Genomic DNA, 72089 nt, shown 5'->3' on the forward strand with positions numbered 1-72089 from the left:
GAGCAAAAATATTCCAGGTTAGAAAATACATTTTCAGGGGTAAATTAAAAGGAAAGACTCATACCAGAATATTTTGTCTCTGATGTCATGAGAGTAAACACCTTTATTACAGGTAGGGTGGAAAAGAAACATATGACGCGTATTGAATCAAGTTTGACAACATACAGAGGCAAAGGCAGAGGAGTGCCCATCAAATACCTGCTACATAATGTCAGTTGTGTATGCACATGCCTTCTCTGTGAGTCACCTGTGTTTGTGTTTTTTTTGCCAAGCTTGATTTGTCATGTGTCACAATAAGATCTGACCCAGAGTCAACATTTGACCCTAAATCGTGTTTTCAAGAGTGTGAGGACTGCTTTGTAGTATATGTATAAAAGCTTCCGGAGTGGTATTAGCATTCAAAAAAGGAACTCTATCTATCTTCATCTATAGAAAAAGTCCCTTAAAAAATGTAAAGGAAAAAAAAAAAATAGAAGAAGCCTTACCCAAAAGATGTGGAAACAGGAAAGATTATTTAAGCAAACAAGTAGGAACACCAAAGTACAGCTTTACTATATCTAGGAGAGGCATACAAGGACAAACTCAAACATCTGGATTCAGAGGAGAACGAGGGGACATGGGATGGCAGATGAACCTTTTAGACAAACTGCTTTTTGTTTGCAGATCTGGATGATCAAAGCTGAGTGAGATTTAAACAAACACAACAGATGATGTGAGATCTATGAACATCATAACCATGACTCTATGTATAGTCACTGTGTATAAAGTACACACCCTCACATTCTGATGCCATTCCTGTTCAGTTCCATCTTTGGCAACCCTGATTATCTGGTGTGACACCCCAAGGGACCAGCCCGCTCCCTCAGGCCTTTTGATGACTCAAGCCTGGATGCAGTTGCCTCCAGCTGGCTAGCTGATTTTGTTATCTCAGCCTCTCCTTGGAGAACCTTGCTTAAGGTCACAGTCGTCACCACCACTGCTTTGCAACCTCCCACAAGTCCTTGGGCTGCCTTTAAGGAGTGGAAGATGAAGGGTGGGGTGTTATTTTGAGCTCCTTCTTACGTATAGAGGCATAAAAGCAGTATTAAGTCGGTGGTGTGAGTTGGACAAAGAGGGAGGAAAAGGTTTTAATCGAACACACATACGCATTCTCCTTTTCATTGAAGGGTGAATCATGTGCCACTAAACATACTCTCTGCTTTACCTGTGGTTCAAACTGCTCTGCAGTCATGTATATGCTTATGTGTCATATAGAGTACAAGAGGGAGAAACTGTGCCTGTGTTCAAACGCATGTGGGTGTGAGTCCTGCCACGCTGTAAATACATGAACTGAGCAACACACACTCACAACACACACAGAAGGTTTCTGGTTTTGTGGTCTTGGGATATTGTCTTAGCTTTTTGTGGATGGTTTGGTTCTGTTGTTTCGTTGAGTCTTGCACTGGAGTGGTTTGCAGCAGAGTGTGAAGCAGCTGGAATGAGAATTAGACACATTTTTCAGCATAAAGAGGGAAGAGTGCTGCTCCAGGTTGGCAATAAATTGGTTCCTCAGGTGGAGGACTTAAAATATTCAAGATTTTGTTCATGATTAGGGAAGAAAAGAGACAGTGCAACATCTGCAGTGATGTGCAGTTCTTGTCTGTAGTGGGGACAAGTTGGCTGAGCGTCAATTTACTGGTCCAACTTTGTTCCTTCCCTCACCTGTGGCCACAAGTTTGTGGGTAACTACACAAAAAAGGGAAAAAAAAATTACAAAAGATAAAAAAGGCAGAAATGAGCTTCCTCGAAACAGAGTATAGGCTCACCCCTAAGCCTTGATTATACTCTGCTGAAGACACAAACATGGACAGCTGGAGATACAAAAGCCAAGTAGCCATTCCTGTTATACTTCTTTGAAGTCCACTTGAAATCCACCACCTGGGGTGCATACGTAGTAGGTAATGTAAATTCTCAGCAGATGAGTCCACATGGTCAAAAAAAATTTGCAAGCATGTGGACATCCACGTGGACTCCCATGCTCCCTCAGACCCAACCGGACCCTAGTAGACTCACACATGTGGACAGTATAATCAAGGCTTTAGAGATAGAGTGAGAAGTTTGGCCATTCAGAAGGGGCTCAGAGTAGAGCCGCTGCTCCTCTGAATTGGAAAGAACCAGTTAAGTAGATGCCTCCTGGATAGCTAGGTATAAGGTGCTTCAAGAATGTCTACTCGGGCAGACTCCGGACATGCTGGAGATAGCACATGTCTTGCTTGTCTTAGTATCCCTCCCTGGAGGTGGTGGCTTGGGGGGAGGGGTGGTATATTTCAAAATATACATCACACACAATAACAATAACACATAACATTTGACTACATACCATTGTAAATAGCTCATAGTAGCTCCACCAGAATTTGCTGTAAACAAACATGTGGAAGGCTGAAAACGCATTAGAAAAACATTACATATCTGAGGCATGTAATGTGCTGAAAACAGCACATTACATGCCTCAGATACCTCTAAGCCAGTGATATGTACAAGATAATAAAAGGAATTCAAAAGCAGTTTCTTTCTTTCTTTCTTTCTTTCTTTCTTTCTTTCTTTCTTTCTTTCTTTCTTTCTTTCTAAAAAGGGAATGAGTGACAGACCCATTTATGTCATTGTCAGTTGGCCTTCACCTTTTTTGATTAAAAAATAATAGTGCAACAATATGGTGTCTGATTAATTCCAAAGAATTAGTTCCCCACTGGGAAAATTTATACAAACACCCCCTCAAGTCAGAATGTAAGTGAAAGTCTGATTGAATTCCAAAAACATTTTGATAAATGAAGTCAGTTTAATGTATCAGTTACATATCAATTTTTTGGCTGCCCACCCAGAATGACCAACATTAGTTAGAAAATGTATTTCTTAGAACTAATCCTGAAACAAGTCAGCTATATTTATTTATTAGAACAACTATCGATGTCTAATACAACACATTCTCTTAGTGGCTTCCATGTTTTCTCCATATTATGACTTAAAACCACAACAAACTGAAGAAATGGGATCATAACAGGATAATGTGAAGATTACTCTGTGCCTATATGTTTTCTGTAAGCTGTTTATGTTCCTGCCACTGATAGGATGACCAGATGTCCCACTTTATTTGGGACTGCACAGCATTTAGAACCCTTATCACACTTGCCTCATTGTCCCACATTTTGATTGGCTCTATAAAAGTAAACATGTCCCACAAGTGCCTCAAAAAGAGATGTGCTGTAGCTGCACCCCGACTGAAACCCAAGGCTGATTACCAGACAGAACCACTGGTGATAAAACAGTCAGCAGTTTATACAGTAATTGTCACAGAAAAAAGCAATACATGAATGTACAAAGACTTTTGACCGTAAAAAATAACCTTCAGTTTCCATTATGCTCAAAAGAAGGTGAGAAAATTGAAAATTAAATACAAAAACAGTACATATGTCCTTTGTATTCTTTTTATCCTGCATCATTTTTCCATGTTTGTTTCTGTGCCTGTCATTTTCATATTTTATCAGTGAAGTAAATACATATTTTCTTGAGAGTGAGAGTAAATTTTCTTTAGAGACTGTCACATGATGAATAGTCAAACAGCCCTGCAGCCATTCAACACCAAGCAGCATCAGAGAGCCGCACTGCTGCCTTTGTCTGCTTCCCTTTGCTTGATGTAAAGTCATCAATGACAGCATTGTAGTGCACCTGCCCGCAGGCGTTAGTAGCGTAGTAGGTTATACTAGCAAGTATAATGACAAGTCCAGTAAAGCATCAAAGCCCGGCCTCTTATTTTAATTCCAGAGGCCTTTTGTCTGCGACTGATTGCCTCAAATCAAGCCACAGCTGAAGAATGACGTCATTTGAGAAATCAATTTTAATGAGATATTGACTTTCCACCACACACGCATACACACAAAACAACTTACATTTAAAAACAGACTGTTTCTGAATAGAATCAAAGATAAACATTGACACTGGTGGACAATTATGCCTGCCAGAAGATTTTATTTTATTTTTTTAAAGGAGCCCACGCTGGCTTCAGAATACCATGTTTATCTTTAGTCACCGTTCCAAAGAGGATTGAATGTTTGCCTGTCCAAATATATCAAAACAGAACCATTTCCATGGAATGTACTTATTGCCCCATCTCATATTTAATTCACACATCATGACACACTGAAACATACTCAGTCCTGCAGGGGCACACACATATTGGGAAAGAGACAGAAGCCTGCAGGCATAAACACACACATACAATGAAAAACGAAAGAAGGAGAGACAGATGGAGGAAGAAAAAGAGAAGTGGTGAATGTGACAAGCCTGTAGGCACTGACACACATTCAGAGAGAGACAAAAAGACACTAAGCCAATTAGATAGATAAAAAAGAGAATGAAAGAAAGAGAGAAACAGTGAAAGAAATAGAATAAAAGAGAGAAGCAGAACACACAAAGAAGAAGCTTTAGTATATAATTAAGCTGTGACTCATACTCTTTTATCAAAACACTCACATGCATGTCCACACACTCACACATAGGCTGCATTTGTATGTAACTCCTTTTCAAACGGCAGATGAAGGAGGCAGGCTGCTGGGGACTGAGATGGCAGAGTGGCCGACCAACCCCAAATTGACTTGATGCAACAGGATGTGACCCACTCAGCTGATCCTCCAAAATCACTACCTGGCTCTGAGTGTGCACCCACTGGACTAAAAACCCCACTTCAATTTTGGGCTTCCTCTCTCGGCATCACATCTTGTTTCATCTTCCCCTGTTCCTGTTTACAAAAATATCCTCCTAAAACCAGCCTTGATCCTACTTTTTGAGCTCAACCTTGTCAGATATGGGGGTCATCTGAGTGGCTATGCCAGCATTTTTCTTGCTATCAAAGCAAAAAGTGTTTGCTTGATCAAAATATCTGACAAAAGTGACGTACAGTTTAGGTTTTATTCAGGTTACCTTGTGAATCTAATAAAGTGCCGTGTCAAAACAAGAATTTAATTGATCATTATTAGTTGTTGAAAAAAATGTGTAACAAACTGAATTTATATAAAAATTATATAATTTGTGTTTAAAAATTGCTCCAAGGGGAAAAAACAAACAAACTGTGCTTTGAAGTGTGAAGTCACTTTTGTGGTTAATTACACTCAGAGACTATATAACATTTTGTGTAAATGCCTAGACCTTTTTATGGATATGCTCTTTAATTAGATGTTTTTTGGACAGAAAATTGATAGACCTGCATCTTTAATTCATTCATTTTTTTAATGCCGCACATGTGCATACAAGCTCAAAAGACAAATGCAAGTAGAAGCATGGTGTTGATGCAGGACGGCATCTGCGTAAATGAAAAGTGTGAGAGCTCTGTGGAAAATTCATGCCTGTGCGAGCTTTATGTGTCTGCTTTACAATCACACAGCGATGAGAAGAAAAAGGAGAGACAGGGAGGAAACATCTGTTCATTATTAGCTTACAGTCAACATGTACAGCTGGTGCGTTGGGTTGTAGACATACTGTTTTGACTAATTTTTTTTTTAATTTAAATGTCACATTCATATATATGGCTTAAGGTAGAAATTTAGTTCACTTTCTATTTGAACACACAGTTAAAGCTCATTACTAATGGGACACAACAATCTAAGAAATGACACATTGTACATGTCAAATATTGGACATTTCCTACCACCTATCCAAATCTGGTATGCAGGGGCAGCAGTCAAAGCAAAGCTGCCCAGGATACATAATCTCTCCAACATGTTCTCGACCTGTTCTGAGGTCTTGATGCTTGTTGGACACACCTAAAAGTCACAGAGATGTCCAAACCACCTCAAATGGCTTCTGTTTTGAGTCCCTCTGGAATGACTGAGAGCCTCATCCATGTCTAAGAGTGAGGCAAGGCATCCTTGGGAGGAAGCTCATTTCTGCTGCCAACCACAGTTCATAACTAAATGTCATGTGAGGGCTGGAGTGTACAGTGACCAATTAATAGAATATTGTGAGCATTACTGTAATTGTGATAGCAGGTGCTTTGTCAGACACAATCACAATAGTCTTACTTAGAGAAAAAGAGAAGTTAGAAGAAGTCACTCCTCTACTCGTTTAGTCAGTATGAAGTGGAGGAGACTTCTTAGAAACCAGACTGAGTCTTGTCACAAAGCCTTCAGTAAGACGTGTGGTGATGACACTGCCGTATACCCAGTGTGATTCACCCCTCCTCATTTCCTGTTGACCAGAGTCAGGGAGACACAGAGCGCCACATGCATCAAGGCAGACGGGGAGCAGACCGCTGCAGATCAGAGGCAGATGAAAACGTGACTCCTTCACAGTTATGAATTCATCCCCATCCCTCGAGGTTCTCTCATCAGTTGTGATGTCATAAAGTGTGAATGACGCCAAGTGCCAGGCATACCAGATCTTACACTGCCACAGTCTCACATTTAATTGGACTAGTGACAGGATGTTGTTGTTGTTTATGTTGTTGTCAAAGGAAGCACAGCCACTTGGAGAAGCCTGGAGATAAAGGAAGATGAAACAACAAAGGAATGTCTGTGATGCTCTTTCGCACAAATACAAATGAACAAAGGATCAGCTGTATGCAATTGTTCCCAAATACACAAGCAGACATGAAAATACACACAGGCTTTGTAAAACACCTACACAGTAGCTGTTGTACAGTGTCCACACTCACACACACACAAATACTGTACAAAGTACAAACACAACACACACCCACAAACTCGCAGCTCTGTAGTGAATAGAGATGCCTCACTGAATTTGTATTGCACTCACAGTTTCCCTCCTCTACTGTAAGCGGTGGTGGTGTGGGGGTGTTGCTGCTAGTGGCGTTGACGTAGCAATTATCGTTCTTGTGCTCCAGTATTACAGCCAATCCGTGAGGATTAAGTGCACAGAAGAGGAAGAGTTAGTCATTATCCTCACATGAGCGTCATCTTTATCATCATACCAGTCATCTGCTGTGAGGATATGTTAATAGAGGGGTTCGAGCTGTGATAAAGCTGATAAATGCAGACACCTTCACTTACAGGGACCGTGGGAGATGACAAAAGATGAAATATTTAAAAGTGCCTCCACAGCAGGTGAATTCCTGCGGCGGCCTCCTTCCTCTGCGCGAAGCAAAATGCAGCTGAGGTTAGATGAAGAGAAAGACACCACCAACAGTTAAGAGCTGTCTTAGAAAGCAAAATAAAAAAGTAAAAAAATAAATCCACAGGGTCCTATCTTATCAGTTATCAATGAAGAATCCAGTGATTTTGGAAGTTACCTCACACAAGGGACAAGTAAGGTTGTTAAGTATCCCAACATTGTGGAAGCACAACCATAAATTACTCTTTAAAACTTACAAGGTTCTCTTTATTTTCCAATGATTTATTTGCATTTCAACTTATCACGTTTGAGATGATTTAAGCTTCGTTACACCTCATCCTGCTGGAAGCGATGGGTACATTGTGGCCATGACGGGATGGACATGGTCAGAAACAATACTCAGGTAGGCTGTGGTGTTTAAATGATGCTCACTTGGCATTAAGGGACCCAAAGTGCATTGAGAAAAAAATCTCCCACACCATTATACCACCAGCCTGAGCTGTTCATATCAGGCAGGATGGATCCATTCTTTCATGTTTATGCCCAATTGCTAACCTACCATCTGAATGTCACAGCAGAAATCGACTCATTAGACCAAGCAACATTTTTCCAACCTTCTGTTGGCCAATTTTGGGAAGCTTGTGCGAATTGGAGCCCTAGCTTCCAGCTGTTGGCTGACAGCTTAGAATGTCTTCAGCTCCATTCTCCTCTGAACTCAACAAAACATTTCACTCAGAGAACCACAGACCACTGAATATTTTCTCTTCTTCAGCCCATTCTCTGTAAACACTAGAGATGGTTGTCCAGAAAAATCCCAGTAGATTCAAAGATTCAAAGTCACTTAAATCACCTTTCCTCTCCATTCTGACACTTGATTTTAACTTCAGCAGATCCTCCTGACCATGTCTGCATGCCTAAATGCACTGAGCTGCTGCCATGTCATTGACTCATTAGATATTTGCATTAACGTGCAGCTGAACAGGTGTATCTAGTGAGGTGGCCGGTGAGTGTATTTAAAGACCCAACACACCGTGGTGAGAGCACAGGACCAAAATTATGGCTCAGAATAATTACAAGGCTTGTAACTGACAAATAATCAAGCCAATTTAAATAAATAACAACTGAAAGAAAAACACAGTTCAAACACAGTGCACTTTATTTTAATCAGACTCATTATTTGGGAAAAACTACACTCTCATATTACATGATATTTTTAATGTGTCGCCTACTCAACAGTACTCAGAGTCCACTCCTGCTTTTTTGAACCCCCACTGCTTTCATTGCTCTGCAGATCGTTACCCATTTATGTAGCTTTTAATTTCTACCAGTATACTTGGGCTATAAACATTAAGCAATTGTGTAAGTGCCTTGATTATTATATTCTTAAAGTTAAAGTATCATTAGGCTCCCATAACTGTTCTTGTTATTTTTTGTGTTATTTTATATATATATATATATATATATATATATATATATATATATATATATATATATATATATATATATATATATATATATACACACACATATGGGAAGTATCAGTTACATGAGCCAGATTATGCTTTTTATCATTACACCGTGTGAAAGTAAACCTAGTCCATGATGAAAGACAACTCGATAATCAGACCTTTGGTGGCAGTGCTTCAGCAGCCTGGCAATGTGTGTTTTGTCCTTGTATAACATTACTCTTGCACTGAATCAGCCTGGGGTTTGCTGCCTTGCAATGTAGTGGTCCTGGGAGGCAGCTGCAAGAGAGATAGATATACAGAGAGAAAGTGAGATAGCCAGATGGAGACATGACTGGGTGGCTGGTGTGTTTTGTCATACATACCAACAATATTGGTGACTCATCAGCATCCTCTTCCCATCTCCTTTCTTCAGACACTGTCACATGCTTTTTGTTGGCCCTGGCTATCTTTCAGACACACAAACAGAAACATTTATAATACTCGCCAAACCTCTACCATTATCTTAACCTAAACCTAACCTTGTCTCTATGTTAAAATATCATGACTTATGTCACTCTGTTTTGTGAAGAGTCCTCACAATGTGACTTTGTCTACAGATTTATGTTCCAACCGCATGAGTAATCCAAGTGCACACACACACACACACACACACACACACACACACACACATAAATTCAGAAGCCTTCGGATGATGTGTTTCTGACGCTTTCCATGATGTGTTCCTGTCTCAGCGCTGACATATTTGCTGGTGTAATCAGACCTCCCAGCACTCACTCACTGCACCGCAAACACAGAGCTGCATTCATAAAAATGCTTTCATTAAAAACAAACCAGGTGCCCTACCAGTGAATCAACCTCTGCATTACCAGGTGTAAGGCGGCAGCAGCGTGGTCACTACTGTGGGAAAAAAAATTGCATCTTTAGCAAGTAAGCCTTTCTGGAATTTTAATGGAAATCAATAAGGATCATTAAAAAAACAAAAACAACATAGAGTCTTGACTTTCAGAAAGTTTATTAATAGAAAATCTAAAAACCGGGGCCTCCTAATAGTGTTTATGTCCAAAATGTAAATCCTGTTAATTTATTTTCGTGATGTTGTTCACATGTAATTGTACAAATGTGACTTCATCCAAATGATACAAAACATATAAAATGTGCATAATCTCAGTTCTTTCAGAGCAAAGTAGAATTGTGTGATATGATGCACTGGTCGCTCTCCAACCTGGCTTGTGGTTGCATCCTTTTCCTGCCAAGCCCTGAAAGTCTGAGTCAACAACATTAGTGTGGATGATTATCATCTGAGACATCTCCAGGGCACCTGCTCCAACTGGCTCAGTCCTCTCGGCCTGCCTTGCCCTTTAAGACTATAAGACTTTTGTCCATTTGAGCTGTCCCACTCCTACCCGCTGAAACCATCACTCACTCATACATACTGATTAGTTTGATCCTTTCACTATCAGGCACGCAAAAAGGAGACATGGAGACATGTCAAATAAAAATAACTATAGTAGTATCTAGTATAGGTGTACAGATATAGTATCTAGTAAAAGAAATAAACAAGTATGAACTTAATACTGATCAGTTTTATAAATACTGGCACCAGCAGCGGTGTAGTCATCAGCAAGGAAGCTCCACATGAATTCAGGTGTTTTCAGTCCCATTGCCACAGGTGTACAAAATCAAGCACCTGTGGCCATGCAGCCTCCTTTTACAAACATTTGTGAAAGAATGGATTGTTCCACAGAGCTTACTGAATTTGACCAAGAGCATGTCGGTTCATGGAATTTCTTCCCTTCTAGATATTCAGTGATCAACTGTCATATTGTTGCTAAGTGGAAGCATTTAGCGAGGAAGTGGCAGATCGCATGAAGTTACAGAGCGTGGTCACCGAGTGCTGAGCACATAAAAGTCGCCAACGCTCAGCTGACTCAATAACTGCAGAGCTACAAACCTCCTCTGGTGTAACTGTGCATCGAGAGCTTTGCTGCATGGGCCGAGCAGTTGCTGTAGGTGTAATGTGTAGCTGGCCTAGTACTTTTGTCTATTGTGCATCTACATCCAAACAGGGAGGGACTTTAACATTTACTTGAAGTTGTATTTGTGCAAGCTAAAAATTAATTTTTCTTTCAGTTCTGATTTTGGTCTTCATTAAGCAGCAGTCTCCAGGGGCTGAAAAAATGGAACAGACTGTTTGGAAGAGCCAAAAACTGCAGATCTTCGAATGTCTGCTTGAGATTGGTTCCAAAAGTGAGTCGGTCCCCAGAGTCGCTCATGTAAATATGCCCAATTTCCCAGCAGAAATAAACCTGTTTACAGCCTGGTAGAAATAAAACAAAATAACCGGAACACCACCTCCTTGGTGAGGTTTCCAGGCATGCCGTGGGGCACTTCTGCCCCCTGAACCAGGATAAACAACAGAAAGTACAAGACATCAGTGTTCCAGGTTTGGTGAATCAGTGTCATTTTTTTTTTTTTTATTTTAACACTAACTAAAATATAAATACAGTATGTGTTTCTGTGTGATGCCCCCGCACCTTACTAGTGTTAGCTGCCAACTTAGCACTCCAGTCTCTCATTCAAATATGGTCACTTCAGACACCAGAAAAACAAGATGGCGATGGCCATAATGCTACAGGAGTTCACAAGCCTGTGACTGACATGGAAGTAAACAAGTCCATTTTTCATATACAACCTACGGTGAAATACTGTTTGGTTTACCGGCTTGTTGCCAACATTGTGTGACTGCTGTGCATGGCTGAACGCATAGAGGTCTGGATTTAGAGGACAACATGATGAGGGACTTAACAGTTAAGAGGAACTGCCAACACCTGCCAGAGTTCTCTGTAAAAAAAATTTTTATGTTTTTGAAAACAATGAAAAATATCCCTTTTGGCAGATGTGTAAACTGCATTATATTATTTTGACTTGTCATGGTGGGAAAAAAAAAAACCCTGATTTTCTTTCCAGTGTCAGACACCCAAGGCATCTTGACTGTTAGCCAGCATGCACAACAGCAAAACCCTGAATCTGTAGCAGCCAAATGGAGCTTGTGTATAATTAAAGCTAATAGGTTGCCAGCCATGCTAACTCATAAAAACTAAAATAATTGGAATATTCTGGCACTTGCTAAGCTAACTTTAAACCTAACCCTAAATCCCCTTCATTTGTTGAAATATACATGATAAACAGAAGCCCAACTTTCCCATTTAAATATTCAGCGCACGCCCCTGCTTACTGCTGGGCTTCACTGTCACCAAATAATTTAGGGTGGATTAGGAGTGATGTAGCAATGAGAGGAGAGAAGACACATACAAGGATAAGTCAGGCAGGGAGGATGGATCCCTGCAGTCCTCCTCCAAAAGCCGTCACCTCACCAGAGGCTCCAAACAGTGACATGTCACACTGCATGACACAGAGACGGAGACAAAGACAAGTGAAAGAGCAAGAGGAACAAATCATGAGGGACATATCGGAATGGAGGAAATAGAATGAGGATGAAAGGAGGCGATTACAAAAGAAATAAATAGTGAAGTGCAAAAAGAAGTGACAGTCAGCTATTACACAATTGTAACGACAGCTTGACAAAAATACTCCCACCTAACCTTGAGTGTTCAACAAGGGCAACCTGCCTGTATGACATTGTGAAGGAGTCAGTGCACTGTGTGTGTGTGTGTGTGTGTGTGTGTGTGTGTGTGTGTGTGTGTGTGTGTGTGTGTGTGTGTGTGTGTGTGTGTGTGCGTGTGTGTGTGTGTGTGTGTGTGTCACCCACATGTGTCATTAGTAGTTAGTTATGTAGAAGTGTCCGCCTGTGTGTGGTGCACAACAGTGGAAATGACACATCACTCCATCAGCAAAGTGCTACTTTGTAACAATCACCACTAAAGAGCTGATGCTCAGCAAAATAGAGATAGTGGAGGAGAGTTAAGAGCAGGACGGGGACCAGCAGACAAAGCCTTTCCCACTGACCCACAACAGGAGGAGCTTCGTCATTACTGTCCATCTATCACGCTCTGAGACAGAAATAAAATACTGAGTGGTCGCTGTTGTTTATATACTGCACAAACTTCTTAACTGCCTCGACGTGTATCTGCTCCTCATGTACATTTCTCTGCATTAGTAGTCAGATGTCATATCACAAAGAAAGAAAGAAACATGGGCAAAGATGGGTGACAGCTGACATGAAAAAACAGACATTTCTGGTTGCTGTTTTACTGCTGTGGTTTGCATTTTGTTGTGATTTTTGTTTTTTTTTCTTCCACTTGTTCATTTGTTTAGTTCCCATTCATTCCATTTTTACCTTTGCTGGTCTACTGGTTCAGATTAGGCAAACGAAAGACATGAGTAGTGTTAGGGAAAGGCTGTGAACTGGGCTGCAATACGCCGCTTCACAACAATAACCCCTCACGCTGGAAAATCATGAGTTAGGAGTGATAGCCCCGTCTCATTAATGCTATAGAAAGGCGCATTAAAAGCTGCCTCTTGTGTAAATGAGCTAGGTCTGTCAGTGAGAGAATGAGCTGGCAATGCATACCAAAACAATCTTCATAAATACATTGCACAATGTAACAGGGGGATAAAATGAACATTTAATTCTGGAGTGAACTGTGCATGTTATATTGTGTCATAAAATATATTCATATTTTAGTTTTTAGTTTTTTTTATGGATAACTGATGATAGTGGTGTCAGAAAATGCTTTTTTCCAGAGGACATGAACAAATCACATATTTTTGATTTGTTGAATTTATCTCTCTAAAAGATGTGAGTGATATATTGCAAGGGGCGGCACTGTGGTGTGGTGGTTAGCACCACTGCCTCACAGTAAGAAAGTCCTGGGTTCAAATCAACCACTGGGACCCTTCTGAGTTGTCATGGCCTGAGGTCTAGCACCCAGTGTGTTTGATTTGGACTATCAAGTTCTGTTTTGTCTCAGTTTGGTACCTTCTTGATTTTGTTCCTGGTATTTATGTTCCCAGGATTTTGGTTTGTTATTTGTGTTTGCAGGTTCTGGTTATGTTCTCTGTGTGTTATTGCCTGACTCCCTGGTTTTGTCTCTATCGCTATGCCCCTGTGTCTGTCTGGTTAATGTATCAAGTCCACATGTCTTAGTCCTGGTTTCTGCCAATCATGTTTAGGCACTTCCTGTTTTATTTTGATAGTCTTTCGTGTCGTGGGTTTGATATTCAGTTTTGCTTCCTCTGTCTTGTTAGTGCGAGTCTGTTCAGCTGTGCTCCCTGGTATGTCCCATTTCCCTGATTGTCCTGATGTGTATTTATTATTTCCTTTAGTTCTCTGTCACGTCCTAGTTGTCAGTTCCTGCCTGTTGTGTGCTTTGCCGTCTGTCTGCTCAAGCAAGTTTTGCAATTTGCTCTGCTGGCCCCATCCAGCGTTGTCCTGAGTGTCCCAGCTAATAAAGGCTGAAGTTAAAGTTAAGCATGTGCACTGGGGTCCTAAAACCTGCCTGCCTGTTTGGGTACTGGTACAGGGTGCACCCTGCCTCTTGCCCTACGACAGCTGGGATAGGATCCAGCCCCCCTGAAACTCTGAAAAGGATACGTGGAAGAAGATGGATGGATGGATATATTACAAAGTGTATATTTACATTTCAGCATTGCAAATTTGGTTAAAATTCCAACAGGTTTGTAAGTCTCGATAGAATAAATCCCTGCTATATCCTTTCCATCCACTTTCTTGAAACTGCTGTAAAAAAGCAACACAGCAAACATAGGTACAGCACTTCATCGCACATCCGAAAGCATGTCAGGCATCTTCAGCATCCTGTGCTGAAATCTTCGTGAAGGCCATTCTCAATTAACAGACACAAAGAGGCATACGAGCATTCCTCTACAAGACTGGCTGGTAATAAAAAGATTTCATGGCAGAAAGTGGTGTAAGATCGTTTCTGCTGTGTTATTAATTTAATGACTAATTTGATTACGGCCACCAGCCACAATTCCACTTTAATGAGGTTTCCACTGGTAACACGGAAGGAGCTGTCACGTCTCGTTTCAATTTCTGCTTCCAAGGCCAGATAGTTTGTGAAGGACCTGCTGAATTGCTGAAAATTTTTTGCTTGCAGTGTTTCTTATGTTTGGCTGAAAGTAAGACAGAATCAGGTTAAAAGTAATAAAAGCCTTTTGAAGTTTCTGCAGTCAAAATAAAGAAGAATTCTTGTTTACAGTTTCTTTACTGAAGGTCAAAATTAACCTAAAGTGGAAATAAATCTCCTTCAGGGAGACATCAGGATTTTTTTTTAAATCCCAGAATAGCCTACAGCCTTCCTTAAGAAGGTAAAAGCAGCTTGCTTTGCAAACAGTGCACCTGTCTTCTGAGGGATTTCCACCTGCTAAGCAGAAAGTTTATTTATCTGAGTCTCTGAGTTATTTCGTTGCTCCACATCTACACTTAAACCGACTGGATTAAAAGCATTAACATTTATTACCTCCACCAAGTGCGTAAATTGATTAGTTTGGTTTGGCTGGTTGTTAGCAAACAAAAAAAAAAAGTCATACATTATGGATTCGATAGTTTGCGTGATGTTTTTTATTATTATTATTACCAGAGGTAGCAGTTAGCCTAGCTTAGAAGGAAATAGGTGATTTTTAGAGTTGATCCAGATCTGTGTTGACATTTGGCATTTAAACAATTCTAAGACATGCTCTTGATGTTCTCGTGAAAATATGAAAAACTTATCCAGATCCAGATATACCTCTGGATCCATGGATTCAATTTATGCGTAATGTGAAGGAACTTTTCAGCCTTGGAAGACTCAGAAGGAGAATAAACAGAAGGAGGACACAGAGAACACTTTAACATGTTAAAGCAGCATTTCGGAGATAAATGGCGCTGAGGATGTAGCAGGTTTGGACCACAGGATTGATTGCCTTTCTTGACTCCTGTTCAGGCACAGTTCAGAAATCTATTCACTCTCCCACTCCATATGTCAAAGCTCCTTCTCTCCCTGCAGATTTATCTACTTGAATGCAACTGGTCAACAAGCTCTTAACAAGAACCTCGTGTGACACCTCTCAAAGATTTCTTTTGTTTGGCTGACTCACAGGTCACAACGCACACATTTTCCATTCAGGCTTTTCACAATTCTTTGGCCAAGGACCGAAAAAGCTGGACTACGTGAGCTGAGTGAAGGACCTACGTGCCTGTTGGGTCTCTTCATCCTGACAGCATGAATAAACCCGCAGCAGAGGCACAGAGAGAGAGAAAGACAGAGAGAGAGACAGAGGAAGGTTCTTGTCACGATTGGGTGCCCTGAAGCCTGGTCGGGGTATGACGTCGACCAGCCTCGAAAACCAGTCCTTCTCCCTGCAACTGCAATTTCCCTCACTGTCTGTCAAACGGATGTCACAGACACTCTGCTGCACACACACCTGTCTCCTTATTTTAGCACGCCTCAGGTCTTGACTACATGCCTCAGAGCATGATGCATAATTTGTTGTGCTATCAGCCCCCTGCTGCCTCATCCATCAGCTGTGAAAGACATTCATGGGGAATTGCGTTCCTCCTCTGATAAGGTTGCTGTGATGTCAGAAGCCCAGGCGCTGTGGGGATGATGACTCATGCTCATCACTGGAGGAACCCCTCCACAACCCCACCCCCAACATATCCACACACACTCAGCCCCGATGGCCTGCTTACTTTTACCTCCTCATAATCCCCCATGGACTCCCACTGCTCCACTCTCAGTGCAGTAATTGGTTGCCTGGGTTTGCTTCTCTGCAATGGAGGGGGGGGGCAACTACAATATGGAAATGAGGTCCAGCGTATGAGTCATGAGGGGAGTGAAAATGGAGCAGAGCCCCCTCCTTTGACATTCCTCACAACGACCTTCCTCTCTTATGTCTTTCTACAGAATTTAAGGACCTCTGGTGTTACAGGAGTAAAACATGACCTTGACTGAAGTGCAGCAAACTTGGAAATAAAATCACACTTTCCAAAAGTCACACTTCTGTTTTTTTATCTGCAGGTGAAGGGTTCACACATTAGCAAAATTGGTGCTAATGGCTGAAAGTAAGATTCCAGCACCTGTCTCTGGGATATTTGCTTCATATTGACAGACCGTTTAAACCCAGTCTCAACTACAGAACCACAGAAAGATGCCTGGTCCTTTCAAACCTGGCGGCAGCAGCAGGTCACCTCTTTTACCTGGTGACCTAGGTTCGGTTTTTATTGATTTTTTCTTGGATGGCAGGCTCACAGCTACTGAGCTGTGATTCTTGATTCACAGTTGCGCTGCATCTTTATGGGGAGGTTTTTTTTTTTTTAAAGTACAGTTTAGCGTCTGTTTTTAACTGTTTATTTACTAGCAACCCCTAAACATGGACAATATGACTGTCAATATGACAGTACAGTTACGAATAAGACCATCATTTGCAAAGCTGTCACTTTATCTTTGAGCAACAAACATGGCGGCACCAGTGTGCATTATCTTCTTGGAAAGGTTTGTGTGGGTTTTCTTCTGATGAAGGATAAAATTCAGTTGGTCTCACTGGGATCTCCTGATCGTTAAATTAATACCACAAAAAAATATTAGGTGTTATTTTTTTTTTTTACTCTCACAAACAAATGCATGTGGCATCCAGTGCTTAACATGAATACATGAAAGTATCAGTTCACCTGTTCATTATTAAGTGGACTGATGGGTTTTCTGAGGACAGAGAAGATCCATTCAGTTACACTCTAATGTGTGATTCTCACAGTAGCTCTGATCAGAACGTTACTGCCCTGCTCTTAATGAGAGGCTCATAGTGCCCATTCATGAGCTATTCAGTACTTGTGTGCAGCCTAGTGGTTCAGTAAAGCAATGCCAAAAACAACTCATGATATTCAGGGTGTTGATTCAGTCCTGTAGGCTCTCTGATCATCTTTGTTTTATTAAACAAGTCCTGTTTCTGCAAAACTTATAGTGAGTAAGTATGTTTCCTTTATATATAAATATTCACATCAATGCCATTACAAGCATTACTATCACTGTTAACTTGAAAGGACCCAAAGATAAGAGCAAAGGCAAGGTGGTGCAAATAAGAACCCAAGGTTTATTTCATTCATATTACAGACAGGGAAACCAAAAATAGGAATCAGGCAGAGACAGAATTCAGATTATACCATGGTCCAAAAGACAAATGAGAAAAATAACAATCCCTTCTTTTTTGTTTTGTCTAAAAAGAGACACACACATGTAATTAACAGAGTAATTAAATCAAGTCTTTGACCGCAAATACAGTGCTGTAACCCCCCCCCATCATACAAGACTGGGAGTTTGATTACATCTAATAAAAAAAATGTTGTAAGGTGGATACAACATCAGCAGGGACAGAATGTTTTTTGCTTATTTTCAAGCCTCTTATGCCACCAAGTGGTTAGTGCTGTGCAAGATTACAGAGAGTGTGAGAAATTAGATATATATTATATAGTGTCTTTTATGGGTCAAAATAACATTAATAATTAATTTCATTAAGGCTGTTGGAGGGATGAAGGCACAACCTGTGTTTAGGGTTAAAAACTTTACCTCAGGATTTGTCATGCTCATTTTCAGCTTTATTTTTTTTGGGGGTTTTTTTCTAATAATTTTGGGCTCTACTAGAGTAGCTTTGCATGATTCACCACTTGAAAATAATCCTAATTTATTGCATACAAGTACTTTTTTTTAATTGGCTGCCCCTAATAAACGGTAAGTTTGAACAGCATCATTTAAAGCAGTCTGTAGCCTCACATTTTGGCTCATTGTGATTACTTGAACACAGACTGACTTCATGTATTTGAAATTTTGTTCATGTTTAATATGAGCAGCCTCCACTGTGACTTTTGTAATGTGTCCATGACAGAGAATTAGGCAAAGCTGGTTCTCTGAAAGGATGTCACCACAACTCCTCTGCAGATAAATACTTAGATTCTGGTAATTATGTTTTTGTATTGGAAGTTTTTATTGTTTAACTATATGTATAAATACAATAATTTATTGCCTCATTAAATATGTAATAATTGATATAAACATCCAACAGACAAACTGTAGAAGAATAAAAATGTGCCATTTTTCCCCATCAGTAAAAAAAAAAAAAGACATATTAGAGAATCTAAATAATCCCAAAGTTCAGAGCTGACCAGTGCATGAAAAACATAATTTGCCCCAAGTGTCTGGTTCTTATTATTACAAATTTTCTTCTTTAATATGATGTGAACTGTTAACGCAGTACATTTGGTAAACTCCGTGAATTAAAGCTGAAAGTCTGCACTTTGATCACATCTTGATTGTTTGATTTAAGAAGCCACTGTGGTGGTGGACAGGAGTCAGATTATTAAAGATGTTTAACTCTCAAAAACACAGTAGTAATAGATATTACTGTTCATTATGTTCCATGTTTTTTTTTGTGTGTGTGTGTGTGTGTGTGTATGTGCTAATATGTAATGCCTTTTATTAATATGTAGCACTGGCGCTTTCTCACAAAATTATATTCTGTGCTTGATGGAAGGATCAGAAAGCTGAATTTAGATGTTGATTTAAGCAGATCAGCACATAATGAGTTTTCATCCTCTAGGTGGCAGCATTTTCCACAGTATGAAACTAATGAGGGCATCCTCTCACATACTGCTCTGACAACAAAATGGCTTTATCATAATGTTCCAGATTAGTCCAAAAGCTTTGAGGAGGACAGAAAGGACATTTTGTCTTTAAAAAACTGGACAGAAACAGTCTCATGCCCGGCCTTTATTGCTGTAATTTCATTCTTGTGACACAGAGAGTTATCTGACACTATAACTATGAGATTTACTGTGACTCAAGATCAGTTGAAAGGTTTTACATTCATTAGATTTTCAACATTAGTTTTCAAAAACGACTCAAAATGAGCGCAAGTGAAGTGTTTCCTGATACTTCATCAACTGAGACGTGCACTCGTCCTGTCATCTGAACAGTTTCCAGTTTGTTGTTGTTTAAAATTTCGTCTTTTAGCAACACAGACAGACACACACAGCCAATGAGAGTAAATGCTGATGTGGAGTTCTAATCAAACCCAGATTATCTGTAGCTACAGAGTGTTTCTCATGAGAGCGTCTTCTTATCACATTTACACAGTGCTTGGGAAGTTGTGCCTCGGAATCGTTTCTTACAAGCTCTAATCTCTTAAGAATAATAATACATGTAGCAGATGTTAATGTTGTGTGTTGGGGGGGGGCATAATCCAGTTCTCCTTGCAAGAGTCCTATGAACACATGGCCATCATGTCACAGATTTACAATACATGTACACTGCTGTGTAGACAATTTAGAAAAATATGGCACCTAAAAGAGGTGAGCAGAGCAGCATGGCTGAACTAGATTTAGATTACTTTCTGTTATTGTTAAAAAAAAAAAAAAAAAGGTCTTAAATTTGGATAAAAATTCAACTTTCACGTCACAGTTTCTAATCAATCTCATTTTATCTTCACATTAAAAAAACAAAAAACTACAAAATCAGTCAACACAAAAGTCTATCCACAAAGACTGATGTGGCTCGTGTGATAATGCATGTGTGTGCTTTATGAGCTTTTTTTGGGGATGGTAAAATTAAGAGTGAAATAGCATGCTAGAAATTTGGATAACTATGAGACAACATAATCGAGTTCAGCTGAACAGACGTGCTCAGGGGGGTTCAGTGGGTCTCAAAGCAGATGAGTGAGCTGTGTCAGTTTCAGCTTCTGACTCATTAAACTATAGACAAACTGCGACCTTTTCTCAAAGGGTTCCTGTTTGCCTGTCAGCTATAAACAGCTCAAGTAGAGTTATTATTGCTTCTTATGATGTTGGATTAATATTTATAGGCATGAAAAAGACAAATTAGAGAAATTTAAAATAAATAAAAGTGAAAGATATTTTCTCTTTTATGAGCTGCTATAATCTTCTGACTCCTGTGATTCATCTTGCCACCCACTAAAGGGGTCCAGACCTCAAGGACCTCTAGGTTCTTAACCACTTTCAAGAGAGGTTCTTGCATTATGAAGACGATGCATCAATTATGGAAAGAAATTGGTTTGTCGTGTTTTTGTGCACATTCGGTCACGTGACTAACAGGTGACTGATATATAAAAGAGCTTGAGGTATTTTTGAATATATGATGGTTTGCAGTGACATTTATTTAACTTAGTGTGAGCCATTGCTTTACAGTACATTCAGCAGTGATACATTTCATGGTATTAACAGCTCGGTTCAGTCCTTCAGGTTTGAAAATCTTTGTGTTTTTATTTTAAGTATTGCATCATCAACTTACACAGCTAGAATCATCATCAGAGTGCATGTTTTACAAAGGATGGCCACAGGTTCAGAACAACAGGAGGGATGCCCTACTGCACTCGGGACTGCTTGTTTGGTTGGGCGAACTTGACTTCCTGGACCCGTTTGCTCAAATCAACCCCCTGAGAGACTGACACCAGAGTGGAGTGGGGTTTTACAAAGGATACTGCAACTTCCACTTCACCCGGCTGGCGCACTTCTGGCCAAGCTCTACCTTAACCACCACTGAAACCTTAAACACAGAGGTAAAAATACAGCTTTTTGATGAGGATATGCTAATGAATTTGCAGCAAGGCCAGAAATGTTTTGTCAGACCTCCCAATCAACTGATCCAGGACTATTCTGCACTGGACTGAAAACCTTTTGTTTTTACATCTTACACTGGAGAGGCTTGTCTTTTTATGACAAACAGCCTTCAGAAGTGTGATATTTACTGAGTAGCAGGTGGCAAACAGCCCACTGACATCTGTGCAGGCTAGTCATGGACCAGGTGCCTTTCTAAAGCTCAGCTTTATTAGGAACATGGAGATCACGCACACATACATATACCCATGCTTGCACGCACGCACGCGCGCACACACACACACACACTCACACACAGAGCAGACTCACATGAGAGAGGACAGACCTGGCCTCACTAAAATCAGTTGTTTTAGTTTTTGTTTTAACCCACCCTGGAATCATCCTGGATCAGAGCATTTTACCGCATGAGACAATATGAGTGCCACAGGGAGCTTTCTCTCTCTCTCTCTCTCTCACACACACACACACACACACACATCTTGTGATGAAGAGACTAAACACTCAATTTATCCCAGCGCAGTAAAACGCAACAATTTGGACTGTGTGAGCGGGTTAAAACGCTACAAAGAACTGAGCGAGGTCTGAACAAGGAGCGAAATTCATTTGTCGTAAAAACACTGAGACCTTTTTCCTGTCAGCAGTGCGGTTTCATAAAAACAACATAAGAAGAAGAAAACAGAAACAAAGATAATATGAAGGTATTAACTTAAAAAGGGGCAGAATAAATGTAAACTGCCCCCCCACACAGAGAGAAAGCGATAAAGAGAGAGAGGACACTGAGGTGTTCTGAGGTGGTTTTGGCATTTTTTTTTTTTATTTCTGAGCACCAAAAGTGGTGACTTTCTGATTTAGTGCCAAGTCCAACAACCTCAAAAGAGCTCACAAAGAGCCTACATGTCGAACTCTACACCGTAATGATGTCCATCAGAGGTTTTGTTCTTTTGTGTTTTATCTCTTTAAATCTTCACCCGGAGGCCTTGTAAATGTAAGACACATTTTGTCAACTAAAACAAGTCTAATAGAGACTACAATCCCCCTAATGGAGGAAAGTGGAGTTTTAGCCCCCTTTTTTTGTTTAGCAGCCGGCTCAATAATTGCCAGTAAAGTCTTGGCTATGGGTGAGTCTTGTGCAGAATTAGCTCCCCTCAGCACAGACCCCTAAAAACAAGATGGAGAGCATTTCACCTTGTGACAGCAGGCTGGGAATGAAAGTTCAACTCATCCTGTTTTAGGTCTGTAAGGATCCTCACAGGCGTGGTGTGTGGTTGGGGAGTCAGCCCTGGACAAGGCTGGTGACTCTAAACAGGCGAGGCTCAGCACTAGGAGCAGCTTAGGGGCCAATTACATTTCAAGTGTCCATTGAATAAATGATCAAAAAATGAAAACAGAAATGGCTACATTTTTTTTTTAACCCCTTTCCCACCCACCCCGCAAAAAACAAAAACAAACAAACAAAAAAAAAAACCCCTTAACAATAGTCCATAAAATATACATTTTTTTAAAATAAGGAGTGAGGAATAAGCATCAAAAAAGAGGAGTAAAATAAGACAAAAAAAAAAAAATAAGTTAACTTTTTCCCCCATTGCTTGTGTTCTTTGAGGGATTGCAGAATAAATATTCATATTCTGTTTTTTGTTTTTCCTTTCACACACACAAAATAATGGTTGGCAGCTCAACATGACAGTGGTAAAGAAAAATAAAATGAACTGCAGCTCAAGTGCAATTCTTAATGCCAGTGTTGTTGGGATGGATTACATTGACATCATACAACCCATTTTCTTTTTCCAACGCTTCAAACTTTCCCCCCACATATCACCTGCCCACCAGTGGAATGCCATATGGGACTTTTTTTTTTTAAACCACCATTCACAAGCAACACACTGAGAATAAAAGTGTATAATAAATAAAACATGGCCAAACAAAGTCCACTTTTCCAAAAAAAGTCCTTTTTGGATCGCTGTTTGCAAATGGATGGAAAGTTGTTCTATTGTTTCTATTAAGCATAACATTCCTTTTCCATCCTCAGGGGTGGGGGGTGGAGAACAGAATGGGTAACTTTTGAATGTTTCCATCAGCAAATTAATGATGCGTTCATCGGCGGATAAAAATCTTCCCAAAAATTCAATTTAAAATGCACAATAAACACAGGTCAAACAGCAACAGATGCAGTAGTTCTATCTGTAAGCTCTACTTTTTTTTTAACTAATTTTTTAAAGTTTTATTTATTAGGGTATTTGTATGTACAAAAAAAAAGAAAGGAATTTACTTTTTTGGACGGTCACACACGAGTCTTGAGGGAGAACTGATTTAAAAAAAAAAAAAAAACTAACAGAAAGGTGTTCAAACTGACCAAAAAAAAAAAATACAAGAGTTATTGCTTGTTACTGCTGGAAAGAAGATGGACATCTATTCCAAAGTTTATTGTTTGGATTTTTTTTTTTTTTCTTGTTGCTGTTTTTGTGTGTGTTTCTTCCTTCTTGGTTTGTGCCATTTCTATGGACAGCTCTATAGTAGGTAAGTGCAGGATAGCTTGTAGTTAGCTGCTTTTCAAGGGGAAAGAAACCAAAACAAAACACACACACACACACACACACACACATACAAAGTTACAATTTCCACTCTCTGAAAATGCACTGAGCACCCACATTCGTCAGGAATGTTTTCTTTTTTCCCCTCCATTTTTGTGGCTTGTTTTCCTCCGTGTGTGGTCGGAAACAATCACGGCAGACACGCTTTGTTCGCTTTAAAAGCTTAGTGGTAGATCTGATCTGCTTCCCCGTTGGTTGGTTGGTTGGTTTGTTTCACAATAGCACCAATTCAAGTGTCAGAGCTTTTTGTGGTGTCGAGCACAGGTAATGGGAAAAAAACAAACAACAAACCCACCTTGATCAGACAAGGAAGAAATTTAGGGCTGGTGGGATGAGCTGTGTAGATATGGCAAAGTTCACCCACAGTGTTCATTAAAGTCCAGATTTAGCCATGCCCAACACCAGAATAATAAGATATAAACAAACACCCACATTAGACGGAACCAAACAGACACCAAATTATTTTAATATTATATAATTAAAGAGCGTTTTGCATCAAATTTGGGGTTGTGTATTTTTTAAACAAATTGTGAGATTTACTGGCTCAAGGAAATTAAAAAAAAAAGAAAAAGATTTTTAATCTTTTTTTTTTTGTTGTCGGTTCAAACATCGAGATGATGTCTATGTCTCTGCCGTTCCTTTTAAAATAAGATCTGAACCAATTGGCAGTCTGTGTGTGGGACCCTGGTGTCAGTGTTGGTCGACGCAGTTCAAAAAATTCTGAGGCAAGGAAGAGTCATCACTGGAGCGCCTCCAAAAATGGGTTCAGCAGTGTGAAGCGGAGGGGAGGGGCAGAAACTAAAAGGCTAGGAGCAAAGGGGGAACACCATTAGCTGGGGGCGTGCCAGTTGTCAGAGCTGACTGGCTGTGTGTGTTTCATAGGCATGGCTGGATGGATAAACAGATGGGAGGGCGAGCGAGTTTGGCAGGGAGGTGGTGGTCGCGTTGGTGGCACGGGGCTCTAGGAGGAGAAGGCAAGTTTGACGCTGCAGGAGGAGTAGCCCTCGTCACTGGCCATGCTCTGCAGACTGCTGTGGTCATCCAGGTCGCTGGTGCTGGCTGTGCTCACACTGTCCAGCTCTCCATGGGAGAACTCCGTGCTTTCCACATCCACCTCAATCTCCTCTGCAGGATGGAGAGATGATGAAAGAGGAGACGAAAAGTTCAATTTAACATTTTTCCCCTTGCATAAATCTTTTTACTTAGATTATTAAGGAAAAATTTTCTGTGCAGTATATTGCATTTCTGTGTATTTCAGAAATCTTTTCTGATTTTACTTTGTTTGCTGCAATCGTGTATCCTTTGGATCACACAGTGTTGATTGTGATTTTTTAAAGCTACAATATATTATAGACAAGCATTAATTATACAGCAACATGCCATATTGTACAGTTATATAGTATCTTATATAAAGCAACACAGTTTGTATTGCCCTGCTTGTAGTGCAGCAATCAATGAAAACAAAAATACTGTATATGAAAGAGTGGAGATTACAGTCAATTTCATTTTCACTGGTCGAGTCAACCATCTGTCGACCAAGCTGACATGACATAAACTAATGCTTGTTAGATCAGAGTCATTTTTTTGTGACAACACTTTTGTCTTGCAACAGGAAGCAAACATGTACCTCACACTTGACAGTATCACAAAAAATAGATGTGCATTAGTTCAGGAAACTCTTGCTTTTTAAACCTCTGTTTATGTATTTGTGTTGATCTCCTTCCTCAGCACTTTGACATGCAGGAGGATATCTGACTGGTCCAACCTCAGTGCTGTAAAATTAGTCCGACAGCAGCTGGAGGTTCTAGCCGTTTTCACACATGCTCTGCAGACCTGACAGTGGTGCATGTGAGAAAAGTCCAACGCCCTTAGACTGGACATTAGCTGGTTTTTAACCTACTGGCCCCCTAATGTAAAGTCCCTGTGATGTCAGACTGTGCTCACATGTGAGTGGCGCAGCTAACAGCCTTGTGAAATTATCGCTAACAAATGGGCGTCATGTGTGTTGCACATTTTTATCCAAGCGCCTTCGCCTAACCCAGAGCAGGCTGTGTGAATGTGTCTAAAGTGAGCCATTTCCTGCTGTTACATGTAAGAAACAACTGGAAAAAGTCCTGATGTGATTCTCCTGATGTTTTTACATCAAGTCCATGTGTAAAAACCTCTTTTGATGGTCATGTAGTTGCTAATATTAAAAATCCTGCCTGCGACCTTCCTTACCTTGGTCAGAATCAGAGCGGTCGGAGCAGAGAGTGGAGCCCACGCTGTCCATGCGTATCCTCTCTCCCTCCCCCGGGCTGCTCTGGGCTGCTGCACCACCGCCTCCCCTCAGCAACTCCAGCTGACGCTGGAGGTGCCTCTGCTCACGCTCCAGAGACTCCAGCTGGTACTGGCTCTTCCTGTCCACCTCTTCAAGTTTCTGGTCAGGTGAAAGAGAAGGGGAAAGGTTAACCGTGGCTACCAAAACCTATAAACAGAGCATTAGTAGTCTACACAAAAGATGTTTTAGCACCACACAATGTCTATAAAGTTATATTCATTATCAATACAATAAGGCCATCAGTTATGAAAAACTTTACTGTCTGTGGCAGGAAAGGGGAAAGACATTCAGTTGCTTTGTAAAAGAAACTCAACACTTGTTAATATGTTCTGAAGCCGTATTATGTTGGAGATCAATTCAATGCTTTTCAAGGCCTACATACCCTGGAGAATGCATAGGAGGGTAAGTGTGTAAGTGAGAGGAAGGCCTGATAAAAAATAATGAGAAAAAAGGTTAGACAAATGAATAGTAAGGCACTACAGAGATTCAGAGGTTGCAAGCAAGACTGCAAAGAAGCACAAGCCTATTTTACATATGTTCAGCCCCTGAACGTTTCAAAGATATACGTGTGAGAATGCAAATCATCTGAAACAGACACAGAATGGACTTTACTCCGCCAGCTCCCCGCAAACTCTGTGGTGTCACATTGAGCCCATGTGAGAACAGAAAAGGTAATTGTCCAGAGAATTCATAGCCATCGAGCCGATGTAAAGAGTGTGAAACTACAAACACATGAACAATGCCCCAGAATCTCTTTAGCATTCAGCCAATAAACAAGTTTGTCCCCTCGGATTTTTCTCCTGTCGGCCATGATACCCCTAAACGATTTTCCTCACCTGTCTTGTTTACACCGTGTCGACTTGTTTACGCCTTGCACCATTATGATATAAATAAAGGCCGTGGCAGGGCCTGATACAACCACGTTATGATGTAACCTTGCAGCCTTATGTCATGGTTGCCAACATTAATGAGTGTGACTCCCAGCGACAGACCAAAACAATAGGCCATCAATAAGCGATGGAGAGACTCAAGTTGACAGCAACAGCAGACGTGCAGAGCGCCGGAGCGGGTGGGGGCCCACCTCAACAACAATATCGGCTTTATACTTCCCCCTCTCTGCTACGTGAATGCACTCTATGCCAGGCTTTCCCCTTACAGACTGCTCAGTCTCAGGCGGTCACATGCCTGCTTTTAAAGTGGATAAGAAGTCTTACACTGCATGCACAAATAGTAGGCAAATTGTATTCCACTGGATTCATTTTACAATTGAAGGGAAACATGAGGTTTGTTTTTGAGTCTTTATCCTCTTTATTCTTTTTTTTGCTTCTTTTTAGTTTTTAGAGTTATATGTGACAAATGAACACAAAATAACATTTCAACCTTTCAAAATATTGAGTGACCAATCTAACCACCCTTCTTTACAGTGACTGTCATAAGGCTCATATCCACGAGGTCTGTCAGCATCTTCATTTGTTCATGATTAACTTTGCTTAGGAACAGTCTCCCAAATGCTGTTCAAAAAGGTCTATTGTCTTCTACAACTGTAATCTTTTTTTTTTTTTTTTTGAGAACAGCCTGCAAGTTCTTAACAGGATTTAAGTCAGTTAAGTATTCTGTCATCTTCTGAGATCATAGCTTTCTTCAAGCATGCAGACCTCTTTCTGTACCAATGCTTGAAGAAAATATGGTTCAGAGAATAGCAGTGGGTTTCATGGTTCATTTTTAGCATATCTTCAACTGGAAAAAGGTCCTTGCTGGCACCTGCTTCAAATACCTTTTTTCCACTGATGCGCTGCTGGTGACGGTGGCCAATCTAGAACCGGTTCCGTGTGTTTACGCCAAAAGAAACCTGATGTCGATCCCAGGGCAACATCAAGTTGCTGAGCCCACAATTTGAGCCACTGACCTTAGTGAGGTGATTTTCATTGAAATCTTTTGCTACGTAACATTTTGCAACATCCCATTCAGAAATCTGTCTAAATGTGGGCTGGTTCTCAGAAGACACCAACAGGACTGGCTCTGTATGAGCACTGGTGGACTGACCTTTGAAAAGTCTCCTCTTCAGATATTTTGAACCCAATCTTGAAGTATGAACTTGTGAATCTTTGGTAATTTGCACCTTTTCTTCTCTGTCTTTTTTTTTTGGGGGGGGGGGGGGGGGGGGGATCACACTAATAACAAGGTTATGCACCCCCGAGCAGTGTTTTATACCAGCCTCAAAACTGGATTATCAGAGAGAGAATCATCAGCTGAAATTTGCTGCAAATGTATTTCATGTCATTATGATTTTTTTATTTATGTTTTATTTCCAATACCATCTTCATGTCCTTTTTTTCTGGCTTAAATATTGCAGTTTCTCTGTGTTACATATTAAAAAACAATCTTACCAGGACCAGCTTTAGCCAAGAACTGGGTAATCATATGTACCTTTATGTGTGCTTTGGCTTTGTTGAGCAGACCCAAGGTAGTGTGGCGGCTGCAGTCAGGTCCCAGGGGTATGAGGGCCTTCAACCGCTCCAGACACAGCCGCAGGTGAGCTCGTCTACAAAGAAAAGAGAAACAAAGAGGGGAAAAAAAAGAATAATTAAATCAATAAAAATGAACAATAGAGCAGGGCGACGGTGTGGACAGTAAAACATGAAATACATTCTGGTAGTTGTTTGTCTTGTTCACCAGCCTCAGGCAAGTTCATGCAGATCAGGGGCGGGGGTTAAACGAAGCGTCTAATATGTAGTCCACTGCAACCTTGAATCAAAGGTCTAATGCCTCTTTGAGGATCAGTGCACCCTAAAAAATAAAATACAGCATTTCTCTTCCCTTTATGTTATGCTGTCTGTATTTTCTCACTGGCAAGACAAGACAGAAGCCAGGCTATTTCAATTATTCTAAATTAAGAGCAACTAAAAATGGACCTGTTCCTGTAACACCTTCCGTTCAGTAGCAAGCAGTATTCTGTTGTCTTTGGGATGTAGGCCTCATAAAACTCACCAGATTCTTATGAGACTCTACCAGCTACAGATTTGGCTCAAGTATTGTTAATCAAGTTAATCAAGGTCAACAAGGAGATGTCTTATCCTCTGCAGGTATTTTATGCATCCAGCTGCAGATACTTGTCTAGCCTACATTACAAAAAAGTTTCACCTGGCGTGGAAAAGGGTTGATGGTGGTATAATGGCATTTCCTGGACATTACTCAGCTCATGTACTCCATCATCCTGACAGTACCTTATTCTGTGACTAAAGACAAGCCCCAGGTACTATCTATCCTGCTAATGGACCTGAGTTGAGAGGTAAAAAGAGATAATTGTGGCTATAACACAATCAGTGCTCCATTAGTAGGGGCTGTCTTTCAGCTGGCCTGGAGGGAAAGGTGGAGAGACATTAAGAAGAAGTAGACTTAGTGGAACGACCCAGACTTAGGAATGATCTCGTGGGAAGCTCACAAGAGACAAACCCAGGGGACCAGAGCAGGACTTCATTGCACCAAGTTGCAAAGATGGGCTAGACAGCTCTCTGCTCTGCTCTGCTGCTTTAAGACTCTTGAACATGTGAGTGCCGCTCAGAGTATATCTGTCTGTGTGCATATGTGTATTTGTGTGGGTGTGGGGGTCAGCATGGATGGTGCTGATAAGAACATAAGAGCAAGCCATTACAGCCATTACACAAGTAATGTTTGCATGAGTGCATCAACAAACATTGCATGTCTAGGGAGGGAACTAGGAGGAGCCTTGATTCAGGCCGTATGACTAAAAGTTAGGAAGTCACAACACACACGGCCTTTTATTCTCTGAGTTTGCATGATGACTATCAGGACATCTGTCTGTTTAATCAATTCTATTCACGGGACATAGCAGAGCCCACCTTTTCTCTTTATCTGTGTAATGTATATCTGTGTGTCTCATCTCAAACCCTCGTCTGCACATACACGGATATCAGCTGTCACTTATTCACGTGCTATTCGTTCAGAGCAGCCTGAAGCGATACACACAGCTGCACCTGGGAGAAGTCAACAAAGGGCGCAACGCTGCAGAATATTTCTGAAAGCGATTACAGTTTTGTGTATTTTGTTCAATGCTATCATCAGGATTATTACTGGATTTTGTGGAGATCCATTAAGTGTAACAGGCCATGTTTGCAATGTGACCATTTTGAAATGAAGTTGGCTGCGCATACAGTATGTTTTCAGCTTTGCTGATATGCCACTATATTATTTATCGTGGAGCTGTAGCTGAAGAGCTGGCACAAATATTAATTCATGTTACATCAATCTCATGCATGTACACAGGTCTCATTTTAAAACCCTATCTCTCATTCACCTGTAAGGACATCTCAATCACTCCTTTTTTCCTAGATGTAAATACAAGCAAACATTTTTCCACAGATGGCCATCAGCTGTCTGGTAAAGAAGCAGCGAGGGCAGAGCAGGCCACAGTGCTGATGTGTGGGTCTGTCTGGCCTGTTAGGCATTTAGTTAACAAACTCCAGACATTGGAGACCACAGTCTTCTCCTCCAGTCCCATTGAGATAAAACCAATATATCTCAGCAGACAACCCCAGATAAGCCCCCACTTAAAACCACTCCTGTCCTCCTTCCACCGCCCCACTCCCCTTCACCCTGACCCACTGACATGACAAATATATACAAAAAAAGAAAAAAAAAAATAACTGGTCTCCTGACCATGCAGTATCACCACATTTCTATCACTGGCTACGTCTGACCTTGTGCTTCTCAGCACTTAAACCACTCTTATTAATGCAGTATGAGGTGTCACTGGCCTGGCTGCTGAATCAACACTTTTTTTTTTTCTGAACCAGTATAAAACCATAAATAACAACCAAACACAGATGATGATGATGAGAAAGAGTTTGTCACCTCTTTCAGCGCTTTGTTTTCCTGGCACTGCCTTTTTCACAGCCACCTTTGATAATGTATGATGTCTTCTTATAGCAACAAGAACTAATAGTTTGCAGTATTCAAAAGCCTCTCTGTGCCTCTTATTGATAGGCAGGCATGTGAAATGCCTGTGTGGCATTTGTTCTTATCTCTGAGTGTATGACATGCTCTACTGTGTAGCACTCTGATAACTATAAATGGCCAAGAAGACCAAATAGCCTAACAAGGAGCGTCTGAGGAGCAGCGTGTAACTGTGAAAGCCAAAACTGAGAAGGGTTATTATTGAGTAACTTTTGACTGTCACATTGAACAGCCTGGTAACAGGAAGCCAAACTGGACGTGTTATTCTCAACAGGGAAGTATATTAGAAATCATTGTGCATTATGTCCTCAAAGGCGCAGGCAGGCAAAGACAATGTCAGAGAGGTTCATCATGTTAGTCGCCAACAGCACCAACACTATCTCCAACAGCAGTCAGCAGATACGCGTATGCTGCGGTCTCTGCTCAGGGTGTCCAATTCAGAGTTAAATGGCCTCTGAATGCCAGTGTCATCAATTTATTTCCATTCCTGATCACAATGGCAGTCCTGTTGCGGAAGCGGGTCTGGAAGAAGGCTCACGTGGTTTGACCCACACAGACAGACCCTTGCATCACTGTGTCAATCTGGATGAAGCATAACTGCCTCACTTAGGGGCTAAAGGTCATAAGTTCCTGGCTACTGTTGTGTACTGCTGATGTCCAACAGAGCAGGTCTCTAATCCCTAAAAAAGGCTTGTTTATCATGTAGACCAGCAGCCAAAGAGCATAAGCCATTTACGGCTTACAATATGAGTGCAGGCTTGTGACCATAAATACCTGCTCGCTGCAGGCAGAATCACCTCCGCCCTGTTGTAGCCGTGTAACCTGAAACAGAGCCTTCTGTTTCCAGAGTTCTTAGAAAAGGCTGCTGCCAGTTACATAAACAGCTATGGATTTACTGTGCAGCCCCATAACTTCATGTCCTCTGCTGCTAATGCTAAGGACTGGTTAAGTACATTTGGTTAAAGGCTATGACATCACAGGATCATAGGCTGATTCAGTAGGGAGCTGGTAATGTGACTGATGTGGAATCACTTTCAGCGGGGGTTAAATAGCTCGCTTGTGGAAGTCAGTTTTTTTTTTTTTCCAGGCAAAATGTATGACAATAAAAAACAAACTGTGTGCTTTAAAATAACAGCATTAAGATTAAGAATCTTAAATGTGAAGATTTTAAATTGTTAAGATGAGATGAAGATGAAGTCAGGGCTTCCATATCTGTACAGAAGAGTGACTGAGCAACAAAAATCTGCTCCTTTTTGTTACATGGCTTAATCAAGCTGAGATATTACTAAATTCAATGAAACAAAAAAATAATCACCTCATTCAACAAACAAAATCACAGATAAATAATGACTAACACCATCCACTGTGTGACAGGAGACATTTGGAAATGATTCACAAAGTGACAAATATTCCTAAAGTAGACTAAAACCAGTTAAGAATATCATTCTTCACTCTTCCAGCACTTTAATGAATGGCACGGCAATCTGTAGGTTGAATGAGGAGCTCTCCATCTGTGGCGGATTACATAACACATGCCTACCAGGACCTGTGCTCCAAACTGTCACGCAGAGCAAGGATATCCAATCACTCAGTGATAACAAGCAAAAACAGCCTAGTTCTGTTCAGTAGCGGGGGTATAAGAGCATGTTTAACTTTTTTTTTTTTTTTTATATCTTGTGGGTTTACTTTTGCAAACAGCCGCTTTTGAAATCCCACACTCTCCTCAGTAGTGAGCTTCTGTGGACTCTAGCCTTAACACAGATTGATTTATAATGTTACTGGCTATACAAAGAAACAAAACACATCTAAAAGGGGCTGCTGCTGCTGCTGATTTCCCACGAGTTCATAGGACTTTACAAAGTAAATATTCACAGTATTTATAAAAGAGGGTTACAGGAGCTTTTAGTTCTCACCAACTAATGGGCACGCTCGGCTTGTTTTCATTTATCTCCAGTACAATGAAGTCTCAAGTGTGGCTAACAGATGCAGAAGTCTCATTGGCAGTTATAGAAATCACTTGATTGCAGTGATTGCCTCAAAAGGTTATGCAAGAAGATATTAAGTTAAAGGTGCCATCATTTTTGTCCAAGCCAGTTTCATTAGTTTGGTTTTTTTATTTATTATTTCTTCTGTCAATTTCAAGTTATTTCAGTGATATTTGAGCTTTTTTCTTTCTTTAACAGAAGGGTACCAACAATTTTGTCCGTGTCCGCATATAAGAACCAGCCCATTTACCATTTATATATGCATGTATGTTTGTCATGCTCCTGTGGTCTGTGTTTCTGAAGGGCCCCAGGTGAGTAGGCAGGCATGCAGGAACTCTGCCTTTTGGCTTTGACGTGTGAGTGAGCAACCAGCTAGCTCTGGGTCACCACACCACACCTATCCTTCATATCCACCCTCCTCTCTAAACCCAACTTTGTGTGCACACATTATCTTTTTTATCATAAAATCGCACAACTTTCGGCCCTTTTTACTTGCTTCAGTTTAGTTTAACACAGAGCTCTGCTTCATTTGTAAGGCCGAACAACACTTCAAGTGTGATTAGAGTACAGCGTGTAATTACATTTGCAACAATGAGAAGCAGTTTATGAATCAAATCATGATTAGTAACAGATGAGAATTTATACTTTAAAATTCTGCACTGCTCTCCCTATATGCCTCTAGCTGTTTCGCTTGTTGTTGAAATGCGTCAAACTGCCTCCAATGTGACTGAAGCAGAGTTCTTTTTAAAGAAGCACTTTGAAGTGCTCCCTGTTGGTATGTAAGAGCTGCCCACCATTACTCTTACAGAACCTACGCACATCCTATGTACAGCAGCTCAGCACTCGCCTCCCTTGTTTTTGAATCATCCATGCACAGACACACGTGCAGAAAGTGGAACACCATTGAAGGGCATAAACACTGCAGTATATGCATGTCTTCCTACATATTCTAACATAAAATAGCTTTATAATTATCAACTAGTGTCACACACACTGACTTAAAATTTTCAATCTGTAATTCCCACATTATTAATATGGCAAGAACAACCTGAAGAAATCAAGAGCTGCAGTGTCTTGAAAATATTTCAAAAATGTATGATAGAAGTGTGAAGATGTTATGAATATAGTCTGAAAGAAAAGCACAAGTGGCTTTTTAAAATTCTCATTTGAAAAAAAATCCTCCGTCTTGTTAAAAAAAATTCCCAGCAGAAGGAAATCCCAGCATGTGGTTTAAAGATAATAAACTGTGCATGAACCAAAGGAATTTCTCCATAAACACAGGGATATTTAATGAAACCTCAAAATTTCAAATCTACAATTAAGGCCCTCAAGGGCTGTGGACACCTGTCGTAGACAGAAGGTGGTAACCAGAAAAAAATGAATGCATTTTCATTATTTTTTGCTAAAAAAAAAAAAAAAAAAAAAAAAGGCGGTAAAAGAACACCTGAATGTGAAGAGTTATACAGACATTTTGTGCCATATTTTTATGGCATCTAAAAGCAGCACTTTTGGTTCTGATGATTTTTTTTTTTTTTGTTTGCTTAAAGTCCTCTGGAACCAACACTGTTACTCAAAGTGTGAGCAATGAAGAAAAAAAAATGCAGCTGCCCTAGATTCTAAACTTGTGAATACGTAAATAATGGATCACTTCTCGGGCCATCCACATTGTCTGACATAATTATTGTACATGCTTTTAAAGGGAAGGGTCAGATTTCCAGCCCAGATACCAGTCAATGCGCTTCTCTTCTGCAAATCCCCCACTCTCTCAAACCCACTTAACACACACAGACGCACACCAAATCTGACCTACTTCTAGTGCATGTGGAGGGACAGGATGTGACCCTTCACTCAGTTATTACACTAATTACACATCACCAATGAATGTCTCAGTGGCAAATCTTTTAATATGACATAAGAAAAAAAATTAAGACATCATTAAACAGCCCTATTAGGGAGAAGGGGAAATTTGACTTAGAGGGAATTCTTTTGTTCTTCCTCTTCCTTACTCCATCTGCAGTGTCAAGGCTCATTTAAAGCAGCCGCAAATCGCGATTTACATAATGTCAAAGATTATTGGACTGATTACAGTATTTTGTAATGCAAAGCCTCATTTAAAGTAGACTAAGCCATGTCCACTGAGCACTACATCAACTCAACAGTAAATTATCTATTTGGATGGGAGGGCAATTAAAATCAACCAAAAAAATGTGGCCACAGATGTTTTATTTTTCCTCCTGTGCTTTGAACATTATTCTCCAGAACATTCCAAATCCATTACTTAATGGTTAAAAATAGCAAATGTGAGATGCTTACTGCTTAAGTTTCCTGGCCCAGTCGCTATGGCAAATCACACGCGAAGCTCCTTCTCCCCGAACATACAGAGTGAAACCACATGTGAACATGTGGCACGCTGGCCCATAGTTTGCAGACAGTGACATGTAATATACATGGACGGAGGCAGGGTTCAAATCAAATGGCAGCCCATAAATTTGTCCCACGATGCTTTTGGTGTAACGTCATGAAATGAACAGATTTAAAGTAGGAATGCAAGGACTGTGAAATTTTGGGCCAATAGCGCTGCTTAAAAGTAATAATTTGGCCAAAGCCCGATGCAGGTACAGATTATTTGTTTATGTAGCTTCCATCACACACACACACACACACACACACATATAAATTATATACATAAATAAAAACACACACATTAACATCTGTACCCTGTGTAGCTCAGACAACACGAGCATTTATAATATTATACAAACAGAACAGATACACACAGAACAAAAGGGAACATAACAGCTCTCTGCTGTTCACCACCTTTGTTTGCTGGCTTACTGGAATAACACAAAGTGCAGGGTTGTTTTTTTTTTTTCCTGCTAAAGTTGCCTCTTCCAGTATTCTCTGTCTATTATGCCATCTCAGGCTTTCTCTCATTTTTTTTTTTTTTGTTCAGGTGGGATCATCTCCCTCACACACATGACTGCTGTGCAGCTGCAGCTAAGGTCAGATGTTTGACCCTACAGAACAAGGCACCTTGCTAAATACTAGTATTTCCCATAGGGGAAACCACCAGCCACTAGTTTAACTGCTGGAACAATAATCAAAGAGGCACCAGCCTGGCTGCAAAACTCGAGCCTGCTGTATGTGCTTTAGCCAATTACAGGTTTATTATCTGAACTATAAATGGCAAATTAAGGAAATGAGAAATGCAGATGCAGACAAGGTTATATTTAAGGTTTTGCTTCTCATGAAAAACCTGTGCTGATTTATGATTTTACAGATGGTTCAAACATTTGCCCATGGCTAGCACATGACATGTAATTCATGTTTTAATGTCATTAACAGCCACTGGACAATGCTCTGGTGCCATTAATTGTTTAAAGCTACAGTACCCACTGTAAGTGTCCCACCTAAGTGTCCAAACTTTTGACTGGTACTGTATATGACTGTGAGATTATAACAACTAGTGCTGATTGTTACTGAAGCAAATCTAAACAACTACACAAGCATTTGTGTGCTGAAAGTTATATTTCATCCACAGCTGATCCGTGCGCTTGTCCACCACATTTCTACACGCACATGGCTCACACAAGATTAGAGCAATCTTTGCCCTACAGCAACTGTAGGCTTTTTTTTTCTGAAAGACTGATGCTTCCCTCATCTCCTCTATGAAACATGGACAGATGGGATGAATGTAGAGAGTCAGAGTGAGATAGTAAGGGTGAGGGATATAAAGAGTGAGGGAGGAAGGGGAGTGTTCTGTCTGTGTAATCTGCCCAGAAACTGGCCATGGGCACAAACGTGTGCCAGTCTATGTGGAATTCAACTGTGTTTAGTGACCAACTCGGTTTCCAACAAGTTTTCGTCTTAAATTTGGACATCCATGTGGCACGTATTTTTTCCAAACACATAAAAAAAAAAGTTAATCCTGAACGTACACATTGCATGCACATGTGACATAAATGGCTGAACCAGAATATTAGTTCACTGGATCAGTATTTAGTTTTAAATTTGGACAGTTAAAAAAAATAAATAAATAAAAGGAAATACTGTGTGTTGAATCTGAGCGTTGACCAAAAGACTTTTGTTTTACAAAATAGTACAAAGTAATAAATCTGGAGACTTTCCCCCCCCATTATGGCTCCACTAGGCTCCACTCTTCTGTTCTCATCTGCTCTGTTCAGAGAGTTGCATAAACAAGCAAGCAGCGACACCCGCGAATGTGCTGTTTGCAAAGGAGCCATGTTGTTCTTGTGGTTTGTTATCCAGGCGGAGGCTGTACACTGTCTATGTGAAAGAAAAAAGACAGACATTCTGTCGCTTGTAACTTTCTCTCTGGGTGATCATTTTAGCTGTAAATATAGTCAAAATCACAGCGTACACATTGTCTTTGACATATATGGTGATTATGTCAGACACATTGTTAGAAAATCCAAACACGTGTCTTTGTGTCTTCGTGTCCAGCTAGTAACCCTGAAAGATTAAGAAATATGCCTTACTCATGAGGCTACGAAGAGCAGAAGACTAACTGAGCTAAGCCGGCTGTTATTAGGACAGTTCTTTTGTCCATTTGGACAGTGACAGCAGATAAGGACTCAATGTCACTTCAAGTTTTAATGGTAGGAAAGTCTGGAAGTGTTTTTTTTTTCACCAGGCAGTGAATAGAAAAAGCACACCTGCCACAAGGAACACAAGTTTGAGTCTGCTGACATATGTCTAACTAGAAAAGTCTCTTATGCAGTCACTTCCTTCTGCAATATCATCAGCCTCACTTAGAAGCAAGCTTGATTGGTCGCAGGTTTTTACTGCACAGTGCAAACTGACAGCCATTTTTTTTTTTTTTAATTTGATAAATAGGACTGAAGAATAGGAAGAATGTTCTGCACAATTCCACATACTACAAGATCTTTCTCAGCTAAGGAGTTAAATAATAATTAAGAAATCTTGGGACTCCACACAAACAATGTCAAATGAGGATCAATATTCTGGTTCGATGGTAGGGAACCAAAAAAAAAAAAAAAATGCAGAGGGTGTGAAAATGCATTGCTGCATGTGGGGGGGGGGGGGGGGGGGGGGGGGGGGGGGGGGGGGGGGTGAAAGTTCTGAGCATTCAGGCAGTTTTGACCTCAATCCCAAAAAAGAGATTCAGTGTGTGGAAGAGAGAGAGACAATTTTTCCAATGGTAGTAAGCTCATAATAAAAATGTATATATGGATATGAATTCGAAGCTAAAACCAGACTGGAAACTGCAGGCAATAAAATGCAAATGGAAGTTCAAAAAAGAAAAAGGCAATAAAGATCACTATAGACTTGCAGAACCACAGCCACAAATCGAAAGGCCACAACTGGTAAATAAAATGAAACGCATTTGAGCAGACCACAGCTACAGCCACGCTCGTGACACATGGCAAAGGAGGGACGGAGGACAGGCTGACATAAATGAAAACAGAGGATACAAAACAAGTGACTTTGAGAGAAGTGGGATGAAAAAAAAAATTGTGCAGCAATTTACCCTTTTCGGAGCAGCAACCACAGACATAAACACGTGCTCACGCACAAATACACACACGTGCAGAGCGTGCTGGAATAGAGAGAGGGTGATGCGCTCTTTGTGTGGCTGGGCCAAGAGACTCTAGGGCTGAAACCCATCACTAACGCACGGATTAGTTCACACGTGCACACTGCCTTTTAATCTGGTCCACTGACAAAGGTTGGAAGAGAGAGAGAAAAAGAAGGCAAGTGACAAAGAGATGGAGTGAAAGAAAAAGACGGTCACAGAAACAGAGCCAGAGATGGATAATAAGGGAGGGATGGGGGTTGTAGTTAGTGGGGCAGAGGGTAAAGAGATGGAGGACAGGGCCTGCCTTTAGGTGCACTGTAAAAGAGTGACCATACCATCTAAAATGTTACCAATACGTCTGTCTTTGGCAAGTAACCCAAATCTCACTTGCATACAGATCACGTGACTGGACAGCTACACTACACAAAACACACATCATCCATTTCTCCTTTTGAGGAGCATTTTGGCTTTTCTTTGATAGTGGACATCAACAACTGACTCAAAGTGAGAATGTGGTGACTGTGGTAAGCATCTTTAGCATCTACGCTATCAGATAGAGGACAGATCAATCCCCCTCTCCTTCCATTTGTCTACTGTCCAATTCATGAATTTCAATGCACACAATGGCACACAAGGTCACTGACCCATCCGCAACCCTCACTTTCCCCTCTGTGAGTGGAGGGGCGAGGGCAGAAGCTTTGGATTAAAACTCCAATATGGCTTTTCTCCATAAACGGGCCTAGTGTAACGCTAGGGACATCCAACCAGATGTTGGCTATGGGGGTGGGGTGTGTCCTGTCAACTAACAAACCCCTTAGTTGTTCATGTGTTTTAATACACCCAATAGAGGCGTGTAATCCAAATGCTGTACATCAACCTTTAATGCGCAAAATGCACACATTTCCCATCAGATGCACACGTGCACTGTTTCACTCTCCCAGGTTAAATTCATCCTAAGTCACTTAACCCAGCTGGTGGCACGCATTTCTACTTGGTGTTAGATGTTAGTTTAAAACATGGGCATGTCAAATGACTTTCAGTGGAGGTTTGATGATGAGAAAGTACATGAGGCAGCTATTGACGGAGTAAGGGGTGGAGACTTTTTGCTATACTCCTCCATCTCACTGCTCTCATTGGCAAAAAATTAACCTCTGTGATTGGTCAGAAGGCAGTGGTGTTTCCCCCATTTTCCCCAGCCGTGAGACTAAAAATAGACACCATAGTCAGATTTAGCCTAATTGAGTCTGTCTTGCATTTTCAACTAACATTCCCGTTTACCTCCTTTTATCCTAAGTTACCAGGCTGATAATATGACAAGCTGCTCCAGGAAAGAGGAAGAGAACCAGAAAGATTTCTTCCTGGAACAGTATCTAACTCCAGCTTCATCCGTTTTGTCCAAAGTGGCCTAATCAACCATCCCAACAGTGTTGTTAATGGTACAGGTCCCACTGTGTGGGAGTAACTGAACACTCTGCAGATTATTATAGTGCAGCCTGTACAATTAGACTGAACACCTACAAACAAATAATGAAAATGTTTGTATTTAAGTCACTGAACATTAAACCAAGCTGTGAGCCAGAGAAGGGATTGTTGATGGTTTAAACCTGCTGACTAAACCTGTATTTAACTCTGTTTAGTTTTATTTCTATAACGCCAAGTCAAAACAACAGTCGCCTCAAGGTGCCTCAGCTTTATACCTTTTGGTCACACCCATCTTCCACAGAAAACTGTATATATGCACGTTAGCAGGATAGGGGCACAAGAACGAACCTAGATAAGACGAGTCAAGGGTCAGAAGAGCAAGACAAGACGTGGGTGATGGGCAAGCCTTCGAGTGCCTACATACAGTCCCGTGTGGGGGCTTCTTCACACCTGTCTACAGAGCATCTGTGTGGGGACTGAGTCTGATGAATGATGACGTCTGATTTTAGAGGCTGATTGACAGTGAGGACTGCCAGGATAGGCTATGTCCAAGTCATTTGACATCTGTCCAAGTATTTGATACCAAAAAATTATGGCAAGTTAATTCAAACTGGTCAATTATCTCAAGCAAGAAGTTTTTATTGAAAGAAGCAGCTACAACAGTTGTTGAGCTTGCATTAGCAGCATGCCAGTGATGAAAAAAGTTTGCTCACTATTACTTTTTTCATATTTTAACTTTACTTTGTTCCCTTGTTGCTTCCTTTTCACTAATTTGGCAGACTGGGAGGCTAGAAATCTGATCCATATATCTCTATAAATATTTGTTAAATATAGTCTTGAGGCCTATATGGATTCTTGAATTTGTTGATGTTAAAGGTAAGTGCTTATCTGAAAGACGTGCCTGACTGGTCTCCCGAGATTGCCAAACTACAAAAAAGACTTTACTGTCAGAACCCTCAAAAACCCAGCAGCAAGTGAGATTGATATGTAAATCAGAAAAGGCTAATCCAGTCTCCCTTCACTTGACTCAGAACAATTCACTTACGCTACCAATGTGGCACAAGTAAAAATGCAAACGTCTCGTCTCAGCTTGTCTTATAGTGGGCTGAAGATAATACACACATTCATGAACATACAGTTGAAGTATGAAGATTTTTTTCACCATGTTATGAACCAACTAAACTTTTAAAAAGACAAAATGACCTCTCCATTGCAGCTGGGTACCCCCCCCCTCATAGATAAAGCAAACTTGTAGCCAAAGCCACCATTTGGCTGCTTGCCATCCGGGTACAGGCTTATGTCTTACTGTGACAGGGGGGAAATGCTCACTCTACAAACACAGAGTGTAGATGAGGCTTGCGTGCTTCTTAAGGCTCCCTTAGTCAGGTGTGTTTGACCAATCCCTGTACTCATCCCATCAGCCTCTCAATTACTTCCTTGTACTGAGATAACATCATTAGCTAAACCAAAGCTAAGCTCAACTATTCAGAACTAGGACTGAGTGGCTTCGGAGAGAAGGGAGGTGACATGCCTCAGCACGTGTACATGCTCTAGCTGGGCTCACCAGACCAAAGATCAAGTCCCTTAAGCTGCTTTTCTGAGCCAAGAAAAGCTTACAAATTGTCACGTTGGTCAGAACAAATGGTCCCAGTTTTAGGCCCCGCAGCAGGGCCTGAGAACAGGCCGCACTCGCTGAGCAGAACAACAAGAAAGGACCAGCGAAGCAGTGTTGCTTTCTTCAAGGAACATCAGCACAGCCAGAGTAACCCAGGCTCATTCATGTTTGACTGCACATCCAACCCAAAGGCTGCAATAACAGATCGGTGTTTAAAGCCCACTGGTTAAAAAAATACAGAAATGAATGAAGGCAGTCAATGACAATAAAGCTATGCACCATTTGAACAATGTGACACGCTTCTAGTGATATTCAGTTTCAGTCTTAATAGAAATATCTTCCTTAAAAAAAATAAATAAATAAATAAAAGTTTGAACATATACAGAAAAGAAAAAAAAAACCGATGTATGGCTTGCGATTGTCTAATTTCACAGTTATGATGTAACTTTGCGCTGCAGATGTGTGTGCTGTCCACTTTTACATTCTGCCTCAGATTTGTGTTTAGCCATGAATGCTCAGACATGAGCAGATGAATATGATTTAGTATGTTTACAGTTTGCTCTCAGACCTTCCACATTGGTGTGTCCTCCTGATAAAAATTTGCAGCACAGGAGCAATAGCAAAGGTGTTTTTTTTTTTTTCACATGGCTGTCACTGATCTCCCAGTGTTGACAGTGGCTAGTAACCGCCTGCCTCTTCTGGAAACAAAGCGGGCTTTAAAGGTAGGAACTAAACTGTGGAGCTGCACAAATAAAAACTTTTTTGAATGATTCCCACCTGGGCACAAACTATATTAAAAAGTGGCAGCTGAGGAGGAACTCAGATAATACGCAAGAGTTCTTGTTTTCATCCTACCTTCTCAATGATGGCTTTATTAATAATCAATAAAACAAGCTGTTGCTTGCTACAACAAATCCACAACTGCTTGAGTGTCTACAGATTTAACTCAGAGCCACTTTAATTATTAAACCTCAGTTATTTAGTGTTACGCACATCCTTTACACAACACACAACAATGAATCACCAACTAAACCTGAGCCTGGAAATTTATAGTCAACATGTTTGAAAGAAAATGGCTAATTAGCATAAGGCTATGAGATCAAAGCAGTGGAACTGCAACATGCAGTCATACAAGTCTTTTACTGTTAAACCCTACTAAGGCAGCGTAATTTAGCAGTGACATGTGGAAGTGAAATAACGCTGTACATGATCAAAGCGGCAGAGCCACCACGTTGTCTGGTCCCACCACAGACGGTAAGTATCCGGAATGTGGGGTTTTTTTTCTATTTTTTTTCCCCCTCTTTCATTACCTTTTATCTGCGTCTTAGCGTCTCTGCTGGCACAATGAGTCCACGAGTCTCAGAGGTTATCAAGAACTATGGTAGCCATGCAATGCAAATTATCTTGCCTGCAGTAGATACATAGGGTTGATAAGTGTTGGAAAAAGCCCCACCCAGGCTGGACCATAAAGAAGCTGCCTCCAATTTACAAGACTTGGAAGTCTGCTGAGATGGAACGAAAGCTGCTTCTGTTGCACGATTGTGGTATAAGCCTGACACACTTGGATGAACAACTATGCCCGATACATGTAACTTACACTGGGGCATGTGCTTAAAGGGAATTGGATTAGCTTCTGGCAAAAAGGGGGATTATAAATGATTCTGACTTTAAGTGTGCTCTAAAAGGATTGATTACCATTTCAATTTTTACTCTCTTTCTTTGCAAATGGAAATCTGAATTAGTCTCATATTCATCTACTAAGAAGCAACACCATGCTAACTGTGTCAAGGCAAGAGTGAAGGAAAAAAACATGGTGTCAGTATCTGGACTTAGTACAGGACACCCTATTCCCAGCCTGCTCTGCTGTGCTGTTGCAGCTCTCTCTGAGTAAGCCTGCAAAGTGGAGCCAGGGAAAAAAAGGAGGAACAGGATAGGAAGTTTCATTGGATGTTACGCACATGGTGGGATTGAAAACACACTGAAGGAAAACTAATGCTGTCAAATCCACAAATTGGATAGGTCACTCAGTCTGAATGAACTTTATCATATAGGGAATACTATTTCAGCACTTATTCAAATTATCTTTCTAATAATTCAATACTCTGCAGAAGAATTCTAGAGACTGTATCATTTAATAAAAATAAAACAGCACCGTCAGAAGTTTCCTACTCCATACAAACTAAGCAAAAGTGTGACTGTGTGTGTGTGTGTGTGTGTGTGTGTGTGTGTGTGTGTGTGTGTGTGTGTGTGTGTGTGTGTGTGTGTGTAAAAGGCACCCATCTGCTGCAACAAACTTAGCAGTGATTCCTTCTGTTCTGCCATCTACAAGCTTTACACAAGTCTGCTCTGAATGACAGAGATGGCCATAGAAACAAGCTTTACTACAAGATCAGCCCAAAGAATATACAAATACATCCTTCACACTGTGTTTTAGGAACAAACAACTGAGTTGGCACTGTTTTTTTAATGTATTTGTGGGGGTGGAACACTGAAAAAAAAAAAAATGCAACTCTGCATGGGTGCCGCAATCTGCTGAGGCCAGTCAGCCGACCGGCCGGCCTTGTGTGGCTTTGTATATGAGCACCAAGATGAGGCATCAACTCTTGTCTATATTTAGATCACTGGATGGCTCTCCTTCCAATGTTCCCATCCTTTCAGAAAAGGCTGCCAGGGAGAATGGCGAGAAAAACAGGCTGAGGTGATATGTAATTACACTGAATGGATGCAGCCTCCCACATCCTTTCATTGTACCCACACACTCAGAGATAATGAAATGGAAGGCATGGGGGTTTTTTTGTGGGCTTTTTTTCCCCTATTTACCATAAATCCTGCAAGTCTAGCCGCTCTTATTTATGGTGTCAAAGAAAACCCTTTAGATCTTGACTCTTGAAGTCTGCAAAGTCAGAGAGCATAAACACCAGCAAGCACCCTATGTGAGCAGTGAACTCAATCTGATAAGGCTTCTAAACAGCTCTTGCTTTCTTTGGGGGACAGTGTGGTAAATCATCAAAACTAAAGTCTAACTAAATACCCCACTTCTTACACTGCAGACACCACACTGACTGCAGGCAGAGTGTAGAAAAATCTTCAGACTTATTTAGATATAGGGCTGAAATTGTTGCCACTACTACATACCAATAAAAGACTTGGATTTCGGATGGCTGCTACATATGAAAATTGAGGGACGTGTACCTGTTCCACAAAATGCTGAATGGACCACAACCACCTGACTGCAAAGAGAAAAACACCTATATTTGTTGTATTTGGCTGAACAAAATAGGCCTAAAAAAATTAACACAAAGGTCCAAAGATCTAAGCTACTTGCCACTAGCTGGAGATGCAGCTTCGAAATGGCATCACTCTCTGTTAGTAACAAGCAAGGAGCAAGGTGGAAAGTAAGCCCTGCTAACCAACGCAGTTCTGCCACACTTTGAATCAGAAAACGTTCAGCTGCATATAGGCTATGTCAGACTAAGCTGGCATATAATCACTCGAATGGAGCAGAGCATAACCACATTCTGGATGAGTGTGTTGACATTAACCTGCAAAGAAAAAGGTTGCCAGTACTAGCAATGCTAATGTTAGAAACACTCAGCAAGGTACAACTTGCCACACAAGAATGTGTTGTGTGGCAACACATTCTTAAATATCCATGTAACAGCTGTACACACTATGTTTATTCATTGGATTGGGTTTTATTTGCGCTGTATTCTGACTTTTAGACCAGTCAACTAGCCTGACTTCTAGCTAGCTCAGACAGATGAGGAAGTTTACATCACGTACTCACCAGGGTTATAATAGTTTTGGATTTTACATTATAGTTTAGTTTTAGTTAGTTTTTACTTTTTTTTCTCTAATTCAGTTAGTTTTAATTAGTTTTCAGAGTGGTTTTGCTCGTTTTTATTAGTTTTTATTTTTGGTTTCATGCTTAGTTTTAGTTAGTTTCAGTTAGTTTCAGTATTAGTTTTAGTATTTTCATACCTGATCAGGTGTAAGATTCAAGGCGCAAAAGTGACTATTGTGTAATGAAAACTTGACAAAAGATACAGTTTAAAGAAATATAGTCAACAACCAACTGTTCACAAGACATGCTAAATGTGTGTAATATTAAGGACACACATGAACATCAACAGGGAGAAACAAAGAAAAACATGAACTCCCAAACTCAATAAATTCTACAATAAACTCCACAATAAAGTTCAGCATCAGTGCAGCAGATTAATAACGCCTACATGTGGTGTTAAACAAAAACAAACTCTTTGAAGGAGTCAAAGCTCAAATCCAGCTGCATCCTGATGTTCTCACCACCTGAAGCTGCTTCTGTTTTGGAGCTAGCTTGGTTAGATGCTCGCTAATTAAACCTGCAGGGTCTTTGCGGCCTCTGTACACAACCTACAGAAGTTGCCGACCTCATGTCCGCATTTATGCTTGTGTAGCTGGATTGTGTGTGTTAATTATCTTGTGGTCGTGTGCAGGTGTTTGTACTCAAAGAACCTCCATACGGGACTCTGCCGCTTTCTCTGCAGACCGCAGCCATTACTTTGCGGACCAGCGCGGTGAGCGCACGCACATGCGCACTCACACAGTTGTCCTGTGGCGCTCCCAGCTTAAACTCGGAGAGCGGAAACAATGATTTCATATCAATCCACAAGGCTTAAAAAAACCCCCCAAAAAAAACAAGTAAATGAAAGTCAGTTTATCGATAATTTCAGTTAGTTTAGTTAGTTTTGTAAACTCACAATTCAGTTTTAATTAGTTATCGTTTTTTCCTTTTAATTATAGTTTTTATTTATTTCAGTTAACGACAATGTTTTTTCAATTTCAGTTTTCGTTATTTCGTTCGTTTTCGTTAACTATAATAACCCTGGTACTCACAGACTTATATGCAAAAACATAGAGAGCCAAACTGTTGTATAATTCACTGTTGCACAAAAAGGTGCAAAGAGTATTCACATTAGAGGAGGAAATGAGTAAAGTGAAAAGAAGGAAGGGAATTCATGAACCCAACTGGGCCACCCAGGTACTTTTATTTTTAAAGACCTGTTGAAAAAGTGTGCTTCCTTCAAGAAGGGCCATAACCTTGTAGGGGAAATGAAAAAAATAGGTCATAACAGACTTCTCTATATGTGGGTAGGGCGTGTATAAGCCTGCCGTCTGTGCTCTGTGATTGAATGTGAAATGTTTTTAAAATGTACTGCCAACTCACCTATTCTTTTCCAGCTCATTATGTGTCGACCTGCAAAAGAAGACACACAAAAATGAGGAAATGAAAAAATTTGCCATAATGCATAAGCAAAGGTATAGTGCAGCTTTATCAGAAAAGACAATGCATTTTGCAAGGGTAGTATTAGGATAATAAATATGCATGAACATGGCCTGAAAGGTGCATGGTGAATTGAAGTGTCAAATTTGATTAATGGATTTATTAATTAATCTCAAACAAGACCAATTCTAGGCTCAGTGCACTGAAACCTTTACACCAACAAATGTCAACGTGCCATGCAGGCATGCACTGTGGCATCACACAGCCTCTTCCTCAATAATGCAAAGCATAACTCAGGGTGGATGTGACACTGCAGACACTTAAGTTCACACTGTGCATGAGCGTATATATGTACGTGTGAGTGTTGCTGGTAAAGTACGAGCACGCGCACACAAATACACAAAAGCAGCCAGGATTCAGCGCTCTGTTAATAATCTAAAGTGAATCAGCTCGTCCCTCAGAGTGTCTGTGTGTGGAAACATACTGAAGGGAGACAAGGCCACCTCCTGAGTCTTAAATGGCCAAGTTCCCTTTCACACAAACTGCACTCTACCTCATCCCAGGAGGCATAAGGTGGGGGTAGGGGAGTGCAGCTGGATACAACCTGGTCAAGTACTTCTCTACAGTGCAGGTTATCAATACTGCAGTACACTTTTTTTTTTTCCGTTTTGCCATCTTGGTAGCAAGGATGTAGGAAATATGGAGGAAGCAAGAGGTAAGAACAGAACAGAGGGAATACGGACTGTCCAAAGCTGCGGTTCCATCTGTAAAAACTGGCCCAGACTCAGAGAAATTAATTTTTCTAATGAATACATTACTGTTTATATAGTTGGATATGCCAAACAATATGTTAAGTCAACCGTGGCAGTATATTTGATTTGACATAACAAGGCCTACGGTCAGGTTGAGTAGCTACTATTACGGCAAACTGTAGGGTTTACGTTTGAGACACCATTTCCTGAAAACCTGAAAGCGCTTAAGTGCTCACATGTATGCCTTTTGACAGGTTTCATTTTATATATTCTATATAAGCCATGCAGCTGTGCAGGACTATGCTCTGCACCAGGCGAGCCACACAAACTAAAAAAAACATATTACTGATGCATTTAAACCAGCGTAGTCTCTTCTTGTTTAATGATTACCTCCATAAATGGCATCAAAAATGAACTAACAGTCACACAATTAGTCCTTTATTGGGAAAATGAATAGCCACAGCCTTGTGTTGAATGCAGACTTTTTTGTACACATATAATTATTTCCCATTGTCACTGACTCTACTTATTTCTGTAACCGTCAGAGCAATAGTTGTGCTAACAGAAGATTAATACTTTGGAGTGCATAATTTGCGTCATTTGCTGTCACAGTGGTTTCACTGAGTCCGTGTTGCTTGGTAACCCACATCCCGCTTTGTAACCTTTCCAAACTCTGAATGTTTTTGCCAAAATGTGATTCCTTGTTTGCCTCCCTTTAAGAACACTTAAAAGTACATTTAGGAAACAATGTTAAAAATCAAGATAACAACAAACTTGTGTGAACCCAAACTTCCTTTTTTTTTTTTTCATAATAAAGAAAGAAAAGTCAGCTGTTCTATTTACTAAACTGAAAAATGAGGCAGGCCTCAGGTCAGCCCTGGTACATGCACACACAACCAAGCAGTGTCACTCAGGCACACTGTATCTCAGTATGGGCCTTCATTTGTCCAAAGTCAGCTTACTTTCCTGTTGGGTTTAATCATCGCAAACCATTTTCCCTGCCACCTGCATACCATATCTGCGTGTCTGGACAGTGACAACAAGGCCACACACAGCAGCAGCACGCTTCCTTCTGCAGGCAGGCATGCTCGTGCACATGCATCCGTGTGCTCGTATACGCATGCAGAGAGTGGGTCAACGAGATAAAGCCGCCTTGCTATAAACGGTAGGCAAGAGAGGACAGATTCAGATAAGCCCATCACTTTAAGCCTCAACATGCTACAGAGAAGGCAGATATAACTGGAGCAAGCAACTAAGAGTGTTAAAATAAAATGTAATATTAATGTAAATATTATAATGAATACATTAACATATTCTCTAAGAAGTCTGCTTAACATTAATTTTAAAAGGTCCATGGAGTGTCTATAAGTGAGGAATAAACAAGAATGTGTTTGGGACAGAAGCTTAGGTTTATGCAGTGCTCTATTTGTCATCAAAAATGCAGACACAGAAGATGACAGAGTTGTAGATCTCTTTGGTAAATGCATGATGCCTGTATTTTTGTGGACCTTGTGAGGTGGTAAAAATTGCTCACACTGCTTCTGCCATATACAGGACCCTTGAATGAACAAGGCCCATCAGTCATCCTGGCGATATACAAATAATCTTTCTTTTTTTTTGAGTTAGCCAGATGTGCATCTCCCATGGGAGCAAAATAAAGCCCGTCACAATCTGAGACTGTGAGTTGGTGGTTAATATAAAATGTGTTAACGCAATAGGCAAGTTGTGAACAGGAACAACAAGCATTATCCCTGCACAGTCTTATCTGTAGCGATTCTTCACGTCTTGAAGAATTTAAAGAACAAATCTTTTCTCTGTGCCACTTGCTTCTATTTTCTCTCCCGCATATGAAAACAATTTGATTACCGACTCTCAAAGCTGTCCCACTTTAGAAGCAGATTACAGAGCCAACATGCACTGTGGAAGCCTGTGACTTTTCTTGGATTTAACTATACATTAAACATCAAATTTTCTCAAAAAAAACTCATTAATGCGTCATGGATTTTCCCGCAGGACCAAATCTTATGAAGCGTTATGAATATGGCGTCAGACTAACAATATATCTGATCGTGACTGTTGCCATGCAGAACTAGGCAGCATTCTACGCTCATGATGAGTAATGCGCAGTTCCTGTTTGTGGCCCTCTCTCACATTAATATTAAAAGGTTCAGAGAGTGTGCAAGTGGGGCTTGTGTTTGATGCATGCCTGTCAATGGAAAGATTAATATAAGCAGCCTAACTTAAAGAGAAAACACAAAGCCAGTGGGTCTTAACTTGCGAGATCCTCCCTATTCCTATTACTAAATACAAGTTTCTGTCATCATTGAAAACAATGTGCTTGACAAGGGCTGTCATCTGTGTGGCAGCCATTATCAGCGAGTGTTACTAAACATATGTTCCATAACACTCACCAATAGCTTTGAAATGATACAAACTGTGCACCCCTGTTTTTTTCTTTATAGAATAGAGTGGTAAAGTTGAAACTGCAAATTAGTGATTATACTAAATATCAAAAATCCACATATTCACCTTTTGATGTCTGCAAACAACACATGCCATAAATAGCAGTGTTTCCTCATTAGAGCAAAAGACTAAATATCACTTTCTCCCACAGTGCATAACACAAATGCCATGACTGAATTTAAATCAAAGACAAATTTCTCAACATTGTTTTAACCGACAGTAAGAGAAGATGGAATATTAAAAAAAAAAGAAAAAAAAAAGAGTTTTTTTGTTTCAAAGCCTTCACTTTTACCATGATCCCTAACCTTGGCCACTGCAGTTCGTTTGACAATCAGCTGATGAAAAGCCAACAGAGCCCTTGGTGCTGCACCCCCCCCCACCCCCCACCCCACCCACAAAAAACCCAGCAGCAAATCAGCTGCAAATCAGCGGTGTTGACGGTCAAACGTGCACGTAGCTACTGTAAAGGTCTCTAAAATTTTAAGGGCCGATCTTTTGTTATTCATTGCCAGTGTCTCTTTGTGTAAAAAGCCCTTTATCTAAAAAGTATCATTGCTACAATCCCGTACGAGCTGCAATAAAGCGTTGGCAGAAGTTTATAATCACATGCTATCTGCAACAAAGTTACCATCCCAGAACTTCACTTTCATTACTGGTATATAAATAGCAATAAGACAGGAAAAAAAACAAACATATTTTTCCAGCAATCACACAAATGACAGAGTAGTTTCTTACCTATTGTGGTTACTGTTGAACTTCTTATTTCGGAATTTTCTTTGCCTCTGGTAGTTTGTGTTCTGATTTGATGGAAACGTCGAAGCATATCCGTGTTCACACTCTGAAAGGAAAAACTGGTGGTTAACTGTTAGCCACGGGATACTTTTTGAGGTTTTTGACACTTCCATCCTGGAGAATCACCCTTTTTGAATCCACAGGGGACAGTATTGGCGCTGCCAATCGATACATTTGGACACGTTATTACCTCTTTCTCTCCTTTCTATGTATTCTGCTGCTTCCAGTAACCGCTGGATATTTATTAGCTGAACAGTCGTCATTCTTTCCTGAGGTTTGCTGCCGTTGACGTAGCAATCTAGCTTTGCAAACAGCAGCAACGACCGCTCGCTTTTAAATAAAAGGAAGACAGTGCATCGGTTATTACTACACTGGATGAATTTAAAAGTGACGACTTATATCCTTGTTCCGTGCCTTTGCTGGCTCATGAGCAGCCTTAGTCAAAAAAGGAAGGAAGGGGGAAAAAAATCCAGTGTTTGCAAGCTAGCAAGCTATAGCCAATCCTTGCCAGAATTCGGTATTAGAAAAAAAGTGTATTAAAGTATTAAAAGTGTCTAGGAAACACGATATCAAATTTTTACAAAAATCGGATAAAAACAATAGAAAATGTCCCGAGGGAACCCTGAGCCAGCAAAGTGCGTGCTGCAGCTCTTTTCCTCTCCTCTCCTGTTTGTTTACCTAGTTGCTCAGTTGAGGGGCGGGGACCCAGTGGGGGGAGAGGCCGGTCTAAGTTCAATGCATTCTGGGAAACTGAGTATTTTGGTGAATGTGGACAATTTTATGTCGAACGCAAACATTCATAAATTTTATAATTTATCTCACCTTTAATAGCATTTACCACGTAGGAAAGAATCCATGACTGCAATAATGATCCAGCTGTACACATAGTACACACATCTGGCAGAGCTCCAGTGCACACATCAACAGAATTTATTTTAAAATAGTGTTTATTATTATGATGATGATGAAGTATGAGGAAGTTACTGTTCCTTTTTCTGACAACGAAAGAACGAAATAAGTAAATATATCCAAATAATCAACATTCATCGTTGTATCTCTTTCTGTTTTCCTGCTAAAGCTAGCGCCGGTAAAACGGCTGCATGACCTCAGACACCTGTCCCCCGTTTGTTTCTGTGTTTGTATTTCTTGGATGGGTGTTCTGTTAACTGTAATTTTCCCATTGTGGGACTAATAATTCATCAGCATAAGATTTGTTTAATTTTATAACAACAAACTAATGAACTATTTCGCTCATTGGGGCTGCTAGTTGATGTTTTACTGACAAAACATCCATGTAACTGAGTTTTTTTTGTTTGTATTTTTGTTTTGTTTTTTGGTTAGGCTTCACTTACTACAAAAAAACCCCCTACAAGTCCCATGCTTCACCGGGACCGTGGGAGGCTCCGGGCTGGCTGTAGCCAGGCCCAGCAACACGTGACGTCGCTATCGATCGTGGCTCCGATTGGCGAATGACTTTGACAGGCGGAGAGGGTTGAGCTCGCTTCTGACCAACCGCAAGAGGTGTGCGCCATGTGGAAACCAAACCGACACGCCCCCAAATAGCAGGAAGCAAACAATCGAGAGGACTGCTATCTGTAGAGATTTTTCCCACGTTATATTATTATAGTCGATATCACTGAAAGGACTTTCGCAGCGCGTTTCATCCCACGTGATCGACCTTTCTGCACGAAAAATGCCGTGCACTGACAAATGCATATAGAAATCAGTCTTTTCAGTCTCATTAAGTCATGAGTTAGCAGGAAGCGAAGGTATCAAAATGAGAGTAAAGAGTCGTTTTTAATTTTGCATTTCTTAAATGGCATGCCATTAAATCGTATACATGCCAATCCATTACAATCGGAGAGATCGCGCCTTTTGCAATCAGGCAACTTATCTATAGTTATATAAAATGTCTTACAACCTGATAATCAAGCAAATAAAGCAAGGTCAGATGTTTTTCTAAAATAAAGAGTCAACAAGGAGTTGTGTCCATGTCATTTATCTATAAAGTTTCAGTTTTTTTCCGATCGAATCTGCGGGGGCACAATGACATCATCCTAAACTGAGTTGGAGGGCGCTGCAATATGGTCAGATTTATTATAACGGAATCGTAGCCAACATTCACACCCACACACCTAATCATTATGTCATATTGCTTTGTCTATGCAGCAGGGGGGAATTACAGATTCCTGGGTTGAGAGAAGTGGAGGGCGACATAGCCCCAGACGCAGATAATGCAGATAAAAATAGTCCGGAAAATTACGAGAGCTTATATTTTTCTCCTCTCCTATAACTGGGATAAGTAAAGTCACCTAAACCACTCTGGTGCTCTGTCATACTCTGTGCTTATTGCAGGCAGTGGTGCTTAGTTGAATGAACTCAGCTCTTTGTTGTCTGAATCTGTTGACACTGAAGTCTTTTTTTTTTCTCCTGAAATTCAGATGCAAATGAAAAAAAGAAGAAAAAAAAAAAGATCAAACGCAGCACAGATAAACTCACTTCCGTCCTTCCTCTCGGCGCTCTCAAGAAATCTAGCAGCCTCCAGCAAAACTTGTACATTTTTCAGAAAAGTGTTGATCTGCTCCATGTGGGAGTCTTTGGAGTTGAAGACGTCATTGAAAGGACAACTAGACATCTCGAAATCTTGCTGATCCAAGAGAGACGCATCGGAATCAAAAAAGAACTCCTCACTCTTCAAACTTCTTCTTTGCCTCTCACTTTTGGCCATTTTTTCCCTCTTAGATTAAGTGCTTTCTGGCGACGGGGTGAGCGCAGTACGCAGTGAGGCAGCTGCTGGGGAACGCTGCTCTTGTCAGATGGTGTCTTTTTTTTCTTTCTTTTTTTTTTTTATGAATGCGGGGTGTTTAATGTGGAGCAGTGGCCAATGTCAGTGGATGGTGGTGCATGAGAAAATAGAGAGCCCAGCCTCTCCGTGGCTGAGGAGTCCTCATGGTCCCTGTGCCCGCCTGATAGGCTACAACGTGGTGCATTTATGGAGAGTAAGTGTTTCGCCAATGAATCATATTTACATGTCAACATTACGTAACAGTTTCATAATTCTGTTTTCATATGGCATCCCATTAGTACAAAAAGAAGTATAACTTGAAATATAAGTTTAAACAGCAGTGGCAGGGCTGGCACTAGCAGTTGTAGTGTATTTAAAGTAGCCAGTCTAGGAGAAAGGTGCTTATAATTTGATTTGAATGTAAAAGTTATTATTGCAAAGAGATTTTTGAATGTATTACCTAGGAGGAAATTAATTAATTGTTTTTATATTTCTTTTTTTTTTTTAACTGAGCAAGCTTTTATAGCAAATTAAATGACCCATATTTTAATGTGATTCAATTTTTATTTTTTATAAGGCTCTATGCATGTTTATTATACCTATACTATTTTCATATCTGTGACAGAAATTCTAAAATATACTACTATAAGGAATTATGCTTTTTCAGTTACTCTTTTTAATGTGAAAAGGAGCTTTGCCATCATCTTTACCAGAATTTTATGCCATATGTGGCTGTTTTAGAAGGGGATGCACCTCAAACTGAGCCTGCCTCTGAAAGCTACCAACTATACATAAAAAAAAAAAAAAACATCAAATGCAGCACAAATAAACTAACTTCCGTCCTTGCTCTCGGCGCTCTCAAGAAATCTTGCAGCCTCCAGCAAAACTTGTTCATTTTTCAGAAAAGTGTTGACCTGCTCCATGTGGGAGTCTTTGGAGTTGAAGACGTCATTGAAAGGACAGCTAGACATCTCGAAAACTTGCTGATCCAAGAGAGACACATTGGAATCAAAAACTGTGCCTCCACACAAAGATCAATACTAGAGATAACTGGGCTACAAACATCATCCAAATAGCCCTTAAACCATCATATATATCTATGTTTGCTCTTGGTTGCTCAGCTGTGCATCATGATATCTCTTGGCATCGTTCTAGGTCTGTTAGCCATAGTTCAATCCAATACATTACAGTGTAGTAATATGAAGTGAAAAATTACAATAAAAGTGAAGTCTTTAATGTGAAAAAAAAATATATACATATGTTTACAGGGTCATAAATGACCAGGCACAAATAAAAATTACAATAACATATTCATGTTAGGAAACATTTTACATTTTAAATAAAAAAAATATCACAACGGCACATATAAATATCAGGCTGGGGTCATAAATGACTCCAATCAACTGCCTGATTGGTACTGACATTTTACTTTATGTATCTTTGCAGTTCTTAAAGTAGCTGCAGTAGCAGTTGTGTTTGCTTTTTGACTCTGTAGGCCTGTAAGATGGCAAACCTAAGATGACTTTGCTATAAAAACACACACAAACTCCCAAATCTGAGCTTTAAAGCGAGGCGAGAAAGAGGAGCTCAAAGAACTATGCATAGTATAACACTGATCCCGCCGCAATGACAGAAAAGGTAACCGAGAGATAAGTTCTTAGCCTTGATCTTGTGCCATTTCCAGTAGACCTTTAGCCAAGATGTTTTTATACTGCCGCAGAGTCCGTTTTGAACTTGAACATGTCGAGGCAGAAGCCTGTATGCAGCCCTGATACACCCCCGCACTTTGCCACTTCAAAGAGCCAGCAGCAGCCCTTGATCGTTTGATGTAAAGTTCACAGAATCAGAAACTTTAAAGTCCAACACAAGGGGGAATCTCTGAAGGTCCCTCCTTCCCCTGCCCCACCACCTCTTCACCCTCTGCCAGGGGTAGCTGTAGACGAAGGAAAGCCATTTGAGAGGGATCCTGTTTGGACTTTGAAAGGTGCCAGCGCCAGCACGTAACAAAATGGGTGGATTTTCAAAAGCACTTGGCCACATCCTCTATGGGATTTTAGGCCACATTTCACATTTTAGGTTACCGGGCCTACTTTTGTGGGCTTTGCTTTTTAGGCTGCATTTGCTTTCTGAAGTGCATGGCTGCAGGGCAACATTTTCTCAGTGAGCAATCACTTGACGTAGCAGCAGAGATGAAAAGTATAGTATGAAAAGCGCTAGATTTGATCGTAACATTTTCCCTCATTGGGAAGAGTTTGAAGCATTCAGGTTATGTGCAGTGGGGAGGGATGAGAGCTGCAAAAAAGAAAAGAAAAAAGAAGGGAGTCATGTGTCCCAGTAGGAAACACTAGTGACTCTGAAAAGGTAACGACTGAAGAGGGAGACTATAGCTTAGGGGTACATATGTCCTGTGACATGTTGTTTGAAATTCCTCATACACAGACAATTAAACCACTCCTCTTCTGACTATTATTCTAATTAAAGGCCACCGCATGATCTTTACTTTAAAGGTAAAACCCATGACCAAACAAGATGTAGTGAACTATAAACATTAAGAGAAGAGACAGGGACAGAGGTCAGGCATTTTCAAGGAGACAAGCTCATTTTTACAAGCCTAAGGAGTAAACCACAGCTCATAAATTAGGAGCATTAGGAGAGGCAAGGCTCTGTGATGGGAAGTTCTAGTTACATCTAATTGAAGTAAAGTTACTAAAAAGAAATATAATTAAATAATAGTTACTTAGTTACATGGATCTCCTGAGAAAGGATAATTTATATTGTAGGATGTTTATCTTACAATATAAAATGCTGTGAGTTAAAAAAAATGGAATTATCAAAATATTAGTTATTACAAAAGGGTAGCATCCCAATATATTCTTCATGGTAAAAGCCTCATTGAAAATAACACGTGTTGTGTTGCTTTGCATTTGAATTGTAACTGCTTCTGCCAGTCAAAACAGCGTGCATTTCTCCAAGCAACATGAGTTTGCCCTGCCTGCGACCAGCCAGAGCAGGTGGGTGGCCATGTCGGTGCACAAGAATGTCTTTGAATGCAGGAAATTCAATAGTATCTTCCTCCTCAAAGCAGGAAGGGGCTCCGAAATAACTCTAGAGTGCATAGTTTGTTTACCAGCAGTGAAAACGCTGTTAAACCTGAGAAAAGATCTATAGCCTTTAGGGGATGGCTGTGCTTTATTGCCTAGTTTGAAACATTTGTTAGAATAGGAATCAAAATGTACTGAAATATACTAAGTTGCATCACTCAATACTGCTACATTATTTATTTCATTTTTAGAATGCCCTAACACATTTTAAAGGTAACCTTCCCCACTCTGCCAAGGGACTGAGAGAGGAAGAGAACATGCTGGCAATGTGCCTGAGGCTCAAAACAACTTCTTCAGTGTCTTTTCTTTCTTTTGCTTTTTTTTTTTTTAACTATCCCACAACCACAGCATTGCCATGCACTGATGAGACAGCAGCATGAGATAGTGTAGTCTCCTGACCTATGCCTCAGCGACAGAATGCTGTCACTTTAACAGACTGATGAAGCCAGCAATATTACATATCCCATGCCTTTAAAGACCTTAAGATGGCAAATTCAGAGGGCACGTTAGCATGCTGACACTAGCTTTAAGCTTAAAGTGTCACTGTGAGCCTCAAAGAGCTGCTAGCAAAGTCTTACCTGAGAGATTACTCATGAGGAAGTGTGAACTGCTGACTTTAGTTGGTTGATTGATTCGGCACTAGTGTTCTGAATGCAAATGTAAGGCAGCTACATTCATATGATGATGATAAAGTAAATGCAATGATGACCAATGTGCAATCAAAATGTATGATAAGCAACTATGTTTCCAGAAGATGTGCAAACACTTTGAGGCATGGTGAACACTGATCTAATCACATTTTGCCTTGGGACAAATTTCAGAGTTTGTTTTGCGGGTGTCATTATGCATCATCACCAAATCAACGTCATCCACTGAGTCTCGGTAGATTGAGGTGATATTAGCACACGACCAAATGAAACTCTCAAATCTTTCAAATGTGGGAACACAGGAAAGCAAGATGCATTGCCACAATAGAGCTACACCATAATGGCTCTCTCTCACCCCTTATTGCTCCCCTGAAAACTCACTGACATTTTCATAAATGTCACCAATTTACATCATTCTCGGAGGACCACTTCTGCTAGTGGTGTTCATGGGTAATTATACAGCATCCACTATGTGCACCTCTGCACTCATGAAGGAAGTGCTGGTGGAGGGGGAAGGGGGAGGGGGGGGGGGGGGTGAATAAAACGTAGTGTGATATAAGGAGGAAGAAAATTGTTAAAACGACAGCGTGAAAGTTGAGAGAATATTAACAAACCTCCTCACAATAAACATGCACGGCCCTCTGGAGTGACACTTTTGTTCTAGCATTGGGGCTCAGAGATTTGAAGAGTGGCCATTCATACTGCTGACCTTTTTACAGCTTTGTGTTCTTGTCTGTTTAGCTTTCCAAAACCCCAGAAGCACCCTTTTGCTTCCCGTTCACCAAAAGCAGGCCATCTGACCTCAACCTACTCTGTTTCCACACAAGTGAAAGTGTGAACTAACAGAACTATTTGAAAGATACACAGTACTTGTGCATGGCTAAAATGCAAAGTGCTATAAGTATGTCAAATTTAAAGATGCATATTAAAATACAGACAAAAGAAAACATGGCATTTCCTGTGAGTGACAGTAGAACGCGTGAGTGTAAGCTGCAATGTAGCACTACCATAAATCAATCCTTTTTCTTTTGTTTTGGCCCTTTGGTGTGGTTAACAAGACCTCTGACAGTGCCCCTCATTCTTAACCTTTATGTCCCCTCCTCATCAGCCACAATAGGTATTTGTTCTTCATGGGAGGTCAAGGCTGATCACACAAAAACTAAATACATGACATACCTTGGTGTCCCCTGCCCAAAAGACCAATTAGTGTAATTTATGGGTTCCACGTGAAACTTCCATAGTGGATCTTTACATTTACACACACACGCACGCAAATCTGCAAATCCCAGGCTGAATTGTTGTAGTGACACCTCTGTGTTTCAGTTACGTCTATTTACAAAACTCACTGTGCAAACAGAGAGCCAGCCAGCACAGGTGCCTGTTTATACTCGCTGCCTGCAAGAAACATCGTCCATCAGATAGAAAAAGCATTTGTTCAAGGAAAATGATTGGGTGTGAGTGACAAAGCATTTTTTTTTTTTTTTGGGAGCCTCTTCCACTGACCTCATGTTGACACTGCAGGCTATGCTACTGTCAGCATGCTTATTTACCTAAGGGCCACAAGCTGTGGGGTGCTCTGCTTTGTCAGGGATTTCTAGCCAAGATACTACAGTCTTCCATCAAGATTGCAGTCAGGCTTTTCTTTTGTTTTGCTCAAACCATACAGCCACTGGGGAAAAGCTTCCTGGGTATAATCTCAATTTCAGGATATTTTCAGCCTTCCCTTTTGATACAGTATCAAAACAACACATTATACAGCTACACCCCACCCTCTTCCTCAAATGAGTAATGCTGATGCAGCTCTTACTACACCTCTCAATCTCAATTCTCACTTCCTGTATCAACACTCTTCCCTGTGCATATTTCCACCACGTCTTAAAATGCCACTTTTGTGTCCTGTGGTGAGAGAATACACCCGCAGCACTAGCAGCGCCTATTCCCTCACAAATATGCTGATGAAATGACAACTGGAACATAAACCTAACAGACGACAGACTGGTGTCGCCCCTCCCCAGACAATTGCCCTTTGGCTCTTGGTGACCATTGTTCGCCTCTGTTCCCAGGCACTGACAACTGGTGACAATAGCCACAGCAGGAAAGTGCAAATGCACACATGAGCAAATACATACAAACAAACAAACAAACATGCACACACACACACACACACACACAAACACACACACACACACAAACCCAAAGATGCATGGTTGCACATATTACAGGCAGCATAACAAGAGAGTGAAACAAACAAAGCGCATGAAGAACTGAAACAAAGGGCAAAATCTGAGTTGGAACATGAACATGTGCACAAAAACACAAAAAGATGAGGAAGCAACAAAAACACTGCACAGATATAAATTCAAGCCATGGGAGGGGTAAGACACAGAGAGTGGCATACATACTACTACACACTGGCCCGTGCAGCGCCCTAAAAATACAGCACAGACAAGTCTGATGGTAAGAATTTTTAAGGATCACATAAAACCAGCACATACACATACATACAAATGCCCACAGATGTTCTCGTCCAGTTAAACAGAAACTTAGACAAAGAGGCAGAGAGGGGGGGGGGAGGACACATTTCCAACATGTTCATTCTTTGCTGACCAGTAATGAAGACCAGTAAGAAAATAGTTCAGATGCTAAGCTGTCATTTATCCACAGGGGCCTCAGACTGCTGTCTCTGCAGCTCCACTGGAGGTGCAGCATCTTACGCCCCTGAAAATATTAAAACAACCTTCCCTATAGCCACCCGCCTTTACCCCGTTTCTCTGATGTGGGATGTTGCCAAATTAGCTGGGGGGACCTTGGGGCAGTGTGTCTCCTCTGCAAATTAGAGAGTAGACACAGCCGAGGAAGATCAGAAAAGGAGGGTGTGCTCAGGACAGAGCGAGAAAATGAGAAAGAGACTGTGGGTTCAAAGAGCTAATGACTTGTATAGGAGGGGGCCAATAATGGGAGTTGAGCAAAACAAGTTGGTGAGAAACAGGACGAGAAACAGGAAGAGACATGACCTCATCCTATGTTGCTTGTTTAGCCTCATTAGACTAGTAAATGGCAAAATGACATTAATTTGTGCTCTCTAACAGGTGCTACGGGAATCTTAGTTATGATGACTCTCTCCTAGAAACCATCCAAAGGAACCATACAACTATACTCATTTTCTTTAGTGTTATATACAATTAAATAGAGCATCCACAGATGATAATATCAGATAACAGTTTTAAATACATTACCTAAGAAGAGCAATTGGTCAGTGTTTTTTGGGGGGGTTTTTTGTATGTGAAATGTCACCAAAGTTGAACTAACAATAAAGGCTTTGTGTGGACTGACTCTGAGGCAAAGAAAAACTCTGTTGTGAATGCAGGGAGCAGGTTTCTGTCATTTACTTTTCTAATTTAACCAATAATAAAACTGAACTACATTTCAGAGATGAACCTAACAGTGTTTTAGTTGGTAATTACGCTTTTAGTGAAAAAAGTATCACACACTTTGGTTTTCCAAGAAAGGAAGTAAAAGGTAATTTCCTTTAAACAGCTGTACACTTTCATTTCAGTGTACAGCTGAGATACAGCTTCCATTTTTACTCAAGCGGAAACACTACTTTGCTCAAATGTGTTACGCAACCAGAAGTAAATAGTAGCCTGGTTGCACATTCTTTGTCTCAGTGATAACCAGTGACTACAATTCCACATTATCTTTAAAATACAGAATTTTCTGTTCACTGATGAAGATATTAGGACATAAATGGAGCACAGAATATGAGCTATTTCAGGCAGGCACAGATAACATGCATTACTCTCCTCACATCACATACCAAAAATACCCAAGCAGTTTGGTAGCCTATTTAAGCTGCAAAATTTCCTTAGGTCTCCTCCTGACATGCTGTGCTGCTGCCACCGTGCATCACTGTTGTTTCAACCCCTCTTCTTCCCCAGCATCCACCTGTAGGCGCAGGGGAGATGTTTACTAATCGCCTCCTAATTTCTAAATGTGTCATATTTGCAGGGAGGGATAAGCGCACGATCTAGACACCAAACTGTATTCTGCTACTGTTATAAATCAATCATTTCAAACATGACGTGTGAATGAAAAAGCATTTCAGTTGCATTTGGCTACTAAATAATCAATGTCTGTAGATTATCTGTCAAGAATAAATCTTCATCTCAGTTGTGGTTTTATAGTCATTAGTTTCTACGTCAAAACACCACTCAAGCATGGCTCTATTCCCCAACACACAAGGAATGCAGGAGCAGTTAACACCACTGCTTTCTTGCAGCTGTAGATGAGTAGCTTCAGATCCCTGGAGAAACTGGAGGATGGCCCACACTCAAAGAAGCTAAAGGAAAGGTGAGAAAAGGAGCCAGAGGAGAGAAGAAAAGCAATGAGAAAACAGAGGAGAGAAGAAGACATGAGAAGGCATGCTGTGGGAATCCTCCCTGTGTCATTTTCACACTGATTTCCTGTTGTCACTGCTCCTGTGTCCTGTCCCAGAGGAAATCCTCTATTCCTCTTCTCAAAGATCCCACAATTCTCATCTTTGTTTGGTCTGCTAAATGCATCTTTATTTTGGGTCGAATACCTGTGGTAATTTCATCTGAAAAATAGAAAATTCTCGGGTGTTAGACAAGCCAGCTTTATTTATAGAGCACATTTCCAACAAGGAAGCTCGTTGTGCTTTACTTTTAAAGAGATACAAACATATATAATGTGGGGGTGAAAAGAAGAAGGAAAACAGTGGGTTACATTGATTATTATATGTGTACTATAAGTCTGACCTTTCTGTTCTTAAAACCTGTCTCACATTTACTGATCAAATGGTCTGCCCGTGCTTGAACAAATGACTGATCTGATAGGGTCAGCACAGTGAATCCTATCTTCTCTTCACATGCTTACCCTTATTTTTTTGTGTGTGTCTTCACAGTTACTTCTTTCCTACGTACTTCTTCACCTTCCTCCCCCTGGGGTCTGTCTGCAAATCTCCTCCATTCCCTCCCTTCTTGTCTGTTTTTTAAGGCATTTGGGAGGGGGGTGGGGGGTGGGGGGGGTGCAGTCTGGCTGGGTATGCTGCCTATGAGCGGAGCAGTAACCTTACTTTGAGTCTTTGCTGATTTCATTATTTTCATTATTGGGAGACTTCCACCATGGCAATCCCATTAGGATAAGATGGAGCCCAGCAGGAGAGGGCACGCTGCCTGCGGGTGTTGGGTGTGTGTGTGTGTGTGTGTGTGTGTGTGTGTGTATGGTGTGGGTGTCCCACAGGATAAAAGCCTGAACGTAAGCATGTCTGTATTTAGCCAGATTGCCAGGGGTTCTAAATTGTAAATGTCTCAGTTTTAAAATGTGTCTGTTTAGTCGCCTAATATAGAAAATAAACTGCTTCTGTTATTCATCCAAATTATCTACATGAATATGTAATAGCTTAGACTTTGAATGACTGAGTTCAGTTAGGTATCATGAAGTGCAGAGTTTGCTGACAATTTAGTTGCCATAAACTAAAATGAGCTTCACTATGTTTACTGTCACTTTGTGATACTGTCCGCTATCCAATAACAAACAGTTAAATGATGCTCCAAGCTGGCCCAGTGTGACAGTCAGCCAGATTGGAAGCAGCTATGAAGGTGATTTAGACAGTTTGCATAAATGTGCTATTGCTATTCAGTTCTATTTGAATTCAATTCTACTTTTATAGCAGCAGCTCACAACAACGGTATTTCATTAAATCAAACTTGCATCTTTTTTTAAGTTGAAGTCGAAGGTGTTTTTTTTTTTTTTTTTTGCTTTTTTGTTCTCTGTACACCACCACAGTGGGCTTTAAATTAAAGAATCAAACATTAAGTGTTTGGAAATTATAGAAATTTTTATACACTTAACTTATAATTTTAAATTAATGATTGATTTTAATACTTGGATGAAAACAATTTGCAGTAAGTGACTGCCTGAGCTCTAGAACCCATGGATATCACATAAATCTGCACTTCTTCTCCTAAGATGCTCTATCAGGCCTTCACTGCGGCCGCCTTCAGTTGCTGCTTTTTTGTGAATCTTCCTGCATTCTTTTTGGTCTTCACCAAGTGAAAAGCATGCACTTTTGGGTTGAGCTCAGGTGACTGACTTGACCATTGAAGAATATCACATTTCTTTGCCTTAAGAAACTTTTGGGTTGCTTTTGCTTTGGGTCTTGATTTGTACTGTACTGCCATCCGGTCAGTTTTGCAGCATTTGGCTAAATCTGAGCAGACGTATAGCCTCCTAAACTTTAGAATTTATACAGAAATAGTCAATTAACACTAGTGACCTGGTTCCACTGGCAGCCATACATGCCCATACCATAACACTGCCTCCACCGTGTTGGAGAGATAATGTAGTATGCCATACTTTTCTCTTCCCATCATTCTGGTACATGTTAACCTTGGTTTCATCTCTCCAAAGATTGTTTTTTTGCTTGTTTGTTTGCTGAGTTAGCCAGTGCTGTTTGTGAGAATGTACCAGATTGTCAGTTTTGCCACTCCAATAGTTGTACCACCTCTCTAATAGATTTAATTATTTATTTTTCAGCCTGGTGATTTTAATTGCATCAACATCTCTATGGACCTTCCACTCAGAGCTCCAGTGAACAGCTACCAAAGTTCAAAACTTGGAATCAGCTCCAGATTTGGTCCTTGAACACATGACTGCAGCTGCCAAATCCTTATAAGTCTATTACTTCACTGTTGCTGTCAGCAAAGGTTATGACCTTCTTGCCATGAATTTGGTATTACAGAATGCTTGAATCACGCAAGTTCTCAGAAGAGATATATTTACCATTATTGCCACCTTACTCTGTTCTGAGAAACGTACAGGACTGAACCGTCTGGAGAACAAACTGATAAAAGCAGAATAATGCAGTTGGAGGTAAGATTGCAACAGGCTGTTTGTTATGCTTTTGGTAACCATAGAGATTAGGATCAAGTGTCACCACTAAACCCACATGACAAGTCTCATGAGGACCTTCCCCTCATTTTTTTGTTTTTATTCCTATAGGGTTAGGTTATGTTTTTAACACATACTTTGTGTTGTCCCGCAACATCTGAAATTTAAAAGAAGCTTTTTTTAGGCATTTCAAAGGAAGTAAGACAGAAAAAGGACAGATTTCTGATGGGCTGACAGTCTGACTATAAATAATTAACCATATACAAGATTGTTTGATTAAAGAAACTAATCGACTTCAATTTTTTTCTAACTGATAAAATTATGGCTGGAACTGTAAATCTCAATTTGTCAGGGTCCTGGGCCGGTGGCCCAGTGTTTCTTGGGTTGTGTGTTTTAGTGTTTAGTGTTCAGTTTGTTGTTTATGTTCTGTTTAGTTTCCCTTCCTGTTGTTTCTTTGTGAATGTCTGTTCCCTTTTGTCAAGTTTCCTGTGTTAGGGCTGCGTGTGTTTTGTTCACTTTCTGTTTTTATTTTGGTAGTCTTGTGCTCCTTGTGTTTTGTGTTGTGTTTTACTTCCTGTGTTATTAGTCTCATTCATTTCACCTGTTGTTTCCAGTTGTTTCCACTCACCCCTCGTTTCCTCTGTGTATTTAAGTCTCAGTGTTTAGTTCTGTGTTTGAGTCCTCGTCATTTTTATGTCTGTGTTTGGCATTCCTGCTGTGTCTTTAGTGGTTTCTTTGTGTGGCTGGCTTCTGTTCAGCCTATTTAAGTTAAAACTTTGTTAATAAAATCTAAAGTATCAATCCTGCTCTTGCCTGTGTCCTGCTCTGAGGTCCTCCCTGCTTAGTTAGCTGCAGCAGCCATGACACAATTAATAAAGACTGAAGAATTAGACTCAGAAATGAAAATGTACTAAGTATTATGGCTTCTTTTTCAAAGCCTAGATAGCACAAAAAAAAAAAAGTCTAAGTTTGCTAAAACCATCTTGGCTTCAAAAAGTTGGTCTAACAGAGATGAATTTCTTTTGCATTACTCAGCACAGTTTGTTATGACTGGTTGAAGCTCCATCTAATTGAACTGAGACGTTGCAGACTAATTCACATTTGCGCATTTGTCTGACAGTCCCAGACTGTATTACATTCACACCTAACTGAGATCCAGCAACAATGTAAAATACCTCTAAACATGGTCATGCTGAGTTGATTGCATTCCCAGCGCCTTTTGCACATGGCATAAACAAGGTTTTTCCTTATCCAGATGACATATGCAGATCCAGATTGCATTTTAATGCAAGGTGTGAATCAAGTAGTGTTTTTTGGCAGGTGCTCACATACAAATGTTATAAAGAGATGTCATTTTTAGGTTGCAAGCTTATTTCTGCTATACCAACTAAGCAAAAATTCTCTTCACTGTTCTACTGCTAGTGAGTCAGCATTGATAACTTGAGTGGCTTTCATATGTCACAATGTCCAGGGTGTGACTGTTCAGTTGCTTAATATGTCAAGAGATTAAAGAAGTATGTCAAATAGCGTATCAAGTTCATAGGCAGCATAAAAAAATAGACGTAGCTTCCGAGTCTGAAAAATGAAGCCAATGGAGAAGTGCTTTTAACCTGTATGCTTTTAAAAGGCCATCAGGGGTCGATGGCTGTGGCTGCAGAAAGACTTTGGTTTCTATAAACGTCTATGGGAAAACGGCCCTCTGCTGGGACCTGTGTAAACACTTTGCTGCTGAGTTTATGGTCCCAGTATTGTATAAAACATTAAGTCCGTTTTGTAAATTTTGATCATTCTAAATATCAGAAAGGAAGATTTTCCATGATATACTCATTGGCTGCTTGTGAGTGACACTCAGATCCACCCCCTCATCGTCACATCCGATTTTAAAACGCCAAAAAGAAAGCGTGAAAATGCTCATCTCGAGGCTTCATTTCTCAAGACAAATCACTGGGATGTCACAGTAGCTACGTCCATCCATTTGTGCTGTCTATGCATATATTATTCTATCTTCTAGTCTGGTAAATTATACAAATAATCACACAAATAATGCAGCTAATATACTAGTGTCCAGTGTGGTTGCTTCACTGACCAAGTGAAATCTTGTTGTGTTTAATGTTTGTTTTCACTATGCATACAATTACAATATACTTTTTAAAAAGTCTGCTAGTTTTTGAACCCTTCTGTACTATCATTAAACTGCTACGACCTCACCAAGGCTAATTCTTCACTAAGCTTCACTAAGCTTAAAACCCCAAAGCTAGCTGAATAACTCAATGGAAAACTGAAATCTGTCACTAAAATATTCCCCTTTCTCCCTTTGACCAGCAGTGGAAATAGGGTGACCTTAGCAGTTGGTCGTTTCTGGGTAAGTAGGTCCAGGATGGGCCTCAAGCAAGGCAGAGGCCCAGCCAAACAATAGGAGCCAAAGGGAAAGAGCAGTGGAGGGGGTCCTCCAACCTCTACAGCCAAAACTAGGTCTTCCATTCACTGAGCTGTTGTCCACAGACAATGGGGCCGTATGGGGGTGAGTGAGTGAGTGAGTGAGAAGTAAGTGAGTCAGAACTTTAGGGCCATGTTGAGGTTGCTGGTGCCAGGCAAGCACACATATAAGGCATGTGTTTGTGTACTCTGCTTGTTATTAAATGAGAACCCAATCTGCATAAGCAAAACACACAAGCACAGACAGGAGGAGCCCTTATAGCTGAGCAGCTCCGTTATGGGTCCTCAGCAGTCTAAATATGTCTCCCCATTGGACATCTGCTCCTTATCAAAAGCAAACGGCTCGCCTCTATTCTTCTCCCACTCTTATAGCCTCTGAATGGTGATTTGATGTGTATTGTTCAGCTCTCTGGTCATGAACCATGCTCTGTGATATTTTACTCCCAAAGAGGTTTTTAAAAAAGTTGAATGGGCCTTTAGTATCCCATTTCCATTGCTGATTACATGTCAGATGTCACATTTTTCTCTGTTTTTGTCCATTCTGCTCCATGCTGGACATTAAAATGAATTATGGGTTAAGCTGCAGCTGCCACTATATGCAGTTTTCCACTTTTTACTTTTTTGCCTTTGCATCATGTTTATATTTCAATTTATGGTTCACTTTTTTTGGTGAAAAAAACTTTAATGGGAAGTTATTGCTCCACTGATTAATTCAAATCTTCTGGGGGGGGGTGCCTGTTTTTTTTTTCTCTCAAAAGTCTGGGCAGAGACAATGAGCTAAGTGAACAATTTCGGCAAGTCAATCGGCAACTCCCAGGCAAACACAGCCTGCTATTGTGTGCCAGTGTGATGGGAGAATCTGAGCAGAAGAAAGAAGAGGGAAAAGTTGATATGCCATAATGTGTAACTGAGAGAAGGGGCAGCGCTGAACAGAACCAGCTGCAGAGGAAAAGAAATGACTGTTTCTAATACTTCTTTCTTTCTTTCTGTCTTGCTTGCTTTCTTTCTTTCATCAAGATGGCAATGGATGAGGAGAATCAACTGATAAACAGATAGGGGTCAGGTTGCCTCCGCCTTGAAGAAAATGTTTAATTCTGCCCCTCTCCTGCAGGCTGTCTTGTTTGTGGTTGTATATGTGTGTGTGTGTGTGTGTGTGTGAAGGGGTGTGCAGAAAAGAAATGGGTAGCTATCCCCCCTTCTTAGACAAAAGCGCAGATGGCTGGCCCTTCTGAGCTTTGGGGTGGGGTGGTGCAAGCAGACGCCCGCAATGGAGCGCCATGCCCTCCCATGGAGTTCATTTCAGTTCCCCACTGAAAGAGACGGCAGACGGGTGTGGAGGGGTGGGTGGGGTTGAGTTGGGTGGGGGGATCTGGTGCTGCTTATAACAAGAAGGGTTTAGAGATCCTGAACTCATGTCCTCTTCAACACCCTGATACCCACTCACTGCTGCCCCACGATCCTTGCTACGCAACATGTCACACAGGAAGGCGGGAGGAATGCCAAAGCAGAGAGGAGGGAAAGATCCAGACAGAGCCAACTCGGCCATGCCAAAAAAGGGTAGTTTAAGTTAAAGAGACTAGAGTGCGCTCAGTTTGTCATCTGGTTAATTTTGTACTGTAAAGAACTTGACATCTTCTATTCAGGAAGGTGGGTAGGCATGTTGGTGTGTTGCTCTACAAAGCAGCAACCTACAGGGTGTAAAAAAGGAAGCTGACATGGAAGCGACGATAACTGCTATTCCTACAGTGGCCACTTGAAACGGGATTTTTATAAAAAAGTCCACTGACTGTCATATTAAAAGTGAGGTTCTTTTCTTTCTCAAGGGAGGTCAGTCATTACATTGGTCCCCTTGCCTGCATTATCAAATCATCTGCAAAGAACATTGATATTATTTTTGACCAGCATTTAAAGTTGGACTCTCACAGCTCATCCAGTCTTGTTTCTTTCATCTAAGAAACATTGCAAAAATCAAACCTTTTCTGACATCCACTCGCTTTAATTTTCTGCCGCCTTGATGAGCATATTTCAGTCCTCCTTATGGGGCCATTAAGCTCGCTTCACAGATTCACAGATTATGCAGAGGGAGATGTTGCAACAGATTAAAAAAAAAAAAAGACTTTCTGGAAAAAACTTTGAACTGTGATTTCTCTGCCTCTGGTTTTGACTTCTTCTCCTCCTATACTGGTGCTGGTGTGGAGGTTTTGACTGAGCAATGATTTAAAATTTTCATTAATAACATACTTGGCCAGGCTTCTCTGTATATAGCTGAGCTCCTGAGACCTTATAACACCATTCAGTCTCTCAGATCATCTGATCAAGGTAACCATGCTCTTACTTTACAACCAGAGGTGATCACACCTTTGAGGTTGTAGTGCCTAAATTTTGGAACAGCCTTTCCCTAGCCTGTCGGGTCTACCTGTGTTTGTTTTAAACGACTACTAACAACTCATTTTGACGGGTCTGCTTTTTCTGAATCTTTCTTTCTCATTATTTTTGGTCATAGTTTATGTCTGATGTGTGTATAAAAGTGTGTACGCTGGCATAAAAGACCATATATTTGACTTTGTCTCTGTATGCTTGAACATGTATACTTTAATGTGTGGTTTTATTCAGCTTTATTGTAGGGTCCGAGGCTACTGTTGTAATTTGGCACTATTGAAATTATTCATCAACTAATGTGGCCTGCTGTGAGTTACAGTCCACCAAAGAAGCCAGTGCTTCAGTTTTGGTCAGTAAAATTCCAGCATTTTATTAATCTGTTACTTGATACTTATTAACAGCTGTCTAATGCAAACAGAAAAGTTTACTGATGCAGAATGCCATCCAAGCTCGCCAGTTAGCAGATGACAGCATTTCAGCCTCTTGTCCGAATATGTTCAGTAGCTGCAAAAAAACCCAACATGGCAGCTGCCAAAAATAGCCAGAAACCAGTGGGTGACATCATCGTGACTGTGTCCTTCTTGTTTTTATTTATGCTTTATAGTTCTGTCTGCAAAACTAAGAGCTAGCTGCAGGTGAGATGTTTTGAGCTTTATGAGCCAATGGGAAAGACAGTAGGATGCTGCATGAAGAGAATCACTTTCATTTCTGCCACAAAAGCATAACTGCATGGTTTGCTACTTTTCAGGTTAACTGTGTTTTAATGAGAATGAGAAGGTAACATTATCTTCTGTGCAACACTGTCATAAGTAAGGGAGCTTTATACTGAGACTTTTCTTCATTAGCATTAATAATAAGCAGCTAATGTGGTGCTAAAGTTTAGCCTGTTGTATATGCTGCTTTCATCATGTAAAATAACTGCATCCTTTGTGTCGTAAATAAGAAGACTTTACAAAAAAAACTACATTTATGTTTTATGTCTATATTTTATATGCAGTCTATAAAATGTTCAGTATCTAAATTCTAAAAGTAAATCTAAACATTTATTAAAATATTATCCTTTATTTATTCAGGCAAAATTCTCCATCCATTCATTTTTTCCCACCTATCCCAGCTGTCATAGGGTGAGAGGCAGGGTACAACCTGGACAGGCCGCCAGCCTGTCACAGGGCTAACACAGAGACAGACAACCATTCACACTCACATTCACACCTATGGGCAATTTAGAATCACCAGTTAAAATAACCCCACTAACTGCATGTCTTTGGACTGTGGGAGGAAACCGGAGTACCTGGAGAAAACCCACACAAACACAGGGAGAACATGGAAACTCCACACAGAAAGGTCCCGGCGAGATGGTGGATTTGAACCCAGTCTCTTTATCAAGAGAGACCTGGCCCACTTCTCCAGCAGTCTAACATTATCTGAACTTTGCATAATGTCAACTGTGCTGGGATTTGTAGGTAATTTAACAAAATATTTCCATCACTCATTCTGTCAAGGTTTTTTTTTTTTAATTAACTTTTACAGGCAAAAATATTACATTAAATTCGCCACAGCTGCCAGAGAAATCTACTCTTTTATCAGTCTTCCACACTTCGGGTCTCATAATGTGAGATTTGCAATTGAAAATATCTGCTTATTGTCAAATGATCAAAATAGCTGCTCCATCCTGGAGCAATTGGTCCAGACAACATATCTACTGGAATCACACAAACCCCTCAAACATGATAAGCTGGTGATTCATGGAGGTACTGAAAATAGAGCTGCTACTCCTACCCACATCAAAAGGAGTCATTTGAGGTGGTTCAGGCGTCTGACTAGGATGCCTCCTAGATGACTCCTAGGTGAGGTATGTTGGCATGTCCAACTGGGAGGAGGCCCTGGGGTTCAGCTCTCAATCACTCAGTTGGCTTGAAATGCTTCTGTGTCTCACTGGAAGAGCTGGAGGAGGTGACCAGGGGCAGAGATGTATGGGCATCATAAACAGCAGAAAATGGATGGATGGATGGATGGATGGATGAATGGATGGATGGATGGATGGATGGACTTGTTTGTTTTCTTGCAAGAAGTTGGCTTCAAAATATTCCCATGATGTAAAAATTCTTCTAAATATTTTTATTATTGGACTTTTTTTACTGGATTAAATAAATGAGATATAACACGTTAATAAGTCAGCTTCAGGCAGAGCCATGCTTGCTGGTTGCCCTGGTTCAACTCATTATGCACAGCTAAGCTAAGCTGGCTTTAGAGTAGACATTTAGAGTAGACGTGAGGCATGTGGTACGTATCTTATCATCTACCCCTCACAAGACAGCAAATCTGATCAAAACATTGACCTATTTCTTTAAAAAACTGACGTCAAGAGAAAAACCTCCAGAAATGATAACATATCCCAAAAATCAGGAACTACAAGGTTAGCTAAGCACAGTGACAAAGACAGAGATAAAGCAATAGAGAAAGAGAGGATGAAAATATAAGCCAAAGTTACGGTCCCTTCCTCTTATCTCACATACTTCTGTTTTGTCTTTGAAGGAGATTTTTTCATGTGTATTCATGTTCATGTCACAATCACCCTCATTAACTTGACCCAGAGTAGGCTGCCTTGTTTTGTTAATTTAACCCACTTCAGACATTTTGTTCTGTTCATAGAGCTCTCCTGGGTCTCCTGGGACACTGATTAACCGTGAGACCTCCCCACTCATGTTTAGACTACACCAAAAACATGTCAACATACAACATCTACTTTCCCAAAGAGGAGTTTGATTAAGGGCAGGATTCAGTGAGGGATAATCTGCAGGTGATTATCTGTGGTAGATAGGGAAGAGAAGTGGGAGGCATATTCATAATTCCTATGTAATACACAGCACTTAGTCCCTTTGACCCAATGACCCATATACTGCCTTGTTAAGGGGGAATCTATATTGTGATACTGAAAGGCTTACAAT

The 72089-nt window shown here is 40.6% G+C and overlaps 1 protein-coding gene across 3 annotated transcripts; it reads right to left on the minus strand.

The window, feature by feature from the left end:
- Positions 1 to 20647: 20647 nt before the first annotated feature.
- Positions 20648 to 53701, minus strand: mxi1 (max interactor 1, dimerization protein). 3 transcript variants are annotated; one of them, XM_030729603.1, is made up of 7 exons: positions 51560 to 51602; positions 51072 to 51211; positions 50825 to 50927; positions 46818 to 46847; positions 28483 to 28597; positions 25956 to 26154; positions 20648 to 24860 (listed from the first exon to the last, which is right to left on the minus strand). In XM_030729603.1, exons 2-7 carry the CDS (start codon positions 51142 to 51144, stop codon positions 24697 to 24699), a joined length of 684 nt encoding a protein of 227 aa, XP_030585463.1. In that variant the 5' UTR covers positions 51145 to 51211; positions 51560 to 51602; the 3' UTR covers positions 20648 to 24696. The 3 variants fall into 3 exon arrangements, with proteins under 3 accessions (XP_030585463.1, XP_030585445.1, XP_030585453.1); XM_030729585.1 differs by lacking the exons at positions 51072 to 51211; positions 51560 to 51602 and adding an exon at positions 53381 to 53701; XM_030729593.1 differs by lacking the exon at positions 51560 to 51602 and having other exon boundaries at positions 51072 to 51553.
- Positions 53702 to 72089: the final 18388 nt, after the last annotated feature.

This window comes from Archocentrus centrarchus, chromosome 1 (genome assembly GCF_007364275.1).
Source record: "Archocentrus centrarchus isolate MPI-CPG fArcCen1 chromosome 1, fArcCen1, whole genome shotgun sequence".
NCBI classification, from domain to species: Eukaryota; Metazoa; Chordata; class Actinopteri; order Cichliformes; family Cichlidae; genus Archocentrus; species Archocentrus centrarchus.

Excerpts from the sequence above, each read along its gene's own strand:
- mxi1 (XM_030729585.1), bottom strand. The coding sequence starts at position 53,609 with ATGGCCAAAAGTGAGAGGCAAAGAAGAAGTTTGAAGAGTGAGGAGTTC. Across the intron at positions 46,848-50,824 it reads TTCAACAGTAACCACAATAG|GTCGACACATAATGAGCTGG; the intron begins GTAAGAAACTAC and ends CTTCTTTTGCAG. Across the intron at positions 24,861-25,955 it reads CCGCTCTGATTCTGACCAAG|AGGAGATTGAGGTGGATGTG; the intron begins GTAAGGAAGGTC and ends TCCATCCTGCAG.